Here is a 72,089-nt window from a genome sequence, read left to right on the forward strand (position 1 = left end):
TCACGTGTTCTCTACTGAACTAATTCTATTTTCTCCAATACAAATACACTATTCAGTGTTTCCATTACAACCTTTAATTTAGCAGTTTGTTACCTTATTGTTGTAATCTCACTTTATCTCCTTTTCCTTTTCTTCTATCTTCACAGATATTCTGTTCTCATGATTTTTTTGGATTATAAGCCAAATAATGATCTTCCTCCTATTAAGTCACATCTTTATCTTCTAGTAGTTAGTCATTTCTTATTCAGTAATACTGTCCGTATACCCAAAAAGAGGGGCCTCTGTCTTGGGCCCCACACTGCGTAAGTCCCCACCCTGGCTTTCCATCAAACATGTCTCTACACATTTAATGAGAGATGAGCAGTAACCCTTTTACACACCATGCTCTAGACATCTGGGAATGCAGCATTCCCTGTTGAAGCAGGGATTTTCCTGGGTGGACAGACATGCCTGTAGCAGGAGCAGGATAGAGTCGAGAGTGGGAAGACAAGGGGTATTGGCACCCTCCATTGTCTGTTGTAGAACCCCAACCATCTAAGACTTTCAAATTGGAATCTGGATGTTTCAGTCTTTATGAAATTATAATTTTTCAAAGTTCTTTATTAATATTTTATTAACTTGGTTTATGACTTTTAAATGCTTAGCCTTGTGGTTTATGAACTTCCATTTGTACTCTTGCTTGAGGCCCTGGAAGAGTTTAAGACCATCATGAAATTCAAACATATAGGCATCCCAGGAAATCTACATATCTGCACACACACACACACACACACACACACACACAAATTGGTGGTTCATTTGGATGTCCCTAAAAAGAGGTGTACAGAGGCAGGAATCCTCAGGCCAATATCTCTAATAGGACACACATGTATATACCTCATGGTGCAATGGCGCCTAAAGAATGGGTAGATGAATATAAATACACTCCTCAGGAGTGGTAAGCTACTCTCTTGGAAGAATGTACACAACATCTGCTGACCTGCACTTAAGTGATAGTCTCTGTACAATTTCTAAAGCGCCTGTGTTTTCCATAATATTACTTTGGGGTTCTACTTCCTTCTTTAAGCAGTATCCTTTTACATGTAGGAGAGACTATATTAGAGTTCAGACTTCCAACTATTTTTAATCCTACTGTACAACTGACCTTGCTACTTCTATTTCTAACCTAAGATGATAAGGAAAAGCTTAGCAGTTGTTGAATACAGGTCTCATTTTGAGAAAAGAATCCATTTTGATTAAAATTGGGGATAGGCAAAAAATTTCAAAAGTAGAAAATGGCATTATAAAACTCTTAGTTCTAATACTGTGTAAAAACATTGCTGTTCTTCACACAGTTTACAACCAAGTGAGGTAAATAAAGATCCCTGTTAACTAGTCTGCTTGGGGCAAAGGTCCTCTCAGTAAGATTAAATGTAATGACAACACTCTCTTCCATATCCTAAGTTGCACATTCTCATCTTATACTTACTTCTTTCCAGTATAAAGATAAGCACTATGAAATGTCAAATTGTTTCACTATAGCAACCCTAACTTTCATGGAATATAGATTATAATTTGAGCTGGTTGTTAATAACCACATTTGTAAGTATTTTTTTCCTATTTGTCTTCCTTTATTTGTTCATAGTATCTATATTTACTCATAAATACCTCTGTTGGGGGTTGAGGAGTGGGAACAGTTAAAACTGCTTGCATCTCAACAACTGCTTAGAATAAACAAACATTAAAGTTGCCTTTAACAATTTCTTACACACACAGACATACAAATACACACACACGCACACGCACACGCACACACACAGACACCACACCACACATAGATACAAACACACAATTTGGTTTCTTCTACACTACATTCCTGGAAGAGGTGAGAGAATATAAATGAAAAAAATACACAAAATAAATTACCCTGACACCAATGCAATGCATATTTTAGTCATGCAAAATATCTAAATAATCATCACCATAACATCATATACAACAGAGCATCCTTAAACATAAGCTCACTCACCCTATTACTAAAGTACATATGCAGCAGTACTAAGTGAGGAACATAACAGAAGGCAATTTGAATAAAAAAATCTAGAGTCTATGGAGAAAGACCTCTTTAGTTACACTGGCATGGCTGCCTCGATGTCCTCAATTAAAAATGTTTACCTTTTATGTCATTCTACGTTGTAGAAGAGCCAGAAGTCGCTCGTACCACATCCTGTGAATAAGGTGGATGAGGACACACTGTAATATTTTTATTTGACAGAAATTACTATACCAGAAGCAATGTGCAACATGGAACATTGTCATGATAGAAGATGAAGTAAAGACACTCACGAAAGAACTTCCAGAACTACTTCAGAAAGTGGCAAGATCGATGGAATAAGTGTATTCAAAGAGAGGGGGAATATTTTGAGCGGGATTAATAGCAATGTGTCTTTTACTGTAATAATATTTTTAATTAAACATTCACCATATTTTTTTATCACACCTAGTAGCACGATATGGAATGAGTTATTTTGAGCAAAATATTGAGCCTACGACTCTGATTATCCTCTTCACCACTAAACAAGGAACTTTGCTCAAGTCTAGGTGAAAATATCAGTTTTCACATGCTATCTCTGAAGCACTGAAATACAGGGAGATTAATAAAGGTTTCATATGTATTTGCATGCAAGTTCTGACAATTAAGTTTGTAAACTTATTGCAATGATGCTGCTAATCTTTTTTGATATCAGTGGGAGTATTCATTATGAATTTGTACCAACTGGACAAACAGTTCATGAAGTTTTCTATTTGGCAGTGCTGGAAAGGCTGTATAAAAAAGATAGACCACCTGAACTTTTTGCCAACAATTCATGGCTCTTGCATAACAACAATGCACCAGGTCACACGACACTGTCTATGAGGGATTTTTTAGCCAGTAAACAAATAACTGTATTGAACACCCTCCCTATTCACCTGATCTGGCCCCCAATGACCTCTTTCTTTACCCAAAGATAAAGGAAATATTGAAAGGAAGACTTTTTGATGACACTCAGGACATCAAGGGCAATATAACAACAGCTCTGATGGCCATTCCAGAAAAAGAGTTCCAAAATTGCTTTGAAGGGTGGACTAAGTGCTAGTGTCACATCATAGCTTCCCAAGGGGAGCACTTCAAAGGTAACTGCAGTGACATTCAGCAATGAGGTATGTAGCACTTTTTCTAGGATGAGTTTGCGAACTTAATTGTCTGACCTCGTATATTGTTTGTTATTTCTTTTGGCCACAGAATCTTTGAATGTCTGTTTATGTTTATAAATGACCAACATGATGAGTCTTGGTGAGAAGCAATAAATACTTCAACCTCTAGAAGCTAAAAAGAAAACACTGTCAACTCACTTCATCAGCTCCCCTTCCTTTGCCCCTAAGGTACAGGCACAGGATCTAAGCTCTATCAATTAATCAGACACACACATCAGACTAACATGCTGGCATGACCAAGGAATGGAGATCTCTCTTTCTTTTACCCTTCTCCTCCCCTCCAATCTCCTTTCCTTCCCTTCTTTTTTCTTCTCTCTTTTTCTTCCCTTCCCTTTCCTTCTTCCCTCTCCCTCTCCTCCTTCTACCCCCCCCCCACCCTGCTGTCCCTCTCTCTATCTTCCCACAGTAACTACAAACTTCTGTTTGCTTTTGCATAAATGGAAACTATGGCAACATCTAGCATCCAGTTCTACTGAGTAGCAGGAGCCATGTATTTCTTAAAGTAAATTTTTAGTGTTGCTTTGGATTTTGGGGATGGAGGTGGGGGGAATGAAGCCCTGAGCCTTGTTCTCCAAGCTTCTTACCAAATCTGTGAGCTGCCCCTGTAGCCTTGAAATTTATTTATTTTTCCTGCTTAATCACCCCTCAGTCTTCAGTAATTGCAAACATGGATTCTAACCGCTATAAGATTATAAAACAAAGGTGAAATTTAAGGATTCCTCTTTCTTCATCTGACAGGATGACATGTTGCCTGATATTAGCACAGTACAATTTACTCTGAATCAATATAAGCTAGAGACAGCTAGCGGTATTAATGCCCACACTGGTTCTAGAAGTAGTGGCCATGATCTATGAGAATTCGGCTTGCAGTTTCAGCTAGTACATTTTGATAGCAGTGGCAGTTTTGGTGAGGGCCTTTTGTGCTAAGTGATTTTAGGGACTCTAGCATGAACTGACGCCAATGGTGACAGGCGATGCTGGTAGCTTTTGAAGGCAAAGGGAGTAGGTGCCTTGTTTTGACAAGCACTAATTGCACTAAAGGTACTTTTCTGTGGCGACTGGAATATCCACAGCTAGAGCAGAAAGAAGATTTCCAAAAGTCAATAGTAGTTAAGAGAACTTGTTCCTAAATTACAGTCAGATAGATCCTGGTACATCTCTGAAATATTGGGGGCTGAGGGAGAGTGGGGCTTCAAAGAGAGATAAGAGTTTCAGTGAATTCTCTGGTAGAGGATTGAGCTACAAAGCTATTATTTATTACTAAAAACAATTTCAATTTTTATTTATTATAAAATTATTGCATAAACATATAAATACAGATACATATGCACACACAAACACACACACACAGAAGGATGTATTTTGTTGTAAAATAAAAGTTATTAAAGACCTGAGGGATGTCTTCCAACCAAAAATGACATCTGACAAAAGTATTACAGTGCTAAAAGAATATTTATTTCCTTTAGGATTATTTGTAAACAGACTTTCATATGCTTTGTGCTGAGTACAAATTGTACAATGGAACCCACAAGCAAATGAAGGGAGAATGGCATGTGGAAATGTGGTAAATGGGCTGTTAAGAGAAGGCAGGAGAAATGAGTGAGTATTCTAGAAAATATTTAGAAACATAATCATATAAAAGAGTACATTATGAAAGATAAAAACAGATGGGTGGATAAAGAAGAGTCTTAAAACTGAAGAAGAGAATAAAAACCTTCAAAAAGCTTCACTGGTTTTGTTGTTAAAGTGATTTTTGAATGCAGAAAAATTCATAGTTGTATGAACTACATACTATATCAACTACTGAAGATTTTGTATAATGGTCTGTTGCAGATTTTTTATTGTTCTATTCTGTAAATAGACTCGCATCAGAATTGTTTCATGTGAATTCTTGTCTCTCCTTGCTGTTTACTGGATCAAATAATTGGCATTTTGATGGCTATTTTGAAGGTGCAAGTTCTAGTGCTTGACTAAGCTGTTCCTCCAGTATTCAGACACTGAATTTGTGTGGAAGCCTTTCCCATTTTAGATTCAAATTCAAATCACAAATCAAATTTCTGAATATATAGGACTATGAATAGGACAGCTCTGTACAGATTTATAACAACTAATTAACCCATAGGCTGGAATGGAAGGTGAAGGACATCTCTCAATTAGAATCAATTGGCTATTGAAATAAAATTTTGGCAGCTAAAGAATACAAAGCAGATAATGTAAAATAAGCCCCATAAGTGTTTCATCTGACATAAACATGAGTTTCTCATTTCATTCCTAGAATGCAGCTATGGTAATTTCAATTACTTCTCAACACTTTAAAGTGCTTGCCTTTTTCCAAAAATGTTCTATTTAAAAACTGGTGTTTTCTTAACTGTTACTTTGTTATATTTTACACCAGTTTTCAATAAATTTGGGACTGTGGAATATGCCTGAAAGTTGTAAAATAAAAGCAATTTCTATGTTTCAGTGTGTATCACATAATTTAAAAAATTGAAAATTAATTTGTTTAACATATGCAATACATTTACTTTTTGTAAAGACAAAAATTTTCCCTGAAAAGTCAATTTATCAAAAATTCTCGCAGATTGTACCCATATACTATTCATGAATTACTTTTGTTATTGCTGAGACTTTGTGTACCATACAGGTGTTTTAGAAAGGAGCAACAAAACAAAATGCATTTATTAGCAAAGGAAATGTCTAATTTTTAATGAATTGATTCTTTTACTGATGGAATAAAGAAATGTGTCCAATCATGCAAATTCTTTATGAAGGTTAAGAATATTTTCATATAAAAGATATAGAAAACAGGCATCTTACATAAGCATCTTAGCTTTTCATAGAAAAATGATTTATTTTCTCAAACAGTGTGTCTTTTATTGTCTTTTCTCTCTTATCTTTGTTTTCCCCTGATTATTTTATTTCTGATTCTCAGACTGAAAAGGAAGACAAAAAAAAAACAATAAAAACCACTCAAATATAATAGGCTTTTCAAGCACAAATTCTCAGCTTGTACATGGTGTAGCAAAATACTAAGTGAACTGTCTGAAATACTTACTGTAACAAAACAAAACCTCACTGTCCTATTCACTGGTGCTCCAAAAAACACAGAATTTCCAAAGAATGTGTAGGATTTTTAAAATTGCTCCTATGAATGTATTCTAAAAGGTATTATAGTTTCAAATGCAAAACATTCAGGCCTGACAACTTTTTTCATTTTGTTAATTTTATGCAATTCCAGATGGAATAGGAGTTTTAACATATTATTTAAAAAAAATCAAAAGATCACTAGGTATTGTACATGTATATGTAAATTTGACAAAAAAGTATTTGATTTAAAGGTGTTTTTTTTCCCTAATTTCCTTAAAATGAATACATTAATCTACAAACCTTTCAAGAATCAAAATTATTCCCCTTGGGTTTATGGAATATAGATGCCAATGTAAAATTCAAACTAAGAAAATAAAAGAACTACTTAAAAATCAATGTCTAGTAGCTATGACTATTTTACTTACATATAAGTATATATCACTGGTATAATGAATAATGGTGATTGGTATAAAAATTAGGACTAGGAAAGAATAGCTAATAATAAGTATGCATAATTTATATTACTCATCTACTTTTAATAAGAATATCTTTATCTGATACTGATATATTCATTAGAATCTTGAAAACAAATGCAATTTCAAGAAACAATAATTACCTTGGAACAATAACTACAGACTGAACAACAACAACAAAAAACTGATATTTTTTTAGTTTTCTAAGCATGACAGTTTTACACTTTAAATACATTTATTAATATACTAAATCTACTTTTTTTTTTTTTTTTTAAATAAGATACCTGCTCCTGCAAAAGCCACCTTATGCTAATATTTGGTTAAATACTTCAAGAAAACTATTGACTTTTTGGACCTTTCTGTTCATTCATTCAGAAAGGAGTTGTTGAGGACTTGCTATGCAGTTGTGCTAGGAATTTTCTTGGAATCTGTGTCTATTTCCATGATTCAAAGATAATAAGGACAGCACTAGGAATAACAAAAGAGAAAGATAAAAGGAGTTCTGGATCCTTAAGGAGTGGGATATCCAAAATCTCAATGATGAATCACTAGACAATTTTTTCTGTGAATAAAAGAATAAACTTTGATCGTCTGTAAGCTACTATTACTTTGTAGGTCAGTTGCGGAAAATAATACATTTTCTGATATGCGAACTATTTGAAACAAAAACAAAAACAAAATGAGAAAGTGTTGAATAAGAGAAAAAAAGTCAAAGAGTCTATGGAGTGATGAGATGAACTAAAGAAATTAAAATTTAGGAGAAAGAACTATGAAAATGAAGACCTAGACATTCTTATTTTTTTTGGCACCTTCTAAGTAAGTGAGGAGATATGAAAGAAAGAAAGAAAGAGAGGATGTTGGAAAACAGACTGATTGAAATATTAGAGCATATGTTCTACTTAGAGGATATAGCAAAGAGGAATCCAGATCTGCTGATTTTCATTGCTAGATAATAAATCTAAATCAGGAGAGGAGAGGAGACCCTTTGTGGCTTAAATTGGTTTGCAGCCTAACTATCATTTATTGATGAGACTAGTATGACACATGTCAATCTGTTATTGCGCCATATTTATGAAAGGCTTTTCACTCAGTAGTGTAAGAATGAGCAGAAGAAGTGTTATGGTTGCTATCTTCTGTAGGATTTATACCTCTGCTTGAGAATATAATTTGGGTGAAGTATCAGGTCTTTTCGTCGTCTGGATTTCTGAAAGCAATGCAAAAGAGTGATTTCCTGATGCAGGCCCACCTCCACCACTCACACACACCACCACCACCACCACCACCACCACCACCACCACCAATCACTGTGTGCAATGATTCAGCTTCAGAAGAGAGACACGGATGGAGAATTATCACCATTTGTAGCACTGTTTCAACTTGAAGAACCAGAGGAAAGATCTTTAGATATGAACTTTAAAGATTTCATAGTGAGAAGACAGCAATGTAATTCTTACTATTTGTCATTTATAGTCAAATGTAAAATAAAAAATAAGTGACTTGGGAATAATATTTACTCACATCCTTAGGTAATGAACAAAATATTTCCTTTACTATTTTAAGCCTTTGGAAAAAATATAAACAGCAGAGACTCATTTATAGACTTAACAGAAAAAATTCTGGCTAACCTTGGTGTCTTTGAAAAGGAGCTAAATTGCTTCAAGGCAACATATGGAAATGACTAACAGTACTTTTATTTCATCTTACAATAAAAACTCTTCTAATAAATGCACAGTATTTATTTCTGTAGATGTGATGTGGAGACATTTTATGCAGAAGAGCAAAATGGGAATGGGGGCTTTGTGGTGATTCTTGACAGTAGCTGGAAAGAGATTATACTTCTAGACATTTTTCTTTCTCTGGGCACACTTTCTGGGACCCAGCCCTGTCACCCTGCTAAATTGTGCCTCTACAGCCATTACACTCATATATTTTTGAAGCTGAGAAAAGGGAAGAAAATATTGTGTCTTTTTCTCTTACGAGAAATATGTGAGTCTTCTTTTTCCCAGGAAGGGAAGAGAGTTTGGCTAATTCGTTTATGGAAAAATATTTTACTTGACATTTACTGTATTTGTTATACTTATGAGATAGATAATGGTTGTTATTGAACAGAACTTTGTGGAATTAAAGTGTGTAAAATATTTTGGTGATTCATTATAGGATCATCTACAAAATATCAAAATCTAACACAAGTTAATGAATATAGTTATTCATCTTAATAAATTATAAAGTAAATTATAATGCATGTTATAAGAAGGCTTGACTGGAAGATCATGACAAGCTATTATGCATAAGAGTAGTAAGTAAATGTATGCTATTACCGACTACACTGAATTGCAAGTAATTTAGTATATTTGATCTATCTTATGGAGAAAAAATCTCCAAGCTTTAAGAAAAAAGTATTTATTCTTCAAACCAAATATTAATGTTACATTTGCAATAAGGAGTACGGATACATACACACAAGAGCTATTTAATCTACCTCCTTTTGACAAAGCAGATAGCTATAAAAATCAGAACATTCTCTTTTCTGTCCTTCACTATCTTGAAGAGGAAAGGTCATATCCATTCTCTCAAAAATGTTTTTCATACACCTACCATTGTAAAATTTTCCAAAGATTATATTTTATAGATTTATGAACTATTAGAGCTGAAAGAGATCTTAACTATCAAATAAAATCTTATAATTTTAGAGATAACCACTTGATCCAACCAGATTTATCTAAAGATATGTAAATCATTACTGCAAAATGAAGACTAGGACCCTTGGGGATTTCTTTTAACTTCTTAACATATAATGTCAGTCTTCTATCAAATTGTGATTTTTCATATGACAAATTATTTTTATACTCTCCCTTATGATATACTTACACAGAGAAACCACCATAAAAACAATTCATAGGAATATAGTAGATAAAACTATGAACAAATTTTTAATACTTTTAAATTTTAGCCATATATATGTCCTAAAGATTTTTAGTTCAGAATTGAATAAATTACTAATCTACAAAACACAAACATTTATGAAGTAAATTAGGGTCAGAAATATTACATAAACTGCCCAAAAAGTCCCAACTAGCAAATGACTGAGCTAGAATTTAATCTCATACCTACATTTCTGTAATTATTTTTTTTGTTGTTAAGATGTCAGATACAAATGATTAGGTTAACCATAATTTTTGCCACATGACATACTCTGATTATTGGTCCATATAAAGCCCTCTTTATATTTATTTTATATAAGTTTGTATATAATCCTATTTGTATGTGTTATAAAAATAACACAGGAACCCACCAACAAAAAACAGAATCTGAGACCACAAAAATCTCTCTATGGGGCTTGCATCCATCTGTACCTTCATTTTTCTTTCCTTCAACTGACACCCTTAATCCAGTGTTCATCATCACCCTTCCCTTTTCATATACATTTATCTCCTATAAGGTTTGACAATAAAGTTCATGTACTTGTTGCAACAATGTTGCTAATCCTTTTTTTTTTTTTTTTTTTTTTTTTTTTTTTTTGGTATCAGAGGGATTATTCATTACAAATTTGTACCAACTGGACAAACAGTTAACCAAGTTTACTCTTTGAAGTGCTGAAAAGGCTGCATGAAAACGTTAGACTAAAGTGACCTGAACTTTTCGGCAACAATTCATGGCTCCTGCATCACAACAATGCACCAGCTCACACGGCACTGTCTGTGAGGGAGTTTTTAGTCAGTAAATAAATAACTGTATTGGAAAATCCTCCCTATTCACCTGATCTGGCCCCCATGACTTCTTTCTTTGCCTGAGGATAAAGGAAATATTGAAAGGAAGACATTTTGATGACATTCAGGACATCAAGGGTAATACAACAACAGCTCTCATGGCCATTCCAGAAAAAGAGTTCCAAACTTGCTTTGAAGGGTGTACTAGGTGCTGGTGTCAGTGCATAGCTTCTCAAGGGGAGTACTTGGAAGGTGACCGGAGTGATATTCAGCCACTAGGTATGTAGCACTTTTTCTAGGATGAGTTTGCAAACTTAATTGTCTGACCTCATATGTATTAAAGTTATTATTTTAATTTGTAAAATGTGTATCATGTTGTATGTAATCTTTTAAATTTTTTCCACTTAGTACTTTATTGCCCACATTTATCTGTATCATAGATTAATTTTCATATATTCCTTGTATATTCTATAAATTTAATATATTTCATGACTTTAATTTCTAGAAGCACATTTTTTAATCACCGCTGAAACATGTTTGTAAGAAGTGAACAATTTAAAGTATACTAACAAGGGCAAACTGTTTTAAATTTTTCCAAAAGACAATGTAAAAGAAAAAAAAAAAATGAAGGATTACCAGGGATTAACTGTTATTCATTTGGAATAATTATGTTTTTCCTTAAATAATCTTATGACCTGATTACTTCTCCAGATGAATCCATTTATCTATATGTAAAGTGCAGAGATGGTAAAAGTGCAGAAATTAATCACCATAAATAAGGGGCTTTTTCTGTCATCTATATTAAATCATTTCATTATTATTTTATCATCAGATTTAAATATTGTCTGTGTAAAGCACTATAGACAGATTTCCAGATTCTATGAGGAATAACGTAGCTACAAACATAGTTTAACTTAGGGGTAGACACCCCTTGTAAGGTCACTGTTGAAGCAGATAACAGGGTAGCCTGTTAGGATAACATATTATTTCCCTATTAACAGGAGACATGTTATGTCCCTATTCTGTAAAAATGGGAAAATAACAGCTTTAATGTGAGGAATCACTAAGAAAATGCATGCAAATGTCTTGATTTTGTCTCAGTATACAATCTATAAGAATTATGAATATTATTATAATCTAATGGATGCATATTGCTTATTGAAAGACTAGATATCTCCTAGATTGAAAAGAAGTATGGCTATCTTTTGCAAGATATCTTTCAAGGGACATTATTAGAAAAGGAAATAACCAATTATATCAAATTAATTCTCATGTATACATGACCCTGTAGCAATTGGGATCCTACAATAAGGAATGCGTTCCAGAGAGTTTTATATCCTCCACGGATGACGAAAAGCACTCAGGACACTGCTTACAAATGGCCAGAATTCCACAGAAGAAAGGAGCTCATTTATTAGTGAGGAAGCTTTCCTTGGAGAGTAAGTATAAATCACATAGACCTACCATCCCGCTTGGAACAGGGAAACTAATAACTATATGACTTGCCCCTTCCTTTACCAGTCCCCTCCCAAAGCCCAACCCTTACCAGCAGACAGGAGGCATAGATCATTCGCAATATGCCAAAACGTGGAAGAATACCAACAAACTGCATGTCGTAACTTACCTTGAAAAGAACTTTACTGCAAGTAAAATCAAGGAAGATAAGATATCCCTATTTTACCTAGTGACACAGTGATTAGTAGGATCATTGAGGTGCAGTGCAATGAAAACTACCGTGAAGTGAATCAAAACAGAGGTCCACAGAGGGCAAAATAAAGTATGACGATAAAACTTGGGTTTTATGTTCTTTTAAATTAACAGAGGGATTAAATTAAGCAAATTTAAAATGCCATTAAAAGAGTTTCAATGCCATAAAGACAAGAAGTTAAGACTTTGACTATGTTTTACGCTCCAACTTTGTTAATGTGTGGCAGTACAAATTCCCCTTCACAGATCACTTGTAAATCTTTACTTAATAGGCGGCAGGATTTACTAAAAACAACCCTGAGAGGAAATCACCTTAAATTAGAATGCTTTCCTAGACTTCACCCAGCTTTTTATTTTACAGAAAAAATTGGGATTGGAGGCTGACCTTTGGCTCTTATTTTTGACAAATGCGTAAATTAATGTTTTGCAGTTTCCTTCTTGGGCATTATTCAGGCCCTTAAATCTCTACATCTCATGCTTTCCTGCCCTCTCCTCACCTCTGCAGTCCTCAATTTATTCACCTTCTTTTTAGGGCATAAAACTGTCTTATAATGAAGGGCAATCTGTTTACAGCATGTGTACATACGTGTGCCTAGAATATCCAAGGCACTGCAGTAGCAACATAAGACTCCCCTGCTTTACAAAGCTGCAGTGTGCCAGAATGTTTCTTCCCTGGTCATGTGGCCTTCCAGGGGAATGTAGCCACACGGCATGTACACATCAGGCAGAAGCAGAAGCACTGTAACAGTGATACATGCACTCTTTCTACCCCTGTACATCGATCCCTCCGTAGGCCATAAACTGAGAAGTTTTTATGACATCATAATATTATAACAAACCTGGATCTACAACTAAGGTTTAAGAAATAAAGTTCAATGATGTAAAATCCTAAAATAGAACAAGATATTTTTTCATGATTTATGTAAATGTTTAACTGAGGTAATATATGCAAGCTCCTCATATGTATGCCTGACCATTGATCAGTGCTTACTAGATTATTTTATATTAAAAATTATTATGAAATTTAAGAATAAATAGGAAATGAGGTGAGGGTTGAAAAAGTCTGTTTGATAATGTATTGTGGTATTTTTCTATCATACAATCGTTTTTGTTTATAAATGAAATAAAGTCTACCTTTCCATTAGGAAAATAACCCTTACACACAAATTAAAATCATACTTCAAAATGTACAGATGAAATGACCATAACATTCTTAAGGATGTGATCTTAATTTTCAATACAATAACATTAAATCACAATTATACTTGGTTTAAAAGAAAAGCATCTAAAGAGTCTACATAAATGAAACTAAGAGCACTTAGGAACAATTATCACTAGGATACAATTTGTATCACTTGAGATAAAGCCTTAGCAATTGTCTTAACCACAAGCAAAACAGCAATTGAAATCTAAAAATGAAAATTTAGATGAGTATTTTCTATTTTATACTTAAACACAGGCAGAATAAAATGTTTCTATAATCCATAATGTAGAAAGAAAATAAGTAGACATGTAGAGACATTATCTGGAAGCTTGCTACAAATTTAAGAGCTTAACAATATCAATATTTTTATCTTCTCATATGGGAAGTATAATGCAAATTAATACTGAAAGATGAAATTACTTTTCTTTTCAAATATACCATTCTTGTTGAACACAATCATAATCACATACTTTTTAAAAGGTTAGCATTATACCTAAAATATAAGTTTTATTAAAACCTTTGTTTCTTGGAAGATCAAATGATAGAATTTTATAAGGCGAAGATAATCTATACAAAATTTGATCAAAATCTTTTCTCTAGTGCTGAAATCTGAATCAGCTGATTATTTCATCCTCATTTAAAAGTTTCTGGATGTGAAAAAAACTTTCTTTAGGTAGCCTATTCTAATTATTCAATCTTTCTTATTAACCAAAAGCAAAAAAAAAAAAAAAAACGAACAGAAACTCCGCTTTCTTGAGATAGAGCACGATGTAAGTTTTAAATTTAGTATTTTTATATATTTATTTTACTTATCTGGGTTATCTAAAGAAAGCAGATTTACTTAATAGCCTCTGAAGACATTTGAGTGCCAAAAAGTAGCTGAAACATCTTCTGTTGTTTCAGTCACTTCCTGTTTGCCATCATTTCAAGTGTCCTCAACGACTAGTAAATCCAACCCTAAAGTATCCTTTTAACTGAAGCCCCTATTCCAAATATAGACTATCTAGTAGAGAGAAAAATGGGACTGTTATCTTCCTTGATCTTAGAATTTTTGCTTGTAAAAATAGTCTGAAATTTTATATGTCAGGTCTTATTGGACATCATAATACAAGGTTGGCTTATATTGCATTTGTTGTCCACCAAATCTATTTGGCTTCTATAAATAGGTATGTATAAACCAGGGTTATACTATGTAAGTAATAGATTTTAAATCTAGATGCAGTACTTTATATTTCTCTTTTCTTCTTAACTAATATTTTTATGATTTCAAATCACCTAATTTATATAGAAAATTAGTTTTCAAAAGTTTCAATTATCCTTTTTTTTTTTCCTTTTAGTATTGTGCCAGGCAAAATTATACTGATAAGGACAGTTGTTATACTCATATGTTTATTGATGTGTTTGCCAGGATTTTTTAGGACATATTATAAACTTTTGCAAAGCTTTCAATTTTTTTTTTTAATTTAGAGCAATATTGTTAAAACATGTTCTACCTGTGTTTCAGTGTAAATGTACAAGTATTTCTCTAGATCATATATAATGCAAAACTTCACCTTTTATGGATAATATCAAACTGTTTCTCAAGTATTATCTTCTACTCCCAACAGCAGTGTATAAAGTGTTTTATTGGTTTGCATCCTTGCCAACATTTGATGTTGTCAAACTTTGAAATTTTTGCCAATGTGGTGGATGTGTAATTGTAATTTACTTTGGTTTTTATTTTGCATGTCTGTGATTTTCGATAATGTTGAGTCATTTTTCATAGGTGTAGTCACCATTTGGAAATCAGAGGGAATGAAAAGAGGCAGAATACTGGCATCAGGCAAATATATATCAATGTTCAAAAATGAAGAAAAGTGGTTTCCAGTTAGGAGAGATTACTTATTGACTATTGGTCACGAGAGTTTCCTCTTTTAAGAGGCTGGTATAAGATTTTGCTCATTTTTTAAATTTGATTTTCCATCTTTTTTCTCAATTTTGGCCATCTATCAATTTATCAATCTATCTATCTAGAACACTAATCCTTTGTTGCTTAAATATATTTATTACATGTTATATGAGTCTTATATATGTCTTTATGTGTGTGTGTGTGTCTTGATAATGAGAAATTTATAATTCTACTATAGAAAAACATTAACAATTTATCTTTTATAGTTAGTAGTCATTTCTGAAAATAGTCTTTCTCCATTTTCAGATATTGGTGTGTTTTCCCACCTCCAATATGCTTGCTCTTTGCATTCTTTGTGACTTCCAAAGTCTGTCCTTTGTGTTTTTACATACCATGTTTCTTAGTTTGAATTCAGAATTCTGGAGCTAAATGGCATTTTAGAGAATATTACATTTAGGGTTTCTCCAAGTGTCACTTTGAGAAAAATGATATAAATGAGGCCATTGCAAAATGGAGTCAGAGCTGTCATCCCAGGGGAAAGGCCTTGCACTTCTTGTTCCTTCAATCTCTTGAACTGGGCAAAATAACCTTTGGGCTGGGCACAACCGACATTATCTTACAAACAACTGTTCATAAAGCTAACAGGAAAGCAGATTTCCTGACTACGAGGACTGATAATTAAGGACATTCTTGAGAATCAGTAAACAGCCATGTATAGCTAAATAATAAATTAGTCTGTTGGCAACAACAGAAATCACTTCCTTCTATTCATGTAATTATTGTCCTTCCCTTTCTCCTAAAAACCCCCAGCCACCAACCTATAATCAGGGTATATAATTCAGGTGTCTGAATCTATGCCCCAGATTGTAATTCTTTTTGTTCTCAAATGCTTGTTGCCTCTCACTTTGGCGTTTTTAAAAATTATATATATATATATATATATATATATATATATATATATAATTTATATATAATTTATTCATATGCATATACATGTACAAATATATAATTTATTGGGATGACATTGGTTAATAAAATTATATAGGTTTCATGTGTACAATTCTATAATACATCATTGATATCATTGATATATTGCATTTTCTGTTCACCACCCAGTCAGTCAAATACATAGTGATGAAAGGAGAACTGACTCTGGCTTTTTTTTTTTTTTTTCAGGTTAACAGTATGCATTTGGAGAGACTGTTAAAAATATGCACTCTCAGATTGTCCCACCCACCTACCTAAATCTGTTAGAATCTCAGGTTCACAGACTGACACATGCCCACATGTGCACATGCACACACATTCTTTTTTTCCTTTCGGTTACTAAAGCTTGAGAAATATTGGGTACCCCAAAGTGCTTATTTTAAAGACACAAAAAGCAGGATCCCAAAAGTTACTTAATGAAGGCCATTCTTTTAGCGTCAGGGACTGAACTAAAACCCATATGTGTAAAGATATTCTCATAGGTGACTGATTCTTTGGCTCTAAACTTTCATCTACTTCCCCATTTCTCTTAATCCAATATAGCCAACTTCTCCTTCTGGTTATTAACTTTAGCGCAGCTCTTTAAAAAATCCTGTTCTCCTCTGTATCATAATAGGAATATAGCAGGTCACAGTGCTACCCAGCTGGACTACATTTCTCAGCCTCCCTTGCAGTCAGTTGTGACTATATTTTTATGAATGGAATGTGAGCATAAATTATGTCTACTGATTTCAGGCTTCGTTTTCTGCATAACCTTGAACCCTTCTTCCTGAGGAAATAGGAAGAACAATACTATGTTTCCTCGAAAATAAGACCTAGCCAGACAATCAGCTCTAAGGCATATTTTGGAGCAGAAATTAATATAAGACCGGGTCTTATTTTACTATAATATAAGACCTGGTATAATATAATATAATATAATATAATATAATATAATATAATATAATATAATATAATATAATATAACATAATATAATATATAATATGATATGGGGTCTTATATTAATTTTTGCTCCAAAAGGCACATTCGAGATGATTGTCTGGCTGGTCTTATTTTCGGGGAAACACGGTAGTAGGGTACCTGGGTTACAAATGACCAACAGGCAGAGATGTGCTGCTGACTTTTCTGGTCTCTTTCAAACTGTGAAAGTTAGTTAAATTTACATGATTTTTAATGTATCATATATTTGACTCTGATTGTGATAGTAATATAGCATTTACTACTGCTCAAATGTTTATAATGAAGCAGTTTTAACTCTCTAGCAAGAGGATCTCTCTACGTAATGAATATATGTATGCATGCTTACCCTCCTTAATTTCAGATAACAGACAACTAAGGTGCTTTAAGAAAAAAAAAAGAAAAGAAAGGAAAGTATATTGGGTCTAGAAGTAATTGCTAGAAAACAAATGCTTGGATGATATCTGTATTTTCAATTTTAACTTGAAAAGGTGCTACCATTGGCTGATATCTTTCAGAGAATCATTCAAAATTGGAAACAGAATACACTTATTTGCAACAGTGGCTTTTTTCCCCTTCAACTTTTATGTGGTATTTGAACTGATGGGAAATCTAAACCTGTGTCACAGACTCTATCAAATAAGAAGTTGGTGACTAGAAATGTGGTTGTTAAATGTCGCATTGTCTTCTGACAGTCTGCTTTCTGCAGCAAGCTTTATAGCCTTGCTTCATTTGTAACACAATTTAATAGGATGATTATAAATGTGTTAATCTTAACATAAAGAATTTTAGGTTGCTTTAGTAAAAGTTGAAGAAAGCCTCAGGAACTTTGGTGGCAAATGCAATAAAAAGTTATAAAACCTTAATAAAAGGATACTCCAAATAGATTGACATTAAAGGTTTTATTGAAATGTTGCTGATAATCCTTTATGAATTCAAATTAAAAGAGGTAACTTTTTTATGTAGGAAAATAACCTACAGCTGTCTTCACATCCTTCCATGAAGCTGTCATTGAAAGGTTACTGATATTTTTCTACTTTACTTCAACGCATGACCAGTGGAACTACTGAGCGTTCAGTAACATTAAAATAGATGCCTCATAAAAGTTTTCCTCTTTAGAATGCTGATATTTCTCAGTTAATGTATAAGGATATGTCAGAGGATAGGTATGCAAAATGAGCTAATATATATTAAAAAGCCTACCTCTAGTAATTAATTTGCCCTAAAGGTATAATACATTCTTAGTGTCCCAAGTCTTCAATGTTTTTGACCACCTCAAGTTAGAAATATTGGAGGTAATCTAAAGATAAGTTATTTGGAAGTCTCTGTTTTCCTGAAAACTACAGATACATTAAAAAATATAGTTTACCAATATCCTAAAGTGGTCTCTTTTTAAACAGATAAATTATATTACTTATGAATATTGTATTTCCCATTTATAAAGATACTTTATGAATTTTATTTTTCCCCATTATATTTTGCAGGTTTTTAAAAAACTGTTAACTGGAAGTTATAATTATATTTGAAAACATATTTTAGTTTAATGAACCCACAGACTCAACAATTATCAATTATGGCCAAACTTACTGAATTTATAATCATACAGCTTTGCTCTCACCTCTGTTGGCCATACACACTGGATTATTTTGAAGCGAATTCCATGCATCATGTAATTTCATCCACTCATATGTCAATATAAACGCTAAAACATAAGTATTCACTTATAATACATACCACATATACTTATCACACATATAAAATCCAAAAAAACTTAGCTTTTAATTGAATACTTGGCTTGTTTTAATTAGAATCAAAATAAGTAACACACACTGAATTTAAGTATGTTTCTTGTTTCTTATTTTATATTTTGGCCTATATCCCTAAGCTATTACAATGACAAAAATGGTCTTAAAAACTCTAAGAATTCCACAAGACTAGGGCTGCTTCATAAAGTAGTTTTTAAAATAAATTTTGCTAATAACTATGTACAGTGTCAGATGGGTACTGGACTTATTAGGATTATCACTTTGTTAAAAGCAGTTAGTTTATAGTCAGCAAGACAACAGGGACCCCAGTTTTACAACCACAGGAAAATGAATTCTGCCATGAACCTAGTTGAGCAAGGAAAAGGATTCTCCTCCAGACAGTTTGGTTTTGGTCCAATGAGATCCACACTGCCTTTCTAACCTACAAAACTGTAAGGTAATAAATTTGTATTGTTTTAAATCCCTAGTGATAATTTGTATGGCAACAACAGAAACTTAACATAGTTTCTATTCAATTTTTCTATTCATAATTTCTATTCATAGAAAACATTCAATTTTTTTCTTTCTACTTTACTTCTGGGAAATTCTTTACTTTGGTTTTATTTAATTAGTTTTATGTAAAACATACACATGTTTACAACACAAAATCTATAAAACAAGATATTCACTGAAACATTTAGTTTCTGTATCTATCCCCTCTATCTTTCCCATTCTTTCCCATTTACATTCTTAAAGAATTTAGGTTTCCCGAGTTATATTTACTAAAGCAAATACACACATTTATACTCATATTCCTAAATCTTTCATTTTTTTAAATTTACCACACTTTAAAATTTAATATTTTGGTGTATAGTTTTATGAATTTTCTCACATAAATAGATTTTTATAACCACTTCCACAATCAAAACACAGAATGGTTCCATCACTCCTAAAACTTCCTTGTACTATTCATTTTGTGGGAGGAACCACATCCTCCCCTTCATTTCTAACTCTGGCAACCATTGATCCGTTCTCTTTCACTATAGCTTTGTCATTTTGAGGATGAAATAACTGCTTTCACTCAACATGATGCCTTTATTTATTTTTATTTTTATTTTTTTTCAGGATGGAGAATAACATGTCAGCTTTATTACTAAGAAAGGTTGATATTGAATAACAGTTGGGGGCTGACACAGTCTCTGGTAGTGCTAAACAGCCCATGGACTGTGTTCTCCCACGCTACACCCTGCATGTGATTTAGCTGCTGTAAAACTTATGGCATAGACATTGAGGAGTAGAGAAAATCTTGTGTTCTTTGCAGGTAGACAAATCTCAAAGAGAAGGAAAGGAGTGAGCTGATCCAGACATGCACAATTCCTTTTTCTAAACTCCTCCCCAAATTCCTTCCCTGGGGAAGAATAAGTGAGGGTGGAACAAGATGACACAAAAGTGATTCTAGCAGAGCCCCATTCACATTTCCTAGCTTTTTGTTCTCAACCCATTGCGTTTACCCATTAAGACTATGGTCAACCAAAGTATTAGCTAACCCCTTGAAGAAGGAGATCAGGTGTCTATTAGAGCTGGTTCTTGCTTTCATGAGGCTCCCTCGGTTTCAGCCACAGCTCATTTTGGTAATTTCCTGGGTACTTGTACTATTTTAAATATGAATTATTTGCCAACATTTTTTTTTTGTGTGTGTATGTATTTCCGTTTTGTTGTTGTTGTTTTATTAGTCTCAGGTGTACAAAACAATGTAATAGTTTATAACCCCCATACCCCATCTACTACCCCTCTGACATTGCATATGATGCCTTTGTTTTTATCCAAGAGATTTATCCAGGTTGTTACATACCAATAGTTATTCATTATTAGTGCTGAGTTATATTTTATTGTATTGATATTCCAGATTTTATTTATCCATTTACTTGTTGATGGACATTTGGGTTGTTTGTAGTATTGAGCTATTGCAAAAAAAAGCTACTATGAACGTTTACATATACTGGTGTGTATGGACATATCTTTTCTTTCTCTTGGGTAAATACTTTGGAATGAAATGGCTGGATTATATATTAGTAATATGTTTACCTTTTTAAGAAATTGTCAATTTGTTTTCCAAAGTAGAGGTACCAATTTATACCCACCAGTAGTGCATGCGGGTTTTAGTCCTTTTACATCCTCAGAAATGCCAGGTATTGTCAGTCTTGTTGGTTTTAGCCATTTTAAAATGTCTGTAGTGATATCTCATTATGGATTAATTTGCATTACTCTAATGACTGGTTATGCTGAGTATTTTCATGAGCGAATTTTCCACTTATTTATCTTCTTGGATAAAAATCTAACTCTTTGGCCTATTTTTATTTTCTTTTGTTTTATTATTAAATTTGAGAGCATTCTGTATGTTCTATCTTAGATAAAAGTCCTTTATCATGTATCTAGTTTGCAAATATTTTCTTCCAATCATTGATTTGTTTTTTCACTCATTAAGGGTGTCTTTTATAAGAGGCTGTTTTAAATTTTTTTTTTTTTAATTTTGTGAAGAATAATTTTCCTTTCATGGGTAATGTTTTTGGTATCATATACATATATTGGTATCATATACATATATATATATATATATACATATATATACATATATTGGTATCTTATACATATATGTATATATACATATATATACATGTGTTTTTGTATATATATGTATATATGTATATATATGTGTATATATATATATGTGTGAGTGTGTGCGTAATCTGACAATCACGTTCGCGAAGTTGTTGCAACGATGTTGCTAACATTTTTTTGACATCACAGGGATTATTCATTATGAATTTATACCAACTGGACAAAGAGTTACCAAGTTTACTATTTGGAATTGATGAAGAGGCTGAATGAAAAAGTTAGACAAATATGACCTGAACTTTTCGCCAACAATTCATCTCTTTCATCACGACAATGCACCAACTCACAGGGCACTGTCTGTGAGGGAGTTTTTAGTCAGTAAATAACTGTATTGAAACACCCTCCCTACTCACCTGATTTGGCCCCCAATGACTTCTTTCTTTACCCAATGATAAAGGATCTATTGAAAAGAACACATTTTGATGACATTCAGGACATCAAGGGTAATACGATGACAGCTCTGATGGCTATTCCAGAAAAAGTGTTCCAAAATTGCTTTGAAGGGTGGACTAGACACTGACGTGGATGTACAGCTTCCCAAGGGGAGTACTTTGAAGGTGACCATAGTGATATTCAGCAATGAGGTATGTAGCACTTTTTCTAGGATGAGTTCAAGAACTTAATTGCCCGATCTCCTATGTGTGTGTTTGTGTGTGTGTGTGTGTGTGTGTGTGTGTGTATGCTGGGGTGCCGAAAAAGTGTATACAATTGGACATTTTGGTCATGTTGCTCAAGCAGTAGTTTGCTATAATCAGAAGTGTCTGCACACTGATGATAACCACTTTGAGCACCTCTTGTAACTGCAGAAATCAAATATGATTTGTATTCATCTTTGTTATCAGTACACATTACACACACATATATATACACATATATGTATAAAAATGTGCGTGTGTGTGTATATATATATAGACACACACACACACACACACACACACACATATATATATATATATATATTTCCAAATATGTTCCAACTATATGTATATAGTTCCAAATATGTATATATGTGTATATGTATAAAAAATGTGTGACTTCTGGCTTTTCCCCAAAGTCAAAATGACTATGAAATGTTAACATTTAAAATCAATTCAGGACATCTAGGCACACATGACAGTACAACTAAAGACACTCATAAAAGAGGATTTCCAGAACTGCTTCAAAAAGTGGCAAGAACGATGAGATTAGTGTGTTTGAAGAGAGGGTATTTTGAGGGTGATTAATGGCAATGTGTCTTTTACTGTATTTTTTTAATTTATTTAGAAATTCACTGTAGTTTTTGATCACACCTCATAGCTTTGCTCATATTTTGTGCTTTGCATTTATTGATCTCTTTGGACCCATGAGTTTACAGTTTTAATAAAATTTAATAAATTTTCAGCCATTACTTATTCAATTTTGTTGCTTTCGTTTTGTCCCATTATTTACATGAATTTGAATAATATGCATATTAGGCTCCTGAGAGCTGTCCCATAGTTCACTGATGCTCCCTTCATTTTTTTCCTATTGTGTTCACTAATCTTATTTCTGCAGTGTTTAATCTGTTACTAATCCCATCTACTGTATTTTTCTCTATACATTGCTCACTCCAATGCTAGTGATGACATTAAAATGATATTTATTCTACGAACATCAATAACTAGTAGTTTATAATGAATAATGTAATTTATCTCATAAATTGTCAAGCCATAGAATGCAAGACTCATACCAGTCAACAAAAATGGTTAACTCTTGAATGTTATTCTTGACAAATTTCTTGTCATGGCGAAATTTGCATTAAGTATCAGAATGGCACTGAATAGCAAAAAAGAAGCGGCTTGACCTGAAGGCTACTTGCAGATATTTACATTATTGGTCTGGAAAGTAAAACCTGCAGTTCGCTGAGAAGGAAAGTTCAATCAAATGGTAAAGACATCCACAGGAATCTAAAATATGATTTTGAGGATTACTTAATACATCCCCAAAATTGATGTTTTAAAGTTCTCTGGGTTTATCTTAATCAGATCATGTTCATTAAACTCTATTAAAAAGCATAGCTGATCTGTTAAAGGCATTGAGCAGTTATATACAGGAAAGATGACTTTCATCCTGTGCATTACCTAATTAAAACATCTTATATACAGGCAGTGTATTTGAGAATACAGTGTTTCATTTGATCCAAAACTATCTCAAAGATATGGGTTTTTAATGCAAGTCCAGTTGGGCGACAACGATATAAAAAGGTATAAGGTAAACATCAGGAAAATAATAACACTTAAGAGAATGCATAATATTACAAACAGGAAAATCAGTGTTTCTGAAAGATGAATAATAAAGGAAAATAGTCTTAATAATGTAATAAGAAGCATTCCTTTATGTGGCTTCAGCCTCTGGTAATTACATCACCCCAGTATACAAATACAAAATGTGGTAACTGCTACGTGAGAAAAATGTGAAAAGCTATCCCAAGGCAATATGAATACCTTTTCTAGATTATATCTCACTGATAAATGTCTTTAAAGTGGGCTATATTTTTCTCATGTAGAGTTTATTACATTTTGTAATTATACACTTGTGTGATTATTTCATTAGTGTGTATTATATTATATTCCACAATACTGCAGTCTACATGACAGCAAATTTTGTCTCTCTAGATCACCATTATAGTCCAGTGTCTAGAAAAGTCCTTGGCACATTGCAGGTTTTAAATAAATCAGTGAAATATAAATGAATATAAATAAGAATTTAATGCTATATAGGCAAGCTATAAATATTTATTATTCAAAGTAGGGATTAGTATTGGTGTTATATAACAATAATGCACAAGAATATGGAATAAAAGATACAAGTATCAGTTTATATGTATAAATCAATCTTAGTAAAATTAAAAATTAAAGTTAATGATTTATATATTATTCATTTATAGCTATTTTAATTGCTAAATCCTCAATCTACAATTAGGAACATTATTGTTTAATTATAAAAAACATTGATTATTCAATGGTAATAATTAAAGTTATGACAGTTAATCAAAAATTTAAGGAAATATTAATTTTTGTGTACAGTAAATAATTATCTATTTTCATATAAACACAATTGAACTTGCTAACATTAGTGTGAACTTCAAGGTCAATTCAGAAGTATAAGTAAAAAGATGAAATTTTGGGTGATGTTTCAATATTTTTCTGTCTAAACATTCTAGATACCACAGATAAAATATTAGGTAAAATAAATAAGACAGAAAAAGGCATAAAATAGGAACAAAAATTCACTTTTTAAAACTTGATCAAAAATTCAAATTAGTCCAATGACTAAACTCATAAAGCTGATGTGTTCCACAGAGGAAGCCAGGAAGTACTATTAGGAGTGCTGCTACTGCAGGGTGGCAGGAACTAAAAGCTCGTCATGTGAGGTTACAAGTTAAGATAGGTGCCCTGATTAAGCCAGATTCTGGGATTGTGGGCTTTCCAAACATTCCAATACCTTCAAAAATAGTATTTCCAAAAACTTATATAATACTTATTTTTATTTTGATATTTTATCATAGTGATGGGAAAGGTAAGTTTCATAAAAGAAGTAAAAACACAGAACTAGGAAACATTAGGAGAGAAAGAGAAAAAAATAAAACTAAGTAATCACTATCAAAATCAGTCTAAACATCAAAACCAAACATCTTGAGAACACTGAGAAATAAGAAATGTAACATCCAAATATTTTTACTGAGAAACTCAAATTGACATATAACCTAAAATCAGTTTTTAAATAAGTATAAAATTACCATAAAATAAGTATAAATGTCATATATATGTGTGTGTATATATATATATATATATATATATATACACACACACACATATATATATATACACACACACACACACGCACACACACACACAGAAGTAATGAGGTATCTTGGAAATGAACAGAATATTAGCATACAAATAGTGGAATTGATAATTTATGATTTAGAAAGCAATAATCTACAGAAAATAGTCCAGAGAGAGATAAGGCAATAAAAAAAAATATGGCAAAAGTACTGAGACACATGGAAAATGAATTAAAAATTGAAGTTCTATAAGAAGTGAGTGAAATAAATCATGGAGATACTATATTTAAAAAGATAATCACTGAGAATTTTCCAGGAGAATAGCATGATTTGTCATATTAAAAGGGTACTCTAAATAATGAGCTGTAAATATAAAATAAATCCTGAAATAGGCATACTATAATGAAACTACAGAATACTAAGGATAGGGAAAATATATTTTATTCTCCCAGAGAGAAAAGAAGTATATGTGCATAAAGACTAAAATTCTCAGAATCAAGAATGAGACAAAAAGAAATATTCTTTCCAAACCTAAAAATTTATGTCCAGTTGAAATATAAGGTGAGGGCACAATAAGTATACTCTCATAAGAGGTCAGACAATTAATTTTATGAACTTTGTGGCAATGATGTTGCTAAGCTTTTTTTGATATCAGACAGATTATTCATTATGAATATACCCAGTATATTAATAAATATGTCCATATTCATGAATATGTCCAGTATACCAACTGGACAAACAGTTAACCAAGTTTACTATTTAGAAGTGCTGTAAAGTCTGAGAAAGTTAGATGACCTGAACTTTTCGCCAACAATTCATGGTTCTTGTATCACAACAATACACGGCAGTCTGTGAGGGAATTTTTAGCCAGTAAACAAGTAACTGTACTGGAACACCCTCCCTACTCACCTGATCTGGCCCCCAATGACTTCTTTCTTTACCCGAAGATAAAGGAAATCTTGAAAGGAAGACATTTTGATAACATTCAGGACATCAAGGGTAATATGATGGCAGCTCTGATGGCCATCCCAGAGAGTTCCAAAATGGCTTTGAAGGATGGACTAGGTGCTGGCATTGGTGCATAACTTCCCAAGGGGAGTACTTTGAAGGTGACTGTAGTGATATTTAGCAATCAGGTATATAGCACTTTTCTAGGATGAGTGTGCGAACTTAATTGTCAGACCTCATATATGAAAAGTTCAGGTAAGTAAATCATTTACAGACCCTTAGTAAGAAAATTATTTAAATAAATGGAAATGAGAAGCAATAAGAATGAAAATGACCATATTTATGTGGGTTTATTTCTGGGTTCTCAATTCTATTACATTGGTCTGTGTGTCTCTTATTCTGCCAATACCATACTGTTTTGATTACTGTTGTCCTGTAGTGCAAGCTGAAGTCAGGGAGTGTGATACCTCCAGCATTGTTCTTTTTTCTCAGGATTGCTTCAGCTATTTGGGGTCTTTTGTGGTTCCATACAAATCTGATGATTTTTTGTTCTATTTCTTTAAAAAATGCCATTGGAATTTTCATGGGGATTGTATTACATCTGTATATTGCTTGGGTAATATGGCCATTTTAACTATGTTGCTTCTTCCAATCCATGAACATGGAATGTCTTTCCATTTCTTTGTGTCTTCTTCAATTTCTTTTAAAAATGTCTTATAGTTTTCAGTATAGAGGTCTTTCACATCCTTGGTTAAGTTTATTCCTAGGTATTTTATTCTTTTTGTTGCAATTACAAAAGGGATTGTTTTTTTAATTTATTTTTCTGGGATTTCGTTGTTAGTATATAGGAATGCAATTAACTTTTGTACGTTGATTATATAGCTGGCAGCTTTACTGTATTTGTTGTTTCTAACAGGTTTTTGGTGGAGTCTTTAGTGTTTTCTATATATAGCATCATGTCATCTGCAAAGAGTGACAATTTAACTTCTTCATTCCCAATTTGGATGCCTTTTATTTCTTTCTCTTGCCTCATTGCTCTAGCTAGGACTTCAAACACTACGTTGAAAAGCAGAGGTGATGGAGACAGCCCTGTCGTGTTCCTGAATGTAGAGCAAAGGGCTTCAGGTTTTCACCGTTAATTATGATATTAGCTGAGGGTTTGTCATATATGGCCTTTTTCATGTTAAGGTATTTTCCTTCTATACCTATTTTATTAAGTGTTTTAGTCATAAATGGATGTTGTATCTTGTCAAATGCTTTTTCTGCATCTATTGACATAATCATATGATTTTCGTCCTTTATTTTGTTTATGTGGTGTAGCGCATATGTTGAGGTGGATTTGCATATGTTGAGCCATCCTGTGCCCCTGGGATGAACCCCACTTGGTGTGATGTATAATCTTTTTTAATGCATTGTTGCATTCGATTTGCTAGAATTTTGTTTAGGATTTTTGCATCTTTATTCATCAGAGATATTGGTCTGTAATTTTCTTTTTTGTGTTATCCTTATCAGGTTTTGGTATCAGGGTAATTTTAGCCTCATAAAATGAGTTAGGAATTATCGTCTCTTCAATTTTTTGCAAGAGTTTGATCAAGACAGTATTAGATCCCCTTTGAATGTCTGGTAGAATTCACTACTGAAGCCATCTGGTCTTGGACTTTTGCTTTTTGGGAAGGTTTTGGATGACTGATTCAATTTCCTTACTGGTGATTGGTATATTTAGATTTTCCAATTATTCTTGATTCAGACTAGGAAGGCTATATGTTTCTAAGAACTTGTCCATTTCTTCTAGGTTATTGAATTTGGTGGCATATTTCATAGTATGAAAGTGGCATCTTTCATAGTATTCTTGGATGAACCTTTGTATTTCTGTGGCATCTGATATAACATCCCCTCTTTCATTTATGATTTTGTTTATTTGTGTCTTTTCTCTTTTTATCTTAGTGAGTCTAGCCAAGGGTTTGTCAATTTTATTAATCTTTTAAAAAAACCAGCTCTTTGCTGCATTAATTTTTTCTATCATTTGTGATAACGTTCCCTCTTTCATTTTCTGATTTTGTTTGTGTCTTTTCTCTTTTTATGTTAGGGAGTCTAGCCAAGGGTTTGTCAATTTTATTAATCTTTTCAAAGAACCAGCACTTTAACACATTAATTTTTTCTATTATCTTTTTGTTCTCTATTTCATTTAGCACTGCTCTAATTTTTATTATTTCCTTCCTTCTGCTGACTTTGGGTTTCATTTGTTCTTCTTTTTCTAGTTCTTTAAAGTGTAACATGAGGCTATTTATCTGGGATTTTTCTTGTTTCTCAAGATAGGCCTGTAATGATATAAATTTCACTCTTAAGACTGCTTTCCCTGCATCCCAAAAATTTGGGTAGGATGCATTTTCATTCTCATTTGTTTCTATGTATTTTTTGATCTCTCCTCTTATTTCTTCTTTGACCCAGTCCTTCTTTAAAAGCATGTTGTTTAATCTCCACATATTTGTGGTTTTTCCTGCTTTCTTTTTGCAGTTGATATCCAGTTTCAAAGATAATTTTTGACAAAGAAGCCAAAAACATACAATGGAGAAAAAACAGCCTCTTTAATAAATGGTGCTGGGAGAATTGGAAAGCCACATGAAAAACAATGAAACTGGACTGCTATCTGTTACCATGTACCAAAATTAATTCAAAATAGATCAAAGACCTAAACATAAGATATGAAATAATAGACTGCATAGAAGAAAACTTAGGTACTAAACTTATAGACCTTGGGTTCAAAGAGCATTTTATGAATTTGACCCCAAAGGCAAGGGAAATAAAAGCTAAAATAAATGAATGGGACTATATCAATCTAAATAGCTTCTGCACATCAAAAGAAACCATTGACAAAATAAAGAGACAACCAAGCGAATGGGAGAAGATTTTGGCAAACAACGCCTCCAGTAAGGGGCTAATATCCAAAACATTTAAGGAACTCATACTACTCAACAACAACAACAACAAAAAAATCCAATTAAAAAATAGACAGAGAACCTGAACAAATACTTCTCCAAAGAGGACATACGAATGGTCAATAGACATATGAAAAAATGCTCAACATCACTAAGCATCAGAGAAATGCAAATAAAAACCACAATGAGATATCACCTCACCCCAGTCAGAATGGCTGTCATCAACAAGACAAATAGTAACAAGTGTTGGAGAGGCTGCGGAGAAAAAGGAACCCTCATACACTGTTGGTGGGAATGCAGATTGGTGCAGCTGCTCTGGAAGGCAGTGTGGAGGTTCCTCAAAAAATTATGACTACAATTACCATATGACCCAGCAATCCCTCTCCTGGATATCTACCCCAAAAATCTGAAAACATGTATCCATAAAGACATATGTGCTCCAATGTTCATTGCAGCTTTATTTATGGTGGCTAAGACATGCAAACAACCAAAATGTCCTTCAATAGATGAATGGATAAAGAAGTTATGGTATACCTTATATACCATTTGTAACAACATGGATGGATCTTGAGATTGTAATGCTAAGCGAAATAAGTCAGACAGAAAAAGTAGAGAACCATATGATTTCACTGATGTGGTATATAAAACTGAAAACAACAAAAGAACAAGACAAACAAAGGAAGAAACAAAAACTCATAGACACAAACAATAGTTTAGTGGTTACCAGAGAATAAGGGGGAAGAGGTGTTGTTGAAGACGGTAAACAGGGTCAAATACATGGTGATGGAAGGAGAACGGACCCTGGGTGGTGAGCACACAATGTGATAGATGATGTATTATTCTATAATATAGATGATGTATTACAGAATTGTATACTTGAAACCTATGTAATTTTACTAACAATTGTCACTCCAATAAACTTTAATTAAAAAAAAAAAAAGAATGAAATTGTCTACAAGATATCACCATCACATTCACCTACCAACACATATACTGTGCTTTTTCTGTAGTTTCTATGGATAAACCCTCTATGACTTGAAAAAAATCCTTGTTCTTCATTTGTGCATCAAATTTCATGTCATTTATTTCAGAGTTCTAGTAAAATGTTTTAATAGAAGTGGTGAGAGAAGTAATCTTTGCTTTGTGCCCATTCCGACAGGGAAAATGTCCAGTGTCTCACTATTATGTGTGATGCTAGCTATAGAATTTTGTAGGTATTTTTTATCAGGTTGAGAAAATCCGCCTCTGTTCTTGGTTGCTGGGAGGTTTTTTGTTGTTGTTGTTTTTGTTTTCCAGAAATAAGTGGTGAATTTTTGTCAAATGGTTTTTCTGAATCTATTGAGATGATCATGTAGTTTTTCTAGTCTGATAATATAATGGATTATATTGATAGATTTTTTTATTGCAAGACCAAACTGCATTCCTGGAATAATTCCAAAATAGTCAAAATGCATTATTATCTGTATATATTTTACGTTAGGAATACTTTCTTAAAATGTTTTACATCTATGTTGTTTTTGAGAGAACTGTCTGTAGTTTTCTCATATTGCCTTTGTGTCATTTTGGTTAATGTTGAACTTAAATAATTATTTGAAAAGAATTAACTTGCATTTAAATTTTTGTAAAAAATTGTGAAACTGATATTATTTATTTTCTTACTATTTGGTAGACATCCCCAGAGAAGTCATATGGACCTATAATTTTTGTTACTGGAAGACATTATATACAACTTCAATATATTTAATAATTATAGAGCCCACTTGGTTTATCTGCAACTTCCTTAGTTAAAAGTTTGTAGTTTTTTTGTTTTTGTTTTTTTTCCTTAAAGGAATTCATTTATTCCACTGGTGCTGCAGAATTTACTGATACATAGTTGTTCATAAAATTCCATTATCCTTTTAATGTCTGAAGAATTTATAGTGAGTTGTCTCATTCTTAGTTTGGTCATTTTTATCTTCTTTATTTCCTCATGTGTCTAACCTGATTTTTGTAATTTGTTTTTATATTCTCATGAAAGTAATCTTTGATTTCATTGTGGGGTTTTTTTGTTGTTGTTTTTTGTTTGTTTGTTTGTTTTGTTTGTTTGTTTTTTCTGTTTCTTTAATTTCCACTCTAAATTGTCTTTCTGTTTGGGTTTCCCTGAAAGTCAATCCTGAACCTGCAGCTTATTGAAAATAGCTTATTTGAATGTTATCCCACCTGCTCAAATGAGGTATAAAGGCAGTAACACAGAGAAGGAGGGAAAGCCAATAAAAGGGTGTGTTATTAAATCAGCCATTATTACCAGTTACTGGGACTCAATCCCTGGGAATTTGTTTAGGAGCCTTATGCAATGGTTGTCAGAACTATCTGCCAGGGGAACAAAAGGAAATGTCTGTTTTGTTCCCATCCTGCTTTTGTCAAGGGTAGTCTTTTCACAGATGGCATTAATTCCCTGACTCTGGATTGGTCATGCCTGAGTAAGAAAATGGTTCCTCAGATATTTTATGCTAAGTTCTCAAAGAGGTTCAAAGGCAGTCAACAAGAACTCTGAGTGTCAGATTTCACCCATGTAAATCTACTCAAAATAGACATAGAACTGGCTGGGATATGGGGTAACACCCTAAAGATTTGAAGCGGCATGTGAGAAATGTCGAGTATAAGTCATCTTATTCTCTTTATTCTTTCCGCCTTTTTCCCTCATGTAACTCATAATAGAAAAACCCGTAGCAACTATGTATCTTTCTCCTTTTTAACTGTTCTTTGCTTTCTTTTCTTGAATTGCTCCAAGTACTCAATCATTTTTATTTCTACTTGTCTCCTGTTATTCCAATGGTCATGTCTGTGTAATCACATTATACATTACCCACTGATAAGCAATTCATGTTCAGTCTTCACTATACCTCCCTCCAGTTGGTGAAATGGTATTCGTATTTTAATCTTATAAACAAGACAGTGGTTATTCAAAAGAGGTACATAACATGTATAAAATCAAATTATAAATTAGCTATGTAGCCAAGATGAAAAATATTATTTCTATTGGTTCTCAAAGAACGTAAATATTGTATCTTAGTCTATGAAAATTGTTAAATACTAATCTACAGCCATGGTGAAAAAGATACTTCTACAAAGAAAAAATATATGTAAGTTTAGTAGCTCTGTGATTTAGCTACCTTGTTTGTGCATGAGGAGATGGAAAATGGGAAACTTCACTAGATGATCTCTGAATCCATTTCAACTTTAATATTCTATAATTCAAAGTAAATACTGACATTGTTATTACAAGTATTTTGTTTTCTCTGACACTACCCTGATTAATAAACTGGCCATTCCATGAGTGTGCGTAATCAAAGCTCTTTCGAATGGTAATATCAGAAACGCACTACAATTCGTGTAATGAAAGAGTGGGTGAAGGGAGGGAACATACTTTTCCACATGAAACCCAATGGTACAGAACAGAGTTAAATCCCACTAGTAACAGAAATCCAGAACTCCCAAGTCAGAAAATAAGATAGCTCTCTTTTAAATCTGGGCCACATGGTCTTTTTGCTCTGCATTTCCCCCCATATGTGCTTCATTATTCTCCTTTGACACATGCATTATTTTAGATTTTAGCATGTTCACAGTCAAGTAAGTTATTTCAGCAAAACTTTGTCACACTTACCAAGTTTAAGTGCATAACAGAGACTAAATGAAATTGCTGTGCCCCAATTCTAAATTCATGCAAAGATGTTTAGAATTGGTCAAGCTTCAACCAGGTGTGGAAAAGTCATCTGTGACGGGGCACATCTCATAATACAGATTAACTAACAGAGTGCAAACCTATTCATAGAACAGAGATTTTTGTTAAAAGTTTAGAAGGTGTGGACAGAGAAAGCACTCTAAAATGTGTTTACTATACACAGAAATTATGAGGATATTTCAGAAGGTATAGAAAACAGATTGTTAAAATCGGTATACGTATCTTCCAACCACACAATATAAATTTTACAATGGTAGAGAAAACTCAATGTGATAATGGATTTCTATGGAAATAATAGTCAATTATTGTGTATGGCATTTTTCTCTATTTAAACAATGAATTTTGTGTCCATATTTGTTCTATTTGTCTACAGGAGAAATACCTCCTACAAAAATCATTCTAAGTAGTCAGAGACATGTGCACTAGACAGTTTTAAAACCTCAGTATCTCTAATTAAATGTCTTTCTGATATAACAAGCAGTAGGGGCTCTCATTATGGTACTAATGACCTATGAAATCTAAGCAGCTCAGAAGTTCTAAGAGCAGAAATTGGGAGCATGTAACCATTAAAAAAAAAAAAAAAAAGATTCAGCTGTTCTTTTTAACATTTAGTGCTTACTGTAGTCAAATTGAAATATAATAGTTGCAAACTAAATTTCTGTATGGAAAACTTATGCTTAGTGTAAAATTAAATTTACAAACTAAATTTAGTATGAATTCACTAAAACAAATATGGAAAATGGAAATGCTAATAGACACTTAACTGCATGCTGCTAAAACAATGAAAATGGGGAAAACGTAAGGAATTCCCAAGGAAAAGTTAAAGCTGTTATATCCATTTACTAGTATAATATTTCATATTTAGCAACTATTGGTATAGTTGCATGAAATTCTATTACTCTTGATATATTTTATATATGCAATATATAAAATATATATTACATATATTATAGATTCTAAATTAAACTCAAATTAAATTCAAGCAATTATCTGATTCTTACTCCTCAGTAAATAGAACAATCAATTGCTATATCAATTAAACAGAAGTAGCAAAAGGGAAAATTGAAATAAAAAAGACATTTTTGAAGGTGACCAGAAAAGTGAGGAAAATGTTTTTCATAAATAGATTTAGGCTAAATTCCCATTTTCTATCTACTGTATATATAACATTTGGAAACCTTTGTCAGTGAGTTAGGAATAAAGAACACACTATGATTACAAAAGTATATGATAACCCCATGAGAAAATAAAAGCTACTTTTGAAAACGAAATAAGAGATATTTTTATCTCATGTATTCAAATGATTAATATCTCTCACTATTATAGCATTCTTCAGTTTTTAAAGCATGGGCACATATGCAAGCTGAATTGTCAAATGAAGCAGCACAAAGAAGAAGTGAAGGTATAGCAAGAAACCGAGGTCACAGGGATCAGATGTCACATGGTTAAGGTTGGGGTCATAATTTATAATCTGATGATTATCCTCTACATAAAACTGAAAACAATTTCCATCTGGATTTATAATACCTTTAATGTCCATTTTCTGAGACCATGACAATTCTGTTAGAATAGACGCATAAAGAAGTCCCTTGAAAATGATAATCATTTAATGATGGTAGGTCACTGTTATCTCATTAATCATTACTACTTTAAGTGGCAAATAAAATGAGTATTTTATGAGAATTATCTCACTTCTTAAACTTAACAGCTTAATATGAAAAGAAAGTTGCAAATATTTCCATTTTATTTTTAGCATTGTTCAGAGTAAGAGAAACTTTTGACAACTGAGCAGAAACTCATTTATGGCTATTAATGAATTGAGTTTTTCATCTAAGTTAATAGAATTTGAAGAGAACATCTAACAATCATATACACACATACTCATACATACACATGCAGAGTAATCACAAAAGAAAGTGGCATAGTAGCATAAAGGTCTATATTCCCCTACATCTTACTTCCTGTTGCAAGACAGGACATGTTCATGGCTTAGCCTTCTCCCTGGAGATGGATGGAGCTGATGCAATTGATGCTTCTTGACTGTGCTGTTTCTTTCAAATGGAGTGGAATTTAATTGGGATTTTTCCTGATCTCTAAGAATATCAGTTAAAGGCTCAAAGTCAGAGATGACTAATGAGAGGTGTCCCCACCTTCTAAAAAAAAAATATAATCACTTACTCAAAGGACTTGGTAAGAAGTAGCCAAATGGTCCAGTGATCAAGCTCAGTAACTTATGAGATAACACAAGCAATTTAGTAAAGAAAGAGCTTCTTTAAAGAGAATTTCAAAACCCATAACTACTCTTCATTTTTTTTCTCTCTCTGAAGTATGGGGGATAAAGATGACTGCATCTCCTATAATTCAAGCCACTTGACAGGGTACTCAAAAGAAACAGCTATATACATTCAAATGGTTTACAAGAGAAATAACACATCTCTACTTGAATTTTGAATGAATGGGCAGATGCATGGCTATGTATCAAATGGAATGGAGAGTCAGAGATTCTTGGGAGAATTAAGAAGAAATCTCTGATGTATGGAGGTGAATCACAGAGACCTGAATGATGAAGTCTGAAGGCACGGGTTGACTTGAATATCCCCAAGGGCCAGCCACTTTCGGAGGTAGTAAGCAAGGGTGCATAAATTTCCATGTTTCAATTCTATGCTGTGAGAAAAGTAACTAAGTTTGCATTGTCATGAAAAGATATTTCTCAAGAGAAGTATCTTTGAGAAAGGAGATATCAGAAAGGGAGTGAGATCACCACTGTGTCAAAGCTAAAGGAGTATGGCAAATGTTATTTACAGAATACACTGCCTGCATTACAAAGTGGTTAGAAGGTCCAAAGGGATCTCTATTAATTGTCTCTGAAAGATCCACATATGTGCTCCGTAAAAAAGTGAGCATTTGAAAAATGTATTTGAATCCGCCAAGAGAGAATTACACATTTTAAAAAGCTGAACTGATAGACTCTTGTCCTCGTTCTGAAATCTCTCTACTGTGCTCAATCATGGAGGAACTAAAATCAAGAGATGAGACTTAGGTCCTGGAGGTGTAATTGGTGAGTGAAAGAACAGATTATGCCATGCCTTTTCTAGAGCTCTCAGTGAAGCACCAACTAGGCAAGAGAGCACTGACTAGGGTTTGCGGCGTGGGGAGAGGAGTAGAGAAAACGAGAGGAGGCTAACATTTTGAATTTAATGAGATTAAAACTTAGCTTTAGATCGGATAGTGCACTTTAATATGGGAAAATAAGACTGCTTTTTAAGATTGCTGTCATCATAAGCTCGGTCAATAGTTTTGTACTCTAAAGGCCCAATAATTAGATGTTTGATAATCATTGGCTCATGTGTATTTTCCAGCTTAGGAAGATGAGATTTGGGAATACTGCTGTGCTCATTAGTGCAGTTCCCCAAATATTTTGGCTCACTACCTTCCACACAATGTGCTTTGGCCAAAATATATATTAGTGGTATGTATCCCACTAGGCAGAAAGTTTAATAGACTGATTATGATTCATCACATTGATTCACTACTTCTTCAGTAATCAAGGATGAATGAGTTGAGATGATGCCTGGGAATGTCTGGGTCTCCATGTCACTTTCCATGAATACATGAATAGATTTCATCATAAAATACATGCCATTAGCATCCCTTAAAACAACCTTGGTTCCTTTTCTCCTCTCAGGTGTCATTGTTAACTCTAATTTTCTTGAATTAAATTTATTTTATTATTTTCAAAATTCATTATAATATACTCTTTCTGTTTCCTCTCATTTGTTATGTGGAAATTTTCTATTCCCAATATTCATGAATCTCTCATCAAGATGGCTCTGAAGCCACATACTCTGTAAATAAAATTAACAAATGAAAGCTCATGTATGGGTAATTTTCTTCTAAGAAACAATTTTGCACTCGAAATTGTTTTCATTACACATTTAAATGAGATGATGTGTCATAAAAATAAAAACTCCAATATTTAAAAAAATGGCACTCATCCTTTATAGTGGATGGAGAATTAATGTGTATAAAGGCTACTAAAAAGACTGAAGTTCAAAAGGCCCTTTTTAGCGATATTTATTTCATACATATATATGTATATATATGCTCATATATGAATATAGAGCTATGCACACATCCATATTTGCACTTCCATATAAATACACATCCAGATATACTTATACTACCTAAGCTATTGTTGGATAAATATAATTAAAAACAAAATGTTCTACCAACCCAAAAACCTCTCCACAAAAGTATAAGAGAAAGAAAACTATTTTATTATTGAATCAGAATTAAACCAGAATGTGCATCACAGGCAATATGCTAAGAGAGTGGAAAGACAGAAAGAAATCTTACTCTTTTATTTTGCCAAACAGATATGATAATTAAATACACGTCTCCAGATAAACAATAACTAGTCTTCAGGTAAGGGGACTTCACACCATTTTTCTGTCACAAATGGTTCATCCTTGATTCATTGGGATGGTCATCTGTGTTTGTTAATTTCTTTATCCAAAGGAAAAAATAAACTTATATCTTTACGGAAGGAGGCCATTTTGAAGCCAGGTAGCATACTGAAGTTAGGCATCTATCCTCCCATAAAACAGTGCAATACGGGCCTATCTTCCTTAAGATTACATTTCAATGATCTGGTTCCCAGGCCCTTGAGTCAGGCCTTCCTGAGTTGGGATACAGACATAAGCCTCATCCAGGTTTTACGAGGTAAAGGGGAATACAGTCAGTGTTGTGATAAGTTCGTACAATGACAGATGATTACTAGAATTAGTGGGGTGCTCACATTGTAAGATATGAAAATGGTGAATCATTGTATTGTACACCTGAAACTAATATAACTAAGTGTATACTGGAAACTAACATAACTAATATTGTATACCACTGTATTAAAGTTAAAAATAAATAAAAAACAAAATAAAAGGATTCATACACATTTCAAAGAGAGAAAGAAGTTACAAGTTTTCTAAAGCTAATGATGTAAGGAAAGGGAAACAAAAAGGGAGCTGGAAAGTTTCTTCCATTATTTTCAGCAGAAAGAATTAACCTTCTTATTATTAACGTGCGTTTACTTTTAACAGTGCATGTGCAGGAACTTCCTTAACTATTGTATTAACTTAAGAAGTAACAATACTTCATAATATTTTTAATTTTAGAGAAAAAAGGTATATCTTATTCTTCCAATATTTTAACCTCCCAGACAAAATTAACTTTAGAAAATTTATTTTAGAATAATCATTGAAGTAGACTTTGCTTTTCCAATTTGTTATCATTGTCTTTTGTCAACAATGCCTCTTAACATATAATTTAAAAAAATACTTCTGTAAGCTGTCTGGCAGTTTCCATTGTCATGGGATTCCCATTTTTGACTTAAAAAATTTAAATGTGAAAAATAAAATTTTGTGCTAAATTATTTAATGTATAAAATATATGCACAAATAATAAATGTACTGATCAGTTAATTTTTATAACATTAACAGTGACAAAACCACTACTTGCTAGGATAAAGCATTGCCAGAAGCTTCCCGTGCACCTGGTTCCACTCATTGCCCTTCACCAAAAGTAACTGGTATACTAAGTTCGATATCTATAGATTTGCTGTGCCAATTTTTGAAATTTATATAAATGTAATATAAAGAATTTGCTTTCTTATGTGTGGCTTCTTTCACTTACCGTGTTTGTGAGATTTATCTATGTTGTCATGTGTGGAATGGAATGTTCATTCTCAGTGTTGTACATAAACCAATGAATGAATCTATCATAATTCATCCATCCTAGCACTGATGCATATTTGGATTATATCCTGTTTGGGGCTAGAATGAATGATGCTGCTATCAATATTTGTATACATGTCTTTGGTGAACATAGGTATGAATTTCTGTTGGGTACATGCCTATAAGTTGAATTGCTAGATCATAGGATATGAGCTCATTCAATTTAGTCAATATTGGCAAACATTTTCCAATGTAATTGTATTAATTCAACCTCTTTACAACAGTATATGAGATAATCAGTTTTTCTGTATCTCAAGAAATACTTTTTCATTTTAGCCACTTAGTCTGTGTTGGCTTTTAGAACTAAATACCACAGACTGAGTAGTTCATAAACAACAAATATTTATTGTTCACAATGCTAGTGACTGGGAAGTCCAAGATCAAAGAACCAGCATGGTCTGGTGAGGGCCTTTCTCCCAGTTCATAGCCAGAGTGTTTCTCATTGTGTCTTCTTCAACTGAGAGAAGGGGCTGGGGAGTTCTGTGGGGTCTTTTATATGAGCACTAATCCCATTCATGAGGACTCTACCTCCATGACCTAATCATCCCCAAAGGCTCTGCTTACTAACACCATCATCTTCTAGGGTTAGGATTTTGTCATATGAATAGGAGGAACACAAACTTTCAGACTACAACAGCTACTTCCTCTGTAAATAGTGGTATCTCATCATTTTATCTTGTATTTCCCTAATGAAGATAGAGATATAGACATAGGTATCTGTGTGTGTGTGTGTGTGTGTGTGTGTGTGTGTGTGTGTGTGTGAAGTACAGTGGTACCTTGGTTTTCAAACATCATCCACGAGTCCTGAAACATTCGAAAACAGCCGACAGTTAGGCCTCAGGATCTTGCACTAAACGGAAGCCGTGTGACATGTTCGACATCTGCGTCATGTTTGAAAACCGAAGCATTTACTTCCAGGTTTACGGCATTCATAAACCAAAATGTTCGTCAACGGAGACGTTCGAAAACCGAGGTACTACTGCACTTATTTAGTCATTATTATTCATTTTTTGTCTATTACTTTGTCAGGACTTTTAATTATGTATCTCAAATTACGAATGTAAGTTATTTATTTTGAGTACATGTACTGCAATTACCTTCTCTTAGAGACTTGCTTTTCACGCATAGCAGTGTCATTTGACAAACCAGAAGTTATGAATATTAATATAGTACAATTTATTAAACTTTCTGTATCTTTTAAAGAAAATTCTTTTTTCTTTCTATATATTTTTTTAAATTTAATTTTATTAAATTTATTGGGGTGACACCCTAACCCATGAAGACATTCTCCCACATTTTTTTCAGGAAGCTTTTTAATGTTTCAGATTTTGATGTGAAATTCATCTATATTTTTTTATTCTTTTAAATTTCTATGTTAATATCCAATTGCTTACGCTATTTGATGCAAAAAATATCCCCCACAAGGGCGCAGTAATGGCTCCTTTGTCATAAATCAATTTTATGTGTATGGGTCTTCCTTGTATAACTAGTCTGTTTCCTTAGTTTATTTATCTCTTGTTGCATCTTTACATATTGTCAATTACTGTAGCTTTATAAAGTATTCATCAATAGTTGCCCAGCTTTATTTCTCTTCTGGATCTCACTGTTTCTGTTGAGAAAACCGCTGCTCACTTAATTTTTCCTCCTTTGAAAGTTGCCCTATTTGTCTGGCTGCTTGTGATATATTATTTCTTTTTCTTTGGTTTTCAAGACTTTTTTTTCCATAATATTTGTACATATGTTTTTCCTTGCAAAACAATGTATCCTTTTTTTGAACATGTAATTGATGTGCTTTAGTCAGTAGAAGGAAATTATCAGCTACTAACTTTGGATATATTTTTTCTGCCTTAATTTCCTTCTCTCCTCTTTCCTTCTGTATTTGCCATGCCTTTCATCTACGTGCTTCATCTTGAATATTTTCTAATGATTCTTCTTCTAGTCCATGAGTTCTCTCTATTCGATTTAGTTAATACCATATATTTACATCTTAGTTTCAATTATTGCACTTGTCAGAAATAGAATTTCCAGTCAATTCTTTCCATAATGTATTGTCCTCTGGCAAAATTATTCTTGTCATTTATTTTCTTAAACATGTTAATCACAGTTCATTTAGAGGCCACATTTCACAATGGTAATAAGCCACTCATCCCTATGTCTGTTTCTATTATCTGATTGTTCTTCCTCTTGGCTATATTGTCTTAATATTACAGTCGATTTTTGACTGAATGAAAAACAGTGTAAATGAAAAATATAGAGGCTCTAGATGATGTTATCTTTCTCCACAGAGGTAGTACCTTATCTTGAACCAATCATACTAAGCTGAAGGGTGGCTAGGTTGCATTTAAAATGAAAAAAAAAATTGCCTATCTGTGGTTTATCACCCCTAAAGGACAATAACTCTCTGTGAATCCTAAATCACAGTATGAAGTGTTTTACTATTGTCTTATAAACTTGGCAGGTCTTGAAATTCAAATTTTGTCTCTTTGTTACTCTCAGACCCTAAGAAACTCCACAGATGGATTCAGAGTACTTGCATCATTTTCCTTAAAGCACATATAATACCAAAACTGGTCACAGTTTTGACTTCATGCAGTACTTCTACTTTAGCGCACTAAAATTTCAAGTAGAAAACTCTTTCTGACACTGTTCTACTTGATAAAAGAATCCAATATTTCAAAACAAGAAGTAATATATCATCCTGGTTAAAAAGTACAGTTTATAAGTCAAACAGGGTGTGAATTCCAGCTCTATCTCTTAATAGATGAATGGCATTTAACAAGTAACAACGTCTCTATAACATTCAGTTTTCTTATCTATAAATTAGGAACAAAAATAGTAGTCATGCCTAATTTATTTATAAAACTTAATTATTTTTCATTTGGGAATATATACTATGGTTCAGATACTTTTTTATATCCTGGGAATATATCAGTGAACAAAACATTTAACAAACCCTGCTCTCAGTGGAGTTTGCATACTAATGTGGGTAAACAGCCAATAAATGCCAATATACAAATGAATATGATATGCCAGACAGTTGTAGGTCATGTGGAGAAAAATAAGGTGACCATTGCTCTGAGTGTCAGTAATCCTACTCCCACCAATGCCGCCATTGCCTAAATGGCTCATGAACAAAGTGACCATGGCAGCAATGATAAAGGTTTACGTGGGATCAAAATATAAGATTTCCACTCACCAGGACAGAGCTGTCACAGCCACTGCTGAATGCCAATATCCCCATAGCAGAAACCAACACTTAGTTCCCGTTATGGCACCATTCTCTGGGATTATCAGCCAGCTCAAATGGTGACAGTGACAAAAGTTTGTTCTCACTGGAACAGATAATTTACACTGGGTATGGATTTTCCTTCCCTGTCTATAATGCTTCTAAAAAGTAACTATCCACGGTCTTATAGAATGCCATACTCACCGTGCTGGTATCACACATATCATTTCTGACCAACCAAATAATTTCTTAACCAATGAAGTTTGGCAATGAGTCCAGTCCATGAAATTCACTGACTATACATGTTTCTCATGAACTTGAAACAGCTGGCTTAATAAAGCAGTGCAATGTCCATCTGAATTATTACTTATGATTACATCCTGGTTGCAAACCCTTGTAGATGTGGGAAAATTTTCTCTAGGATATCATATATGCTCTAAATTTTCCTTCCATAACCAACATTCATAGATTTGTGAATCCAAGGGTGAAAATGAGAAGTACCTCCTTTCACTATTACCACAAATAATCCATTAGAAAAAAAAAAAAAATGTCCTGTCCCAATGACTTTTTTTCTAATGGTCTAGAAGTCTTAACTCCAAAAGGAGGAATGCTTATATCGATGACAAAATAATGACTCTACTGAACTAGAATTTGAGACAGTAAGCTAACCACATTTAGGTCCTGATGGCCAATGAATCAACACATAACAGGAGTCATGGTCCTGGCTGGGAAACTGACTGAAAATCGTGGGGATAGTGGGTTGTTATTGCACAATGCAGACTCAGAACAATATGTCTGGAATGCAGGTGATCCCCTGGGAGGTCTCTTAATACCTACAAGGTCTGTAATTAAAGTCAATGGGAAAGTTGTATCATGTTAAGGGGAAGCACGACTTTGTTACTGTTTTTATTAGAAATTAAGTGTGTTTAAAGAGATAAATATGGGTACTAAGTGACAAAAGGTGGGCTGCTTTGGCTTTGCAATGTGTTAATGTAGCTAAGCTGAACTACTTTTCCTGGCATACCTTTACCTGTACGTTTGCGATAAGAGTAGGTCATAAAAGACATTTTGCAAAGATTTGGAGGATTGAAATGAAGCAACTTTACTGATCTTCATGTGCAGAAGGTTACAGCAAGTACATTGGCACTTCTGTAGCTCACACATGTTGTTGCTTTCTACTGGCTGAACTTGTATGGGTTGGGCAGCAGCAGGTCTGTAACTGACATACATTCCTCTGGATCCTTTGGTTTCCATGGATCCTGGGCCAGGTGCATGTTTACCTCCATGAAGAGGGACAGCAGCTTCTCATGCAGGACACTAATATCATAATGGTCTGAAGCAATGAGGACTAAAACAGATTCCAGTTAATCCCTGTGTCTTCCAGTTTTGGCGTGAGTCTCAGTTTATCTCTGTGTTGTCCCTTTTATCCATTTTTTTCTTCCTTATCCATGTTTCTTACCTAAATGCCTGCACTGCAGCCTTCAATTTCCAGCATTAAATATGAAAACCAAAGTCTAACAGAGACAATTCTGTTTGCCTCACTAAACTGATTTCACTGAGGAGAATAGTTGGGTAAACATTGACTATAACGGATGAGATGTCTTTTCTTTGACTCTCCCATAAAGAGTTCATCAGAACTCCTTTTTTTTTTTTTTTTTTTTTTTTTTTTAATCAATTAGGACTCCTAACTTATCGATTAGGAAAAAGTAAAGTCAAGAAATCGGTATTGAAGTTAAAATGAGGAAAATTATTCACAGCGGAATTTTTCAAACAGGAATTTATTATTCATGGAGTCCATATTTGTGAATATTCCCACTCATTTAAATTTATCGGGAACTCCAAAATCAGTACTCTCAGAGAATGGTGATTCACAGATATGTGCAGAATAGCAACATTTTTTTAGTCACCTGAAATACAACATCCCAGTTTAGGTTGAACAAAGCAGTACTCTGACTTTTGTTTCAGCCCTCATACTATAAACAAGACAGGCTTCCGTGGACTATTTAGTCCCATTTATTTTTTTAATTTTCTTTTTTCGCATTTTGGTGTTTTTTGTTGGTGATTTCAAATGACCCTCTAGTATAGTGCTGAAGTGCTATGGGAAGTGTGATGTGCTTTATGGAGAAAACACATGTCTAGATTAGTTTCATTCAGGCATGCCTTAGAGTGCTACTGGACTAGAGTTCAACAGTAATGAATCAACAATATATGCATTCAGGAAAAGAAAGAGAAATTCGCTGTACATGTGGTCATTACAGAAAGTGCTATCATAATATCTACAGTGTCTTATAAAGTTATGGTAAAGATAGAGAAGCTGCTAAATTTGCGAATTTATGAAGTGACCAATTTAAAAAAGTGTAGTGCACAGCACAGTTGTGAGGCTGAAAGTCAAAGAAATACATAGCTACAGTGCCCGGAGTCCCGGAAAATGTTAAACGCTTCTCAACTAGTGATGGTTGGTTTGTGCTTTTCAAGAGGCGATACAGTATGAAAATCTTAAAGGTGCAGGTGAGGCAGGTTCTATAGATTAAGGATCTGTACAAAAAATTTAAAAATACTTGCTAAATATTATAAAGGAAAAGATTTATAAGAAAGAGAAGTTTGTTTTTTTTGTTGTTTGTTTGTTTTTCCAACACTGAGAAGACTGTCTTGTTTTATGAAGACATAGGCAAATGAACTTATGTAATCCAAATGACCTCTAAAGCCACTTGGCTTATATCGTTTAAAGACCACACAGATAATTACTGTAAGTAATACATATATTAAGGTGTCTTTAAACAGAAATGCATACAAAACAAAGCTATGCATTAACCAGCTGATGAAATTGTAACCAGAGTCCCTCAGGAACCTAACATTGCATTTCCCCTACAAGCAATGCTTCCCCATTCAATGTTTGTGGCAACTTTATAGAATATAATTACCCTTAATAATGAAACTCAATTATATGTATGTAAATTACTCTTAGCTAAATAGAAAACATTGTTATATAATAAATATAAATAACAGCTATTTTTAAGTTTGTAGACATTTTAGATAAAGCTCCCCTAAAATGTAGCACTTTTAATATGAAATGCTAGACCAGTTTTCTAAGATTCTCAGAGTTTATGTAAATATTGGATTCTTATTTTATTCAAATATATGTAAATGAGTACTTTTTATAAATTACTTGTTTGATATATTTGTCTCCTCACCTGAAGAACTGGCTATCATCAAAATTTAGAATTTTTGAGATCGTTGGTATTGTATTATAACTGGAATAATAGGAAGGAATTTTTTCATACCTCTTAGGTAGAGAGCAGCATAACATACAAAAAATGAGTGACAACCTACTGCAGAGACAGCACTCAAATAGTAATATAAATGTTATATGTCTTCCCAGACTGTCTATGTTCATCATGCAAAGGTCGCAAGCTTTCCTAGGGAAACAAGCTGCTAAAACAATGATGAGCTAATGAGTTATTTAGTAGGAGAAAAGATTCTATTGTGTGTAGAATATTTCATTTTATAGTGTTTCTTATTATTCTACACAGCTATCACAGATGTGCTAAAGAGCGTAACTTGTACCCTGGAACCTTAGGAAAGTTCCATATAGTCAAGATAATTTTATTTTAGAAGCTAATAATAGAAATTTTGGCTACTTTAGTTACTGAATTTATTATTGTGATTAGTAAAGTGTGTTTCAAGGCATAATGAGTTTACAGGATCCATCCTTAAATGTCTTGTTTACTGAAGAGTTAGCTAATAATGTTAGTAAGAAACTGGATCACACTGAAATCATGAGCGTATCAGTCTCAAAGATTCAACCCATAAAATTATATTTTACATCTGAGCTCAATAAATTTTACAGAAGAGCAGCATAAACTCAAACTCATTAACCAGTGTTTATTGTATAGATTCATCTCAGAATTCAGGCTTGTGGGACAAAAATTTGTGTAGTGAAGCAATTACTTACTGAATAGGCTCTGATAGGCTTTATGAATTAATATAGTATTCAGGGACTAGCTTAGGACTTTAAAAAGCTTGCAAATTATATGATGATGACAATGACAGTGTCAACCTTACCAAGTGATGTGCTTCATTTTCTAATCAGTCATTAGGTGTTTAGCTATTGACATAGAATATATAATGACAAGGCACCTGATATATTGGTGAGATAGCTGTCCCCTAGTCCCACTGTTAATAATCATTACTTGTGTAGTATCCTGCATCGTTTTCACTAGGCAGCAACACTTACAGTTGCTTCATAAGTTCATGAATCTCTATGACGGCAGAATTTAAACTCAATGAAAAAAAGGTACTTATTTGATGACAGAGGAAATATATGATAATAAAACAGGAAAAGTTGTCATCCAGAAATAGATTAAATCCTACAAGTGGAATACAAAGTAAATAGGAGCTATGAGACACACACACTCACACAGGGTTTAGTGTATATGTATGTGTAAAAGTGTGCATTGATGTTTACTTTTCTATTTTGTGATGTCTCACTTTTACTGTGCACTACAGTTGAAGTAAGAGCTAAGGTTAAAACAGGGTCTGTAAAGGGTAGTGGTGGAGGCAGATTATTATTTTTGGCAAAAGGATATAATCATGTACATACTCCTAAACTACGAAATCCAAGAATTTGTTTGGCTTGATATTTTGAATTATTATATGTTTATCTTAAAAAATAATTGTTATAAATATGCATTTCAAAGATGACCAAGGATATGACAGAAAAACGTTTTCATCTAGTTTCTACTGTTCTGGGATGAAAACTTTCCATTGCTGAAGTACAAGACCTGTTAGATCAATCACACTATAGTAGTAGATTGGCGAGCAGGGAGGTTATCACTTTGTGAGGGGTGTAAATGTATAACCATTATGTTGCTTTGTACACCTGAAACTAATTTAAAAAATCAACCAGACTACATAAAAAAGTTTAAAATATAATGCACACTATTTGAAATTAAACACTGTGTTAACCAATATTATTTTTACTTATTAGAGTACAATAATAGCTTTTCCTCTTTAGGACTTTAAAATTTGTATTACAAATTGGTTATATGCAGTAGGTACAATGTACAAATTGCTATATTCAAAACATTTAAACTAAGATGTTGACTATTGCGCATTCATTTTCTGGAAATTTCATACTTCTGGAATCTAGATTTCAGCCACTAAATCAGCCATTCATTTAAAACATTTATTAGAAACTATTATGTGCCAGGCTAATATTATCTAAAATAATATTTTACATAGCAAAATAACAATTTATTCATTCACAATAAAAAGTAGCTGCCAGAGGAATGGATCCCTAAATGATCTTCCTATTCCCTTCCAGCAGATAAATTTAGGGCAAGCCAAAGTATGTTGAGTGAACGTGAATCAGGACAATGGAGTTAGATAAGTCAAATGCATAAAACATAGGCAGTGAGAGTTGGGTGTATCCACTTTTCATTAGCAACATTCTTGAAAATAGTACCAGCAGACTACATGTCCATTGACAACATCACCTGACATTCATCTAGACATTCATGATGCCTATAAAATATAAAATTCATTGACTAAAAGCTGCAATTTCTCTGGATGATGCTTGTACAGAAGACATTAATTTTGTCTTTGGGGTTTTGAATTTCCATAATTTTAAGGAAGATCAACTCCTGACTCTGATAATGTGAAATGGTTTTGAAAGTAGGCAAACTTTTATTTTATAAACTTTACAGAATATATATTTTGCAATCGGAAGAACATCAAATTAGGAGTACCATATCAGAGTTATGTAATTTAAACTTTGTTACAGACTTTAGACAAATCTCTGAATTCCTTTGTCATTCATTTCCTTGTTGACAAGTAAGAGAACCAAGCTACATAATTTTATTTTTTCCAAACTTGGCATTAATCATGCATTCTATAATTACTGCAAATGGTTTATAAAAATTAAGGACTGCTTCTACTATCTCCAAATCTGCTGTGACATCTTCAATATGAGAGTGGATTGAGTTTTCTATTGCTAATTCAAATGTATCATGATTACAAAATATTAATGTAAATGAGGACTTCTGTTTTCTAGTCCAGCATCTAAGTAGCTTAAAATGTCCATTGCATCCTACCAACTAAAAGCTGAAAAAAAGCTGAAACAAAATCATTTTTATATCCATCATAGAAGTGAAGTTGCAGGTAAACGTGTCCCCAAAACTGGACAGAGAGAAGATGCTTGCAGAGTCACAAACATCTGGAGTTGCCTCCAGGGGAACCAGGTTTGGATAAGGAAGCCTGAACTATAGTTGATGAATTGCTGGAGACTCAGTCTGCACAACTCTGACAGTTAAAAACCCCAGGGGGACCCAGTAATCAAGAGGACCCCATAATTTGAGAATTTACTTTCTGAATCTTTACTGAGTTCTCATAGTAAATATCAGGGGAAACTCCCCTTATGCTTCTAGAAAAGAAATAATTTAGAAATATGCCCAAACATTCTGTTCTTGACAAGGTCTGCCATCAGGAGAAGATAGTTTAACCAGAGCCTAACTGCCCGGGTTTTATCAGAACCTAACTGAGCTGGGGGAAGGGAAATGCCAACTCCAGCCCACTCTAGCCATATTATTCAACCTAATGCAGGGGGAGAGAAAAACTGATAATCATCTATAGACTACAAGACTGAGACCTATTCATTACTATAAAATTCTCCCCTGCTCCCCACACCTTATCACCAAATTACTAAAGAACTATTTATAGTACCATGCATCCCTGAAAATAAGACCTACCCCGAAAATAACCCCAGTTAAGATTGTCAGCCAGACAGATGCAGTTAGTATGTTATGACGATGTTACAGAAGAAGATGATATGACTGTATTTGAATAAATGTAGATTGTTGTACATGAAAAAATAAGACATCCCCTGAAAATATGACCTAATGCATCTTTTGGAGCAAAAAATAATATAAGACCTGGTCTTAGTTTCTGGGAAATATAATAGTTTTCTTTACCCAGTATATCATGCCCACCTATCAAAAAGAATTGTGAGATAAACTGAAAAGCAAAATCACAGTTGGAAGATATAGAAAAAGCAACAAAATCGCAACAAAATCAGACTCAGCTATGGCAGGAATGTTGGAACTATCAGCCTGTAGATTTAAAATTACTATAATACAATTAATTTGATAAAGATTCTATGGATAAAATAGACAATATGCAACAAATGGGCAATGTAAGTAGTTAAATAGAAATTCTAAGAAATACTTTTTATAAAATGCTAGAGATAAACACTAACATAAATGAAGAATGCCTTTGATGGGCTTATTAGTAAACTGGATACAGCTAAGGAAAGAATCTCTGAGTTTGAGAATATCTGAATAGAAATCTCTAAAACTTAGAAAGCAATGAGAGAGAAAAAAAAGACTGAAATAAATAGAAAAATATATGCAAGAACTGTGAAACAACTACAAAAAGTGTAACATACACATAATGGGAATAGTAGGAAAAGAGGGATGGAAGGAAGGAAGGAAGAAAAGAAGAAAAGAAGAAAGGAAGGAAGGAAGGAAGGAAGGAAGGAAGGAAGGAAGGAAGGAAGGAAGGAAGGAAGGAAGGAAGGAAAGAAGGAAGGAAGGAGGAAATACTTAAAACAATAATGACTGACAATTTCTCCAAAATAAGGACAGACACAAGACACAAAACAACATATCCAGGAAGCTCCGAGAGTACCGATCAGAACACATGCCTAAAACTGAACCTAGGTATATTACTTCAAACTACTGAAAATCAAAGATAAAGGAAAAATAAGTTTTAAAAAGCTGGAGATTGGGGGGTGGGGGGGGTGGTGGTGCATCTTAGCTATCTAGCAGCAAAGAATTACATTCAACTTGTAATTTGAAATCATGCAAACCACAAGAGAGTAATGTATTTAAAGTGGTGAGAGGAAAAATGAAAGATAAAACATAATAAAAACTGACCAATCTAGAATTCTGTACCCGAGAAACTGTCCTTCAAAAACAGTACTTAGAGGAAAATTTTTAGCACAGAATGCACATAATAGGAAGATGGTCTAAAATCAATAATCTAACCTTCTACCTTAGGAATATAGGGAAAAAAATAAGATAAAATAAATTCACAGTAGGAAAAAAAAAAAGAATGGAAAGAAAAATTGGCAAAAATGAGAGCCAAAATATGTGAAATCATAGACAATAATTCAATAGAGAATACCAACAAAAGCAATAGCTGATCCTTAGAAAAGATCAGTAACATTGATAAAACTCTAGCCGGGATAACTAAGAAAGAGACAGTACACAGATTACTAATATCACAAATAAAAGGGGTATAACTACAGATTCCATAAACACAAAAGGAAAATAAAGGAATATTATGAAAAACTCAATGCTCATAAATTTAATAATGTAAGTGAAATGGGTAGATTCCTTGAAAGATACAATCTACCAAAACTTGCACAAGAAGAAATAGACAATATGAACACGCCTATATCTATTAAAGAAATTGAATCAACAATTAATAACTTTTCAAAACAGAAAGCACGTGTCCCTGATGTGTTCACTGATGAATTCTACAAACATTTAAGGAGGAAATTTTACCAATTCTCTACAATGTGTTTCAGAAGATTGGTACAGAGGGAATATTTGCTAACTCATCCTGTAAGTCCATTGTGAACCAAAATGTGGCTATGTAATAAATCTGACAAGCTGAGTAACTGTAAGTAACATCACAGAGTGAGCTGATCATAAATTCTTAACTAGGCAAGTCACAGAGGGTAGTCATGCCCCAGGCACAAAGCTTTCTTAGTAAAAGGTTCATCTTTGCCTCAAGCAAGCCCTATCCATTGTTCTTGCACATCTAGGTTAACACAACTTTGAAATGCCATAGTAATCTTTTCCAGACCCCTTGGAGGTGAAACCACCATCAATGGAGCCCGTGATCTTGTTGTCTATACATCAACCCTATTTACTCTACGTGTTAAATGTCGCCTATCACGTACCCACCAATGTAAAAGAAGTATGTATCTTTCCATTTGACTTTTTATCCAATCATAGATATTTCCCCACCTTGTTATCTCTTGCCAACTTAATCTACCACCAATGGATTTCATGTAATCTTCCTTAAGTACTCTCCTTTGATTCCAATAGCAAAACTAACATACTCCGGAACATTTTCTCAATCCATTGACAGCTTGCTTCTGGGCATGTCCTCAGTTTGGCTAAAAGAAACTCATACTATTATCTATAGATTTGGACATTCTTATGATGACACCAGCATTACCTTAACACCAAAATCAGACATTACCTTAATACTAAAACAAAAGAAAACCACACACCACTGTCTCTCATGAACATAGATGCAAAAATTCTCATCAAAATATCAGCAAATTGAATCTAGCAATGTATTAAAGGTACACACCATAACCAAGTTGGATTTTTCCTGGAATGCAAGGGTTAAATATTCAAAAAACCAAATATCATAATATATCACATCAGCAGGCTAAAGAAGAAAAAAAATCCATTATCATATCAATAGATGCAGAAAATCATTTAACAGAATTCAATGCCCATTTGTGACAGTACACTAGTAAACTAGGAATAGAGGAGAACTTCCCCAATTTGATAACTAATGTCTGCAAAAAACCTATAGCTAACATCATACTTAATAGTGAGAAGCTGTAGGCCTTCCCACTAACATCAGGAACAAGGGAAGGATATTCCCTTGTAACAATGCTTTCCAACATCATACTGGAAGTTCTAGCTAATGCAACAAGAAAAGGAAATAGAGGTATACAGATCAGGAAAAATGAAATAAAAGTGTCTTTGTCCACAGATGACATGATTGTCTATCTATTGTAGTCAATCTGACAGAATAAACAAAGAAACTCCTGGAACTAATAATAAGTGAGTATAGCAAGGTTGCAGGATATAAGTTAATACCCAAAGCCAATTGCTTTCCAACAACAAATGATGGGAATATGAAATTAAAAACATAATGCCATTTATAGTAGCACTCCAAAAATTATTTCAGTATAAAACTAAATATGTACAAGATCTATTTGTGAAAAACTATACAATTCTGATAAATTATATCAAATAAGAACTAAAGAAACTGTGAAATACTCCCTGTTCATAAATAGAAAGACTCAATATTGTCTAGATGTTAGTTCTTCCCATTGAATCCATAGAGTCAATACTATCTGAATCAAAATCTCAGCAGATCATTTTGTGAATATTAACAACTGATTCTAAAGTTTATGTGGACACGAGGATACTGAAGAAGAACAAAGTCAGAATGCTAACACTACCTGACTTCAAGACTTTCTATAATGCTACAGTAATGCTGTCCTTCAGTAGGTGAACAGATATGCCAACTGTGGTACATCCAGAAAATAGAGCATTATTCAGTGTTAAAAAGAAATGAGCTATCAAGTCATGCAAAGTTAAGGAGGAACCATAAATGCATATTACAAAGTGAACAAAACCAATCTGAAAAGACTACATACCGTATTTCCCTGAAAATAAGACCTAGCCAGACAATCAGCTCTAATGCATCATTTGGAGCAAAAATCACTACAAGACCTGGTCTTATTTTACTATAAGACCTGGTCTATAATATAATATAATATAATATAATATAATATAATATAATATAATATAATATAATATAATATAATATAATATAAATACCGGGTCTTACATTAATTTTTGCTCCAAAAGACGCATTAGAACTGATTGTCCGGCTAGGTCTTATTTTCGGGGAAACAGGGTACTATATGATTCCAAATACATGACATTCTAGAAAACAACAAAACTACAGAGACAGCAAAAAGATCAGTGGTTGCTGGAGTTTGGGGGCGAGGAAAGGATGAATTGGTGGAGCACTGAGGATTTTTAAGGCAGCTAAACTACACTGTATGATAGTATAATGGTGAACACATATCATTAAACATTTGTCCACACCCATACAATGTACAACACTAAAGTAAATCCTAGTGTAAACTACCGCCTATGGGTAATAATGATGTGTCGATGTAGGTTGATCAATTGCAACAAATGTACCAGTCTGGTGAGCAATTTGAAAATGGGAGGCTATACATGAGTAATTGCGGGGGTGGGAGTGGGGGGGTATGTAGGAAGTCTCTTTACCTTCTTATCAATTCTGTTTTGAACCCAAAACTGCTCTAAACTAATGAAGTCTATGCCAAAAATAAATGAATGACATTTTCTGTATTCAAATATGATTTTATAAGAAATACTTTAAAAACATAATTAATAAAGGCAATTTACATTTTAATTATTAGTAAGAGTGATAGTAGTTGCCTTTCTCTCTATTTTAAACATCACTTTTTTAGGAATGAGAACTGCCAAAATTACACATGCCAGCACGTATTTGTATTAGAACTTCTTACTGGTAAGTGTTAACACTAATCATGACACTGGAGTTGACCATTAAGGATTTATACATAAAGAATATTAAATGTTGGTTTTCCTTTCCTGAGTAAAGAGAACTTAAAAAGTTCTTGATTTGCTTTGTAAAGGCACTTGGTGATTGTGCCTTCATGCCAGGCTGCAGTAATAGTGATACATTGTGTTGATGCCTTCGGGTGATACATAACTAAATTAGTTGGTAAAGCTAAACTGTGTTCATTTTCAATTTTTAATACCGTGTAGTAGTGATGGCTGTTTAGCCACTATTCAATTGGCTTTACTTACATTGTGATTTAATTGTTTATAAGGAAGTAATGAAAATTTAGAAATGTATAACAAAAAGGAAGAAATGTGCTTTTACTACAGATACTAAGAAAAAGACACGCTAACAGGAGTCTAGGGAGCCTTAGGAATGTTACAGCAATTTCACTTAAAAGGTTCTTCTTTTTTTAAATTTTATTTTATTATGACTGTTCAGAGAAACAACTTTGTCAGGAGAATATATAAACTAATACTCATCATGAAGTATTATGAAATTATAAAGCTTGGAGGTGGAAGTATGCAAAAACATAACCACAATGATCTCATTAACTTATCTTTCAGATTATCTCCTCCTTCCTTGCACACTTTCTTTCAGGTGGCTGCTAGGTGAGTAACTAAGGTTACTTTATTATTACCATTATTATAATACAGCTTATACTTTTATTTTAAAAAAAGCAATAATAATTAAGAGAAATAAATTATCCCCTTGAGATTTGCATTTATTGACTATAGTTACATACAAGAATAGAAAAAGAGAAATAAACTGGAGGGGATAAAGGAATTAACTTGAAAAAGAAATCTCAGCATATAACTACTAGGCAGAGGAAATTACAAACTGTATGTACTTTAAAAATTATTAAATGGCACAGAATTCATGCCAATAAGAAAAGCATCATTATCTGTGCATTTATGAGCGCATTTACAAAAGGCACAAAAAGTTAGTCAGAAGAGGTAAAACTTTAAAGAACTGGTACCCACAGACCATTAAGCGATATTGTAGGTCAACGTGCACACTATAAAATCTTTCCAAAATCCAAGAGACCATTAGACTGTGATCTCTTTTTATCTTAAACCTGAATTTGTGCTCATTGCTTGCTGCTACATTTAAGAGATGTTTTTGTTTGCCTTTGTTTTGATGCCCTAGAGGGCAGCTGTGCTCACACATGAGCACTGGAGAATTTACTGTAGTTTAATTAATTTCCAAATTACTTGAGTAGAATTTTAAAGTCTAGATGTATCTAGGTTATTAGGACCTTAAAATTTACCAATCGTTTTTGGGTAGCGTTTGATAAATGTTTGGAGTCATTACAAAATTCGTGCATGTTCGACTATTTTCAATAATCTATATGTTTAAAATATTTCATTTCATTTTTAATATTTCAATTAATATACTGCTCAAGTACTTAATCTGATAAATATTACAAATTACATTTGCAGATATAAAGAAAGTTAAGGTCTCTGAAATAAGTTTGTATAGTGTATAAAACAGTACTTTTCTGCATAAAAGAACAAATCTCTAAGATTGCTCCAAGATTTGCCTGTTAGTTTTCTTCCTTATTTCCCTGAGTATCCAATTCAGATTTAACACTTTTTTTATTCAATTTTTATACTCATGGACATAATTCTAGTTTTTATCCATTAGTAGTAAAACAGCTAAGGATATTTTTGTGCACTAATTTCTCTTGGGTGTTAAGTCTAAAAAATAATCACAAAAATATGTATACTACTAATTTTTAAATTAAATTTAAAATCCTTGAACATGCAAAGGTTTATTAATTATAATAAATGGTATTAACGAGAGCTGCGTCTCCCCTAAATATTCCTATATTTGGTTTTTCTCTTCCTGTGCTGGAGAGATCTTAGCACACTAAGGTAATAATAGCATCATTTCAAACAATTTGAGTTTGTTGAATACTGAATGAGGTTGCCTAAAACTCTATTCTGCTATGTGGATTCTTTAGGCTATTGTGCTTGGATAACTGAACACTGTTTTTTTTTGTGTTTTTTTTGTTTTCATCCTATATCAGTGACTTCGTAACCCAAAGAAGAATGTTCTGTAGTCCAAAAGTCCTATATTGAAGTTATACCTTACCCAATTCTTCATTTGCCAAATTAAATCTGCAAAAACCTTGTTTTCTATATATCAAAAATGGATTTCTAATTTAGTTGGTCCTTAGATATGTTAAAGACTCCCCTTGCTTAATTCTAGGGTCCTTTGAATTTGATAAGACAGTGACGCCCTTTCATGTGAGTCCCATTACTTAGAGCCATGCATGTTTTATAAACAAAATTATCGTACCTGATAACTTTCCCACTGTTTCCACTGTTTTTTTCTGATACAATTCCCTATGTCTATTTATTCACTTACGAAATATGTCTTTCTAGAACTAAAACAATGACTATCTAATGCCAAAAAATAAAATAACTTTAGCTATAATTAAAAAGCATTTAATTTGGTATTCAGAATCATGGGTTTTTTAAATTATCTATATAAATAGGTATGAGGTCTGATAATTAGGTTCGTGAACTTGTTGCAATGATGTTACTAACATTTCTTGATATCAGAGGGATTAGTCATTATGAATTTGTACCAACTGGATAAACAGTTAACCAAGTTTACTATTTGGAAGTGCTGAAAAGGCTGTGTGAAAAAGTTAGACGGAAACGACCTGAACTTTTCGCCAACTCATGGCTCTTGCATTCCAACAATGCACCAGCCCACACGGCACTGCCTGTGAAGGAGTTTTTGGCCAGTAAAAAAATAACTATTGGAACACCTTCCCTACTCACTGGATCTGGTCGCCAATGACTTCTTTCTTTACTTGAAGATAAAGGAAGATATTTTGATGATATTCAAGATGTCAAGTGTAATATTACAACTCTGATGGCCATTCCAGAAAAAGAGTTCCAAAATTGAAGGGTGGACTAGGTGCTAGTGTCAGTGCATAGTTTCCCAAGGGAGTATTTCGAAGGTGACCATAGTGATATTCAGCAATGAGGTATGTAGCAACTTTCCTAGGATGAGTTCGCAAACTTAATTGTCATACCTCATACATATCACTTCTTGAAAATAGTTCAATTTTTGAGTTTTCTTTTTCTTATTAAAATATATTTTACAATCTACTTCCAATAATATATTGCCTGAATTCCTAAAAAATATATGTAGACTCCTTTCAAAAATAGTTATTTTAACATATTAAAACAATATATTTCTTTAAAAAAACACTAACCAATTACAATGCTAAATATTAAAATATACAGTGCTAGTGTCTGTATTGTAATAATTACTTTGAATTTCTTCACAATAATAGCAATGAGTTATTGGCCTATTTCCCAATATACATAGCACAGGATGTTGTGAATATTAAATGAAATCATGTCTATGAAGAGTTTAGTCTGATTAATATCTGTAAGGGCTTTGTAGAAATAGTTGCTTTTGTGTATGATTCTATTACTGAGATCTTGAAAGACTGATTGTTAATTAGTTGGGTTTTTTTTTCTTTTCTTTTGCATTCCAAAACTATAGACCAAATTTCCCAAAGTAACTCTTTTTGTAATGCGTACATTCTTTCTAAGGAGGCAATTTTCAAAAGAAATCTGTAGCAGTGGCTTCACTTCTTTAGTTTGTTGTTATTGTTTGCATTAGTACAGGCAGAGTAGAATTAAAAGAAATTCCACACAGAAAAAGAAAAAATAAAACACCTTAAACTAAATACTAATGTTAAATTAAAAATATTTAAATTCTGATCATTTATATGAGATGAAAAATCCCTGAGGATGTGGGAAACTGGTGATAGCTACACAGATATAGTCACCTATAGTATAAGTCACATAATAAAGGTTTAAAAATTAATAAATGTTTATGCTACAGGACCTAAATGAAACAAAGTACAATTATTTTAATGTTGACTGTTTCTCCCTTCATCGTTGTATTCTTTAGCTCCAGAATTTCTATTCGGCTCTTTTTTATGATTTCTATCTCTTAGTTAATATTCTCATTTTGATATTTTTATTGTTTTCCTGATTTTGTTGAATTATCTTTCTGTGTTTTGTTGTGTCTCATTACTTTCCTTATAACAGTGGTTTTGAATTCTTTATTGGATATTGCAGATCTCTGTGTTTTGGGACGCAGTTACTAGAAAATTATAGTGATCCTTTGGTGGTGTCATGTTTCCTTGATTTTTCATGCTCTCTGACGTTTTGTGATGCTGCCTTTGCATTTGAAGTAGCAGTAATCTCCCCCAGTCTTTACTGCCTTCAGAGGAGAGATACCTTCCATTAGCCCTACTAGAGATTCTGAAGCTATCTCAGACATTCTATAGGTGTAACTGCTCCGTGCATATTGCTCCTTCTGATGGCAGAAGTCTTAAGTTAGTGACTTCTCTGGATCCTGCAGCACACCAGGCTGAATGCTAACAGTGGCACTTGTTTTCCCCAAATGCGGCACTAAAGCTCAAGTTGTGGTGTATCCCGGGCCCGCAGATTTGGTCCTGCTAACTGCACATGCTCACTAGGCTTGTGCCAAAGTCTGCTCTCACTGCTGCAGTCTGGTGCATGCAAAGGGAGCAGCCAGAGGGTGGGGGTGTGTTGGTGAGATACATGGAGCACTGGGGGTGCCTGTGGCTAGCAAGGAGGACCTGCAGGTGAAGATTCCCAGTAGCTCATGGGTAGGCTTTTAAATAAAGTCCGCATCACAATAGCATTTGTTTAATACCCTCTGAGAGTCCTATCTGCTGTTCTCCCAGACTCTTCTTCATCCCCAATCGTAACTGAATACTCTTGACGGAGCAAGAGAGACCTGAGCCCCTTTGGCAGTGTCCTGAAGCTGAGTGCTCACTCATATGCTAACCTTTTCCCCTGTGGGAGAAAACACAGGGTGAAAAGTGTCTCTCATGACCCTGAGCTGTGCTGCATTAAAGGAGAGATAATGTGGGTAAAAATCAAACTGTTTCTCTCACCCACTCCAAAGTGTCCAAATTCACTTTTGTTTTGTTTTTTTCAAAAAGAAAATATTCCGACTGTAATTTCTTTTTCCAATGTAATTTCTTTGGAACTCTGGACATCCTTAAAGGCTACTTCATGTATAGGTAATTATCTAAGACAGTGTTTTCCATGAGCTCCTGGACCACAGCTGAGATTGGCTGGAGCTTGTTCACAGGCCACCGCTGGTTCCATGGCCATGACCATGGTCTGTCTGCCTATTACCCAAAGTATAAGTGACCAAGACTCCTCCTGGCTCCCTTGGTTCATTAAGTTAATCACATAATTTCCTTAAAGGAACTTCTGTCCATGCATGAATGTTTCATTTTTGTTGTGGGGGATGGGCAAAATCAGGATCATCTATGCTGCCATGATGTTTACATCACATTCCTTGTTTTTTCTTTACTCTTGAAAACTCATCATCATTGAAACCTGTCATCCCATTACAATATGGAAAATTTATACTCCTTAGACATTTTCCCTAAACACTATAACAATAAACTCAATTATCTTGGTCTTTCTACTCCTAAATGACAAGGAAACTCATTGCAATCTGTCAGTTCATAATTTAGAAATTAATTTTGCTTCCACATGGCTAAGTACAGTAGGTTTGTATAGTGAACACAATGATTATATCTGCTGGAAATATAGCATCATAGTTATCTCTGCTTCTATTAGATCAGGGGAAATATTCTTGTCAAGTCTGTGATTGCCTACCTCTTGTTTTTATTTTCATGGCAATTTGTGAAATGTTCTATTGTTAACCAGTCCATCTGGTTCAAGTCCTTTTCCCCTGCTTTACATGTCCTTTTCACAGATCATTGAGATTGAATAGATTGTTCCTAGTTTATGTGAACACTCAGACTGAATTATAGAAATGGCAGGATTCACAAGGGATCATTTCATCCCACTCCCTCCTGCTTCAAAGGACTATACATGAACAATCATAGCAAGACTGTTCTGAATTTTTTTTCATTTTGAGAGTCTACAACCACGCACTTTTTATATATGAACCTAAGCTGTATTCTTTACAAGGCTACAGAAATTATTTTGATCCTTTTGCTATTTGTATAATCCTCAACTTTGAACTGATCCATGTGCCTATAACTGTTTGTGTGCTGGGTCTTGACATATTATTTCCACATAGCTTTACCTTTTATTTTTACCTCCACAAGTATTTTTCTAATGTTTCCTGTACAATATTGTCTTCTCGTTCAAAATAAAACATCTATTCCCTGGTAATGTGTACTCAGTATTCTACTCAGATAAGCCAACTGATCACTACATAGTCAATGACACTGGTAACTTTTTTTGGAATAAATGGTTTTATGAATATGGAAAATGACTTACTTATGAATAAAAAGGAAAACAAAAAATAGAGATATTGAACTGGATTATTCTTGAATTAAAAAAAATCAAGTAAAACATAACCTTAAATTATTATTTGCTTAATTATGTACACAATTGATTCAACATTTCAGCTTCCTATTCACGTTTACTTACATCTTCATTTTCAAAGTTTAATCCTAATAAATAATTTGTATCCTTAACACTGCAAGATTGTTCTTTTCTAGCAGTAAGGGAGATTTCCATTGGGTTTTTAAAAAACATTTTGCTCTGAACTTACCAATTTCAAACACGTTTAACATTTAAAGCAACCTATTATGTAAAGTTCTAAAACTAACTGTAAATTTTGAAGTTTCTTCTTATACTATTATGTTAAAAGGAGTTAATTGTTAAGTATAACTATTGAGCTCTTATGTGCCAGTAACTGTGATGGTAAGTTGACAATACATAATCTTTTTTCCAGCTTTATTGATTTATAAGTGACAAAATTGTAAGATGTTTAAAGTATATACCATGATGATTTAATATATGTATATTTTGTGAAAGGATTCCGACCCTCAGGTTAATTAATATACGCGTATGCATCAACTAACTTCATATATTTGCTTTCTTTTTTTTTTTGCTGATAACACTAAGTTCTATTCTCTTATCAAGTTTCAGTATACAATATAACAACATAGTACTATCCACTATTGTCACCACGCTATATATATTAGATCTTTATATCTTATTCTTTTTATAACTGAAACTATGTACTCTTTTAATAGCCTCTTCCTATTTCCCACATCTCCATCCAGTAGAATGGTAATTCTACTCTGCTTCTATGAGTCTGACATTTTTTTGTTTGTTTTGGTTGCACACACAAGTGATATAATGTAATTTGTCTTTTTCTGTCTCTCATATTGCATTTAACATAAAAAAGTCCTCCAGGTTCATCTATGTTGTCACAAAAGGCAGGATTTCCTTTGTTTTTAAGGCTGACTAATATTCCATTTTATAGATAGATAGATGATAAATAGATGATGGACATACAGACACATTATGGATGATACGTGTGTGTATATATGTATAATATAGTATATAAATCATTGTCAAGAAGCTTACTCTTTATGTTTTCTTCTAGGAGTTTTAGTTTCTTACTTCTTAGATTCAATCCATTTTTAGTTGATTTTTGTGTATGGTATAAGATTGGGATGCAGTTTATTCTGCTGCATGCAGTTATTCAGTTTTTCCAAGATCATTTATTAAATAGACTATCTATTCCCCATTGTATACTTCTGGTTCCCTTGTTGAAAATTAATTGAACATATAGGCATGCGTTTATTTTTGGGCTCCCTTTTCTGTGCCATTGACCTATGTGTTTCTATGCCTAAACCATAAGGTTTTGATTAATATAGCTTCGTAATATAGTTTGAAATCAATTAGTGTGATGCCTACTGGTTTGTTGTTCTTTCTCAAGATTACTTTGGCTTATTGGAGTCTTCCGTGGTCCCATGGGAATTTTAGGACTGTTTCTTTTCCTATTTCTGTTAAAAACGCCATTGTTATTTTGATAGGGACTGCATTAAATCTATACATCACTTTGGATAAAATGGACATTTTAACAATATTAATTCTTCAAATCCATGAACACAGAATATTTTTCCATTTGTCTTTTTTCTTCATTTCTTTCATGAATGTTTTATAGTTTTCAGTATACAGGTCATTCAACTCATTGGCCAATTTATTCCTAAGTATATTATTCTTTTTGATGCTAGTATAAGTGGAATTGTTTTCATTAATTTCTCTTTATGAAAGTCCATTGTTTGTATATAGAAATGCAACTGATTTTTGTATATTGATTTTATACCTGCAACTTTACTGAAACATTGATTAGTTCTAGTAGTGTTTTTGTAGAGTCTTTAGGATTTCTCTACATGATATGCCATCTGCAAAAAGACAGAATTGTATTTTTGGTTTGGATTCATTTTATTTATTTTTCTTGCCTAACTGCTCTCTCTAGGACTTTTAGTACTATGCTGAATAAAAATGTCAAGAATGGGAATCTTTGTCTTGTTCCTGACCTTAGAAGTAAAGCTTTCATCTTTTACCATTGAGTACATTAGCTATGGGCTTGTTGTATATTGCCTTTATTATGTTGAAGTATTTTCTTTCTATACCCAGTCGGTTAAGAATATATATATATATATATATATTTTTGGAATATGAGCCAGATGAGTCAATTAATTTATTTAGTACTTATTTTTCTTGTTGAGAATTTTTACTATGAAAAGAGGTTGAATTTTGTGAGATGCTTTTTCTCTGTCTATTGACATAATTTATGATTTTATCCTGTTTTGTTAATGTGATGTATTGTATTTTTGATTTACAGATGTTGAACGATCTTTACATTCCTTAAATAAATCCCATTTGATTATGGTGCATGATACTTTCAATGTGATGTTTGATGTGGTTTGTTAATATTTTGTTGGGGATTTTTGTATCTATGTTCATTAGAATATTGGCCTGAAAATTTCTTTTCTGGTAGTATCTTTCACTTTGGAATCAGGGTAATACTGGTCCCATAAAAGAGTTTGGAGAAAAAACAGATATACTTTTGTGTATTTATTCCTAACAATATTTTAAAAATCACTTAACATATGCCTAATTGTGGGTTTCTATAAAAATAGCCTATGGCTGGTAGGCATCTCTAAAAAATAATTGATATTATGATCAACTGAAATGCTTTCACATGGATTGAAGAATTTTTCCCCTTAGCAGATAATCATGGCTTCGTGCCTGCAGCATTACACAGATGCCTGGATGATGGTGGTCAAGAGCTCTATTGACTAAGCAAGTATACACAAGGATGGAACAGAGCAAGTCTAGTTCAAAACAAAAAAAGGTTTGATTTGCACCAAGAGCAGTTGTTCATTAATTCACTAATTCATTAAATTGGATCACAGACAACTCTAAAATATCTATAGGAACTCAAAATGTCCATATACATTCCAGCTCTGGTGTAGGTTTAATGGTGACTGTCCTATTCTAGGTTAAAGATCTGTACTAAGAGCCTCCCAATTTCCTTTTCGCATTCTACGTGCTGACAAGTAAATGCTGCATTCCCAGGGCTAATGGTATTTTTCTGGACAATGCAACAGTGATAATATAAAAAGGTAAAGTGTCATTATGTGCATTTAGAAGAACATTATATTGAAACATGGGAAAGGTATCAAATACTGACCTTGACATTTACGAATATGTGATCTTGGCTGAGATACATAACATTTCAATTATTTTTTTTTCAAATTGAAAGTAATAGAACTTTCATCATATATTACAGATTACATAAAGCAATGCATGTAAAAATCCTTAGGTCAGAAAAATGAAGAACATAATAATTCTTTTCTCACTGAAATTTATATTATTTCAGACTTTTATTTTCTAGCTAAAATTTTGAAAGGATATGTATCACTGTCCCAGATAACTCATTTATATGAGCATTTTGCAACCTATTGAAACAAGTTCTGCCACTGACACATATTGCTTCCTGAGAAGTAGAGAAACTGTTTAAAGCTTCCAGAGCACAAGGGTGACACTAGTTAATTTATTTGTTCTGTGGCTTTTAGAGATTCACTTTATTATAGAAATTAATGACATCCTAATAACTTAAAGCACTTGATGCTTCCCCATACACTGGCATAACAGGGTTACACAAAATCTGGAAAACGTGGCCTGTCTTTATATTCATCAATAACTAGCAATTTATATATATGTGTGTGTGTGTGTGTGTGTGTATGTGTGTATGCAAATATAAAGATATTCATGTAAAATAAGTTATGCAAAAAGAACACAACAATATTTTAGTAGGTATGTCATTTTATGATTTATGCCGTTATAACCTATATTCATATATATATATATATATATATATATATACAAATTTTTGAACAAATATTATATTCATGGATTATCTCACATGTCCAGTGAAATTGTTTAATATGTTAATATTTGGGGCAAAATGTTTGTGATCCAAACTTTTCTGGTTTTGGAAACGTTAATTCTAATTTGTTTTTCCTTTTATATTGAGGAAAACAACAAGATAAATATGAGGCTCATACATCTGATAATATTAAGTAAGACACTGTGACTGATACTTAGCAATAATATTCATTTTAGTTTAAAACAATATAACAAAATAATTCTTAAGGCAAAAATATTTTTACTTGATAGAACCAGCACCCATAATTTAGTGTAATAATTACGGCCCTGAAACATGTTCGTGATGGTATAGGCATGACAATAGTGTTCTAATCCTGTGAACACAACCTCTACCTAAATCCCACACAGGTAGACATTGTTTGTAATATTCCCTTAAGTAGCACTGAATACTTTAACTTAATGTAACATTACAACCAACAACGTTTTGTTTTAGATAGGGAAGGTATATGAAAATAGCAACAAGGACAAAAACTCTTACAAGAAATCTTACGCTATAAGAGTTGTTTTAAAAAAACAACAATAAAAAACATATAATGATAGGGTAGGATTAAGCAACATGGCAATAGCACACCATAAACAAACTGGTGACTTAAAATGTAAATTCTCTGATTTTTATTAAGGTTACTGGAGTATAAGGAGAGAAATATAGTGATATTATAAATGTACAGCTAGAGAAATATCAGACACATCATGCTGTTGAAATAACTAACTAATCAAGGTAATGCAAGGTTACATTGTGATAAACTAATCCCTAATCTCTGAAGCTTTCAACAGTCACATGTTTGTCTCACACAAAATGAGATGAGAGTCAAACGGCTATTCAGGGCAATACCAAGGGTTCCAATACTCAGCCATACCAAATTATGTTCATGTTGTGGCTGTGACATTGTGTCCTGTATCCTCCACATTTGTTTCCAAGAAGGGAGAGGATTTTAAAGGAGATAACTTATGGCTTTCTCACTTGGTCCTGAAGTGACACACTTCTGCTCACATTTTGAAAAACAAGTAACACAGCAGCAAATTTACTGTAAGGCTGGCTGAGATGATGATGATGATGATGATGAAGTGTAGCTTAAAAAAACACAACTGGTTTATTAGTGAAAATTATCCCCTAGCCACTGATAAACCCAGCATACGCTTGGGGGGCAAAATAAGATGTTCATATCTAGGACTAGAACCTGAGTTTTGTAGAACTGATTGAGACTTTTGGAGTGTTCGCTCATTTACCCAACAATTGTCTTTCTTACTGGCCTATGAATTCAACAGTGATATATAATATGCTGTATGGAGAATGGTGTTACCGAATCCTTAAAGTCAATGTTTATAAATTATTCATATATTTACAAAATTTCTTTCTGAAAATAATTTCATCCATCAGAACTTGACAACACATATCTACCTAAAACTCGGCATTATTTATTAGGGAATAATCAACTGGGAGCCAACCTTGGTTATCCTCACAGAAAAGTGAATAATTGGTTCACATATTGCCTTAGGGATAAAGTATTAAAGAATCATTTTATTTGTATGGCTTTAAAAGCCTATTTTTATTACAGTTTGCTTGTAAAAATCCCCACATTGTCCTCTGGCCTTCTTTGTATGCTTCATACAGAGGTGTATGGTTTTCCACTAGTGAATTTAAAGTCAACAGGAAGCATATGAAATATCCCCATACATGGTAATGTGAATTATGTTTTTACAATGACTGTAAGGGGGTCTTCCATTGTTTTATTTTTTTATTTTTTAACATTTTCCTTTCTTCTTTAAGCATATGTTAAAGCTGATACCAAGCACCAGGAAATTCTGGTATGTGTTTACAATAAAAAAATAATAAAAATCCCCTACATGTAAGTTACTTATATATAATTACATATAACACATTTCATATACATATATATGAAATATATTCCAGCCAGAGAGAAACAGCAACTTGAGTTTAAGAAGTACTACCTAGAAGCAGATATTCCTTTTGAATGCAATATTTGTTGAAAGGATGCCTCATTTGAAAGGTCTTCCATACCTAACATAATTGTTGTAGCTAATATTAACTGTGAGTATATATACTATGTGCCAGTCACTATACTAAAATGAGTATTAACTCATTTCCTGTATTAGTATTTTCCATTGCAGATGAAGAAACTGGGGGGACATAAAATAATGCTACCTCAATGCATATGCTTCATGTATGTGTATGTCTAGCTGCATGTGTATTTCTCAAGCAATTCTGACAGACCCTACCATTAGCCACTCCTCAGTGACAGTGAAGCTGGTCTTTCACACTGTTCTTCACGCTTTGTTTTAAAGTGTCTAGAGCCATTTTTATGTCATATACAATAATTTTATGTGGAAACCAATGAATAGGATAGATGGAAGCAGAACAGCTCTGGCATAATTCAACTTCCTCTTGCCTACTCTGGTGGCCCCTGTTGCACTGCTTGGAGATGATTTTTTTGAATAATGATCTACATTAATTCTAAGAACAAACTCTAGTGAGTTCTTTCTTTAAAAAAGTAAAGAAGTAAGTTTTTCTGCTGAAAACAACTTAAAAATTCTGTGAATAGATAAAAATAAAATAATGCATACAAATCAGCTACAGGTATTTCTTTAATGAGCCACTCAATTTTCAGACAGTCAAATTAGTATGACTTCAGGAGACCCCATGGCTAGGAAAATCTAGTCTTCTTAATGAAAATGTATTCACTTTACTGTTTGTATTTTGATTAAAATTAAAATGATTATAAAGATAGCCTTAAATATTCAAAAATCCATTGAAGATGCGATATATCAATACAATAAGTAAAAAGCTATAATCCCCTAATAGGCTTGAAAACATTTTATAAAACAGTTTCTAAAAAAGTGACCAACTGGGATTGTAAACCCCATATGAAACAATGTACAATCTGCCTTTTTACACAATCCACTCTCCCTGTAGTCTGCTCTAATATCTTTGAGTTAAGGCATGATATCCTGAATATGCTAGATAATGTACAGATGTTAAAAGTAATAAATTGTGTGTTCATCCATTATATTATCACAGACTAATTATAACAATCTTCAGTTAAAATTTGAAGTCTATCATGTTAATAATATTTTCACCCATCCATGAACAACTTTCCCTCTACCTCTTCTCTGCGCCCTAACTATGACTGCACCGAAGACATATTTGCTTTGGATGACTAAGCATCCTAGCAGCTAAGGGCTGCTAGAGAAATACCCAAATAATAGAGTAGATTGGTAATACTATAAATTCACGATCACCATTTCAAATCAGCACTCAACAGGGTCCAGTAATACTGTTACAATTTTTGCTCAGTTTAATCCTCCATTCTTCACAGCAATGATTTGCAAAGTGTGGTACATGGACCAGCAACATCTGCCTCAGTTCTGAAGTCATTACAAATGCAAATCAGTGGCCTCACCCAGACCTAATGAATCACAAATTCTAGTCCTGGAACACAGCAGTCTGTGCTTTAATTCCTCCATGTTTTCTTTAACCCAGCAGTCTGTGATTTAATCTCTCCGTGTTTTCTTTCATTTTATCACCTTCTAATCACTCAGGAAATTCAAACTTTTAAATAGCCTTGTTTTTCTCTTGTATTGTCAACCTCCCACCTTGCAATGACACATCTGTTATTGATTTTCGTATATTTTCTCTTATCCTATAGTAAAAAAAAGTAGTAAGTACCCTCCTATTACAAGCAAACTTTAATAATCACTGTCTCCATATTTTCATCTCTTATTTATTATTCAACCCAGTTAAGTGTGTCTTCAATCCTCATCAAGCACTAAAACTGTTTTTGAATCTTACTCAGAAGGCTCAGATCAGTAGCTGGGTAATATTTAGTTTTCTAAATGATCCTGTCAATAGTTGCTTGTTCCCTCCTTCTGAAATCATCTTGTCTTCCTTTTTTTTTTTTTTTTTTTTTTGGTGATTTTCTGACTGTTGAAAGAATGTATCAAGAATCAACTGGACAGAGCAGTCCCAACTTTAACTATAACTTTGAGTCATTTGCAAATTTGTGGTAATTGGGGCTATGCATGTGTGAGATTGCCTAAAGAGGAAATACAGAATGAGAAAGACTATTAACTTGAACTATAAATTTGTGAGTCATTTGCATTTTTGTGGTAATTGCAGCTATGTGTATGAGATTGCATAGTAGTTAAACAATGAGATGGAAAGAATCCTAAGGAGTCAAAAGTGAAAAAAAAAAACACTCCTAAATTGAGTGGTAAGGTAGAGAAAAATGAACGTATAATTTTCTTTGGTGGGCTCTTTGTCCTAAACTCAGTTGCTCAATTTTGGAACCTAGGCAGTTCAAAATCAAATGCCTAAAGCAAATTTATAATCTTTCCTACTAAATTTAGCTTTTTTCTAGTTTTATTCCTCTATCTTAGAGAATGGCACTATTCGTTCCCTTCCAGAAGCCAGAAACCTAGATGTCATCACTTTAACTGGCTGTCCAGCACTCCCCAGAAACAATTCATTACTAACATCTGGGCTGTATGATTGGAATAGTTCTAAAACTGATCCCTATTCTCCATATCCACTGCCATCAATCTGATGCAAGCTTCTATTACTTACGTGGATGACAGCAAAGGCATTCAGTCTGGATACTTTATAAAGACTCTCCAATTATTTCTCCAGAATGCAATGGGTCATGTCTCCCAAGTACAAGTCTTACCACATTATCCCTTGGCTTAAAACATTTTAATGATTTCCTATTGCTCTTCAAATAAAGACCAAACTCAATCAAGGTGATAAAGCCCTACTTTATCATGGTCTGTTGCCTACCTCCATTTATAGACTCTTCTTATTCTCTGCTTCCTTTAGTCTCTGAATTTCAACGCACTTTCCTTATTTCCACACCATAAATTCACCATTCCACCCCATTCATAAGATCATTACTCACAGTCATCCCTGGAACATAACAATACCATCTTTTCTTTAGCTAATCCCTATGTTTCCTTTAGGTCTCTGCTCAATCCCAAAACGATAATGAGAGAAATGTCAAGAAATATTTACAAAGTAATTTTTTCCTTTATGAGACATTCTGAATAATTTTGATATATTTTTAGTTAGATTAAACTTGCATCTAACCATTTTTATTTAGGCATGACATAGAAAATTATGAAGACAAGTTGTAGTTTTACTCATCTGCTTTATATATTATATAAAAGGATTTTATACATATGAGATATTATTAATATGGCTTTTATACATGTATTCATGCCAAGGTTAGAACAACATTGCTTATATTTATTTTTCACATATGAGGTCTGACACTTAATTTCACGAACTTTCTGCAACGGTATTGCTAAATTTTTTGATATCAGAGGGAGTATTCATTATGAATTTGTACCAACTGGACAAATAGTTAACCAAGTTTATTACTTGCAAGTGCTGAAAGGCTGCACAGAAAAGATACACAAAAATTACCTGAACTTTTCGCCAACAATTCATGGCTCTTGCATCATGACAATGCACTAGCTCACACAGCACCATCAGTGAGGGATTTTTTAGCCAGTAAACAAATCATGGTATTGGAACACCCCCCCCTACTCACCTGATCTGCCCCCCCCCCCCGTGACTTCTTGCTTTACCTGAAGATAAAGGAAATACTGAAAGGAAGACATTTTGATGACATTCAGGACATCAAGAGTAATAAGACGACAACTCTGATGGCCATTCCAGAAAAAGAGTTCCAAAATTGCTTTCAAGGGTGGACTAGGTGCTGGTGTCAGTGCCTAGCTTCCCAAGGGGAGTACTTCAAAGGTGACTGTAGTGATATTCAACAATAAGGTATGTAGCAGTTTTTATAGTATGAGTTCGCGAACTTAATTGTCCGACCTTCATATTTCCTATTACAGCTTTTATCTTGTAAAGTAACTACTGTAAAATTTGTTTCTAACATGTCATCTGTCATAAAGGAATACTATAACATTCTGTAGAATAAGCACATATATTTTGCAAAAGATCCATAAAATACAATGTGCTAAACATTTGGCATTTTGACTTTTTTTTAAAACCACACAGTATCTGTATTCTATGCCAAATAAAATAGTTTCGAAGAGATTTGACCTTAAAAATAGACAGGTAACATCACACAATGAAATAATTCTCAAATAAAGATCTAAAAACACATTGCTTAATGCAAATCATTTATTGAGCAATTCTTTAGAACACAAGAACAAAAGATATGTAACATTCAAGCAGATAAAATAGATGTCACAGAGTTCGTGCAACATCAAAGATGCTTTCATCTACCTTGGAGACTACTGTCTCCTATTTTACATAAAGTATGATTTAATAGTGTTACTGTTGCTATGTATTGTTTGATGGGGCAGTCTCCAAAGATCCTGAAGTTTGGAGAAGATTTGATTTCTAAAATCCAACACACTACAGTTCATTCTTAGGCGTTTGCTGTCATGACAAATGGAAAAAAAAAAAGAAAAAAAAAACAACTTTAAGGACCTGCCTCGGTACCAAAAGATTAAAAGACAAACCTGTAAAAACCTGCTGAGGCAAGTAGATCTCATTTATCTCCCCATTCCATTATACACTCCAGATGATCTCCAAAATCTCCCCATATGACTGCTTTGGTAAGAGCGCTTGATTTCATGTTTCCTGTGCTTCACGTGCATTTTCCATTTACATATTGAAGGTGGCTTCCAGGATATCTCATCAACGCTCTCAAAATAGTATGTCAAAAATGTTCCCTCCCTGAATGCCTTACCTTACTCACTGCTATAGCTATCACTGAAGGTTGTCTTATCTTAGTATGATTATTATCTGGGTATGATTCTTAAAGCTTTCCTTTCCCTTTTTTAACATGTCTTGCTTCATAAATCCTATAAATATTAACTCGAAACATGTATAGAAAACATCTACTCTTCTTCAATACCATTATGGCTTTTTAAATTAAGCCCTACAGAATGTTCTCCTGATATATTCCTGATATGTGTTTTACATAAAGTATTTGCTTCTCACCTAGATCGTCCATTATCCTTTTACCATCGGCATCTCAAAAGAAAAACCCATCACACTCATACATGGGGTGCTGGCTTCTCATTTGTGAAATTGAAGTGCAATAGTATAATGTCAAAGAAAAGAACAACAGAGAGATATTTATGTAATCGTTTGTAAACCTTAGAAGCTTGACTCACGACGTCATTCTCAACCTAACCTACACATTTTATGCTCATTTGATGCTGCAAACCTGAGAGAGTCTCACTGATTTAATAAACACTATTAGTCATTAAACACGTGGGTATTTTCCTTTGTTCTCAGTGAAGAACAAGGTGGTTACAACCTACCCTATCCTCTCCTAACCTTGCTTCCTTAAACAAAAGCAAAGCAAAACAAAACAAAAAAGCACAATTCTGCTTAGGTGTTCATTCATGCACCTCCAAAGAAGGGAACTGTCACCAAGATTCTAGGCATCTAGATTAAACTCAGTCATGCTGGCACCATTCTTTTCTCAATAACGGATTTACCAATAGCCTTTGATCCAAGTCTGGACAATGAGATGGGAAGACCTGCTAAGAAATCCTTGAGATGCATTCTGCTAAGAAAGATACTGAAGCAGAGACGACCTCTGGATGTTAGTGCGTTTTCACTTCAACTACTTTATATATTATATAAAGGAATTCTGTACATGTTGATTCTATATTCTCCCTCCCCACTGATATATAACACACGCGCACGCGCGCGCGCGCACACACACACACACACAGTCACATAGTGGGGTTAGAACAATACTTTTAAATTTCATTTTCATATGTTTCTAGGTCCATGTTTTATCTTTTAAAAAACAATTCTAAAATGATTTTTTATTGCTTCCACATGTCATCCATCTTAAAGGAATATCACAAATATTCTGTATTTTCCTATCTCTGTCTGTCATTCTGTCTGCAAATATTGCCCAAAATGGCCTGATGATGACACTTTTTTTTGTTGTTGTTGTTGTTTTTTAACAGACGCTCTCACTTCTAGAATTAAATTTGTTATATGCAATACAACAAATTTGCTCTTTTTAAAGTAAATTTGAACTGTGATTTTCTGTTATTTAAATCCAAGAGCATTCTGAGATCTTCTCTTAATAAACAAAATCGTATTCAGTTGTGTGTCCTGGTTTTCCCTATCCCACATGACACCATTATTGAATTGTGCCCAGGGTTTCTCACTGGTCTTTGTTTGAATCTGCTTTGATATTTTACAGATTGATCTTGGTTCAGAATATGGGTATTTTTTGTCC

The 72,089-nt window shown here is 33.3% G+C and overlaps 1 long non-coding RNA gene across 1 annotated transcript; it reads left to right on the forward strand.

Annotated features, from left to right (window-relative positions):
• The first annotated feature begins 10,456 nt into the window (after positions 1–10,456).
• On the forward strand, positions 10,457–32,578 carry LOC109455060 (uncharacterized). Its single transcript, XR_012495057.2, has 4 exons — positions 10,457–10,780; positions 11,793–11,940; positions 21,799–22,250; positions 28,934–32,578. It is a non-coding gene; the product is annotated as an uncharacterized LOC109455060 (long non-coding RNA).
• Positions 32,579–72,089: the final 39,511 nt, after the last annotated feature.

This window comes from Rhinolophus sinicus, chromosome 3 (genome assembly GCF_057876585.1).
Source record: "Rhinolophus sinicus isolate RSI-liver-muscle chromosome 3, RSI-T2T, whole genome shotgun sequence".
In the NCBI taxonomy this organism is placed as follows: domain Eukaryota; kingdom Metazoa; phylum Chordata; class Mammalia; order Chiroptera; family Rhinolophidae; genus Rhinolophus; species Rhinolophus sinicus.